Below are 70,881 nucleotides of genomic sequence, written 5' to 3' on the forward strand. Positions count from 1 at the left end.
AAAAATTAATGGTAAAAATGCTTCATTTACATACTAAAAGCTCTGAATCTTAAATAAGAGGAAAACACAAACTCGCCTGATGTATGTAAGAACTTGGTTGTTTGTAGCCAGTGCTCAACTTCGTTCAATTAACAAATCTGACAAAGTGAAAATAGAGGAGATGAGTATTGAACCAAAATGAAAATGCTAGTAAAGAAATTTTAGTGAAAAAAGTTTGACCATCGCAAAAAAATAGGTAAGATAAACAACAACAAAATGTTTCAAGGGAAAATATTTGCATCCATGGACCACTGCATTAGAGCTCGCCGGATGCGAATCAGCGGGGATGGCAGCAGGGAGCATCAAAATGATGCCCGAATATTTACCCAATCATGCCTTAATCCGAGGTGGACTCGAGCTCGAGTTGTACTGGGCCTCCAACTTGGTGTGGCGTACGGCTTGTCCCTCCATGCCTCCAAGCTTGTTCTCAAGGCCTCCCTGGTCCTCTCCATTGTTCCTAACCTTAATAACATTATTAGGTAGCATGTCATTCTCAAAATCATAATATGCAGTACATAGGAACGAGCTCACCTGCTGATTTGCTCGAATGGTCGTATCCGAGGCTGTCATGTTCTCATCATCTCGTGAAGGTGCAGAAGATGGTGGTGTGGTAATTCACTCTCATGCATTCAGGCTATCGGTTGAAAAAATTGGGGAACAAATGTAGCCTGACTGCAACATCTCGTATGGGGAAGAAGTCGCTGCCGGAGGTGGAACATCCATTATTTTTTTTTGGTCTGAAAGCACGCTGCATGCAAAAACGAACAAGAGCGTTGTCGGGTACCATGATTAGGGGCACCCTAATCAGGGGACTAAAATCGCCCTAAAAACGCAAACACATGTTAGGCAACCGGGCCCACAAAGGCCTACAACCTCCTTCCAATCTGAAAGAAAAGAAAGGACTCAAAGAATACCAATGCACGGCCCACGTACACAGTGCGGCCCATCTAAGCCCCCTCGAACCCGCGGGGCGATCTCCGCCTCGCTCGAGGGTAGCGAGCCTACCCTCGAGAGAGCAGATCGACTCCGCCTCGCTCGAGGCCACCCCTCGACGGGAAGGACAAACGGCATTTCCGCTCACCCGCCCGCCGTACGGAGGCATTAAATTACAACCACTCCTCCGCAGCATCCGGGTCGGACGGCGTCAGGTAGCCACTCCACGCAGTGGCTGTGACCAGAGTCCCGTCCGCCAACTCCGGTCACTGCTCCGCCATTCCGGACGCTGTGGCGACACTGTGGGAACCTGCGACGCAGTGCAAGACGTGCTTGGCACTGCTCCAGCCACTGTACTGCCAACTCCCCATACCTCCTTCAAACTTTCCCCTCCGCGGAGCCCTCGAACGGCATGGGCACGACCCTCGGAAGCGGCTCTGGCCTTGACCAAGACAAGACCCTAGCCTGCAGGACCCTCGGAACGCCGCCACACCACGCCTGGAGGACAGTACCCCCTACAGCAACGACCACGCCGCCCGCTGGAGCTACAAGGACGCCGGTGCGATCTCCGCAAGGCCAAGGACGACGCCCAGGACGACTGCCACGCCAGACGCCATATCCCGCAGTATACTTTCTACAGTGCTCGACCACTGCACCCCCGCGATTCGGGGAGAAGACGACGACTTCCGCGATCTCCTGTGCATGTACACCTCCCCTCCTTGCGTCTATAAAAGGAGGAGGCGGGCTTTATCTTAGGGGGGATCCATCCGGTAGAACACAACACTCAGCACTACTCACAGAGCACATGCGCTCTTCTGAGCCCCGATATTGGTACTCGTCTCAATCAACTCCTCCTCTAGCAGAGACCTGGGAGCTTCCCTCCCTCTCTCGCCTCGCTTGTACCCCCTACTACAGGCACCCCCTGTACAAGACAGTACAGTGCTCTCGCACACCCCTTTGCTGGATGTACGGCCCCGCTACCGGAACCAGGATAAACCCGTGTGTGACTGTATTGCCTCTTGCATCAACCATCTAGGACGACGAACACGCAGCATCATCACTAGTTGGTGCCGGACTATCTGGTCAGGACACCGACAACCGTAATCAAAAACCCATTGACAGCGTCGAAGAAGCAGAAAAGCTAGTGGGAAACAGAGTAACCACAAAGGAATATCCAGTATATAATTGACATCTAAACAGCCCGATCCTTTTGTCTAGAGAAAAAGTTCAGCACAGGATGTATATATATATACCTACCTCGTTCTGTTTGATTATTGCTTATTCCTCCTCTACGTGATTCAATGGGCTCATCAACTCCTGCCCCCATCATTGCAAAGCCAGTAATTTGTTCGTAATGTGTATCAGCTAAGCATTTTGTTTAGAACATGAAGGGCAATGTTATTAAGAGGATTTAAGATGCAATAATGCAGTTACTGTAATGCCATATTTGTAGAAGCACTGAATATGGACAGATTGGGACCGATTGAACCCCCCCCCCCCCCCCCCCCCCCCCCCCGAGATTACTGCTGTACCAACAATATTTTTTCTTATTAACTGAAACTAAATGTTGGAGTATTTTATCGAACGCTATTTATTATAAAAAATTCTCCATTCTCTAAAATGAATTCTTGCAGGCGACACACTAATTGAAGTAGAGAGCTGCAGGTCTGCAGCCAAATGCAGCAAGCAAATATCCTGAACAGCACACACACTTTGGAAGGCGACCAAACAAGAGTCTATTCTAAATATCCTACCTTTGGAAGCAGTGACAGTAATCGAGATGAAGCATAAGAGATTACAAACAATAAAATTTCAAATCAACAGCCCATAAACTAATCTTCACGAATCACTCTAGGTTAACCTACAAATAGCTACGTTTGCCATCATCCTGAAAGATTCTAGCAGTGGTCCTATATATGATTTTAATGGGCTCCCAAAGTAATACTCAGTACTATGTTGGCAGGATGCAGAAAAACACGTCGGGGATGCTGATTGCATCAAAGAGCACGCAAAAACAGAGCCGATGTACCAAACCCACATAACAACTTAACGAGTCACAAGCATCGATGCCACCGCTGATTGAGGCCCTGTTTGGTTGTCATTCTAGGATCCTAGAATGGATTTTGACCAATGTTTTCGGGTATTAAACAAAGACAGTTTACAAAACCAACTCTAGAACCCCTGCGCTAGGAACCCTGACGAATCTAATGAGGCATTTGACCGCGTGATTAGAGGATGATTAGAGGATGATTACTGTAGCATCACTATAGCAAATTATGGATTAATTATCGTCATTAGATTCGTCGCAAAAAGTTACATTCATCCCTGAAGAGGTTTTGCAAATAACTTTCATTTACTACTCATGCGAGATTTTCTTCTCGAGAAACGTATTCTAAATCCCTATAATGAACCGAACAAGGCCTGAGGCAGTCACCGCGAGTCCACCAGAACTCACCAGAAATTGAGACGGGGACGAGCACCAGATATGCGTAATACTATTGCGCTTGACATTGTGCCACACGCGCTCGCCCGGGCCCCGCTGCACACGCGCCGGTGCAGCTCTCCCGGCAGCAGTTGCCCCGGCTTCACAGACGCGCTCGTGCCGACGCGGTTCTCCCGCAGCAGTAGCCCAGGCTTCACGGCCACGCTCGCCCCGATGCAGCTCACCCGGCCTGCGCGGGCCGGCCCGTAGCCACCGCTTGGGATGTCTGGCCTACACCCGCAGCCGAGGCCGCCGCCGGGTAGGGCCGCAGCTCGCCCGGCCTGCGCGGCCGCCGGTGTTCGCCGCCGGGATGACTGGTCTGCGCCCGCATCCGAGGCCGCCGCCGGGGATGGCAAGCCAGCACTGCAGCGTGGATGTGAATGGGGATTGGAGCTGGGGCATGTGGGCGGGTAAGAAATTTTCATGAGAAAAGCAGCGGCAAAAGGGCATAAACATTTTGCAGCATACTGTTTCTTCTTTCAAAAAACTTTCTACCACTTTGATACTGCCAGGTGGGGTAAAGGGATGGCTTTTTGGAGGAAAGTGTTATCAATTGTGTTGGTTCTTTATAGCGTAGATTTGCTTCATCCTTAGGCTGTGTTTAGATGGTGAAAATTTTTGGACAAAATTCACTGTAGCAATTTTCAACCGAAGATTAGAAGGACTAAATATGATCTAATTGTAAAACTAATTACACGGATGGGTGGGATATCGTGAGACGAATCTATTAAGTCTAATTAATCTGTCATTAGAGATTGTTTACTGTAGCATGACATTGTCCAATCATGGTCCAATTAGGCTTAAAAGATTCATCTCGTGATTACACCTAGGGGTTATGGAATGAGTTTTGTTAGTTATCCACATTTAATACTCCTAATTAGTGGTCAAGCATTCGAAGTTACTGTAGCACCAAAAAAATTTGGGAACTAAACACTGCCTTAATTTTTTCTCAGCCCATCTAATTTCACCTGCTTGGGATTTGGGATATGGTAGTGGAAAACAATCTCACTTAATTTCTCATGCTACAATAAGTGGCCTGGTGAATTGGTGACTGTACGAACCTTTTGGTTACTGTCAAAGAACATCTGTTGTTCAGGATAAAGCATCCATTGCAAACTGACACTAGATTGTTTTGTGCGAGTTGTAGCATGCATGGGAAATTGGAGGCCGTAGCTTGAGAGGTCTCAAAGTACTTCTGGACTTGGTTGTCTGTCGAGCCAATTCCCTTGGTGGCGCAGAACCTCTAGCCTATTCCTTCACTGTCACAGAATTTTAGAAATTCTCCTCAGTACCATAGAAATTTTGGTTTATACCTTTAGTGTTATTCCGTCCCCTTTTTCATCCATTTGCTATTAACTGAGGTGTGACCACACCTCAGTTAACATCATATGGATGGAAAAGGGAACGGAATGGCACTGAAGGTATAAACCAAATTTCTATAGCACCGAGGGGAATTCCTAAAATTTTGTAGCAGTTGAAGTAATAGGCTAGAGTTTTTTTTTGGCACAGAAGGAATTAGCTCATGTCTGTTAGACACAACGTTCAAAGCATTTGGATGCTTGCCTTAAGTCTTGTTTAGATCCAAAATTTAAAATTCTAAAAGTGTCACATCGAATGTTACGACACCTGCATGGAGAATTAAATATAGATGAAATAAAAAACTAATTGCACATTTTGCTTGTAAATTGCGAGACGAATCTAATGAACCTAATTAGGCCGTGATTATACACTAAACTGCTACAGTAACACATGCTCTAATGATGGATTAATTAGGCTTAATAAATTCATCTCGTAGTTTACAGACGGATTATGCAATTTATTTTGTAATTAGTCCACATTTAATACTTCAAATGTGTGTCGGAATATCTGATGTAACACTTTGCATCAAAACTTTACACCATCTAAACACACCCTAATAGTTGTCTACTATATTTGTTTGAATGATCCCACATTTTCGTGCTAGAATAAAAGTTAAAAAGAAAAGAAAAGAAAAGAAAAGGTTACATAAGAGCCTTCGAATGCACGATTCTCTTCCTAGTACAAACAGAGAAGGCTTAGAATCTGGGTGTTCCGACTTGCTTTTGGCTCTTTTTTTTCCAGTTCAACCAGTCATGTGCTCATGTTTGCAGTTTGCTGACTAAACTGATATGGAGCAAGCTGTCAGCTTCTTGTTGCAAGCAGAGTCTAGGGTGTTAAGAAATTAGGCATCCTTCCATGTATTGGTCAACTAAGAGCTAGAATGAGATCTTAAGTTAGAATGACCCTTTATTCTCAAGAAGTTCAATTGCTGAAACTTTCTTCCGTACTCCACACGGCTTTGATCTGGTAAAACAGCCAAAAGCTTCATGGTTCAATCAACCACTGGCGGAGCTTCATGCGGGCCAAAGGGGGCCATGCCCCCCTGGCTTTGCAAATTCTACACGTAATGAACATTGATTTTGGCACTGTTCATTACTGTAGCAAAAGGATGGCCCCCTCATTCTTTTGAAATTGGAGATCAAGCTCCGCCATTGCAATCAACATCGACTTTCTACATCTTAACTGGTACAGCTTGACTTTCAGGGGTTTGTAGATCAAAAAAATGGAGAAGCAGGAAGAATGAAACACCAAATTTAGTGCACGTGCATCAAGAAGCATATGGTCAATACATGTGCATGGACTATTGGACTCGACCTGAACCAGCAACCTCTGTCTCTGGAGTTGTTCTTGATACATATCATTCCATGACACTCCAGCTTCTGCGCATTCTTCCCACCTGCTGCGTTATCTTCCTGAGGAGAGCTTGTAGAAATGGACGTTCTCCTCTCTGCACTCCTTGGTGAGTTGACCACTAGATCCATAAATTTTCTCATCAGAAAATATTCCAAGCCCATGCCACTGGATGTGGAGGATTGCCTGCGCAGGATCCTGCTCCGGGCACAAGTGATCATGATGAGACGCCATGCTCCTCCAGCTGGTTATGCTAAGAGACGCCATGCACCGAGGCTACTACATGCTCGATGCTATCAGATACCAACATCATGATGAGGAGGATGCCAAAGATCAGGTTGTGAGTCGCTCTTCGTCTCTGTCTGTAGTAAATTCTGTAAAGCACCTATGTTTCTCCAGTAGATCTGCTCTGCCTTTGAAAGAACTGCAAGAGACGCTTGACAATTTGAGCTGCATGATCCGTGATGTAAATGAGCTCGTCCTGTTCTTGGCGAGCTATCCTCGCCTGTACAGCCAACCTTACAGCATGCATCTGCAGCTGGCCAATTGCATGTTTGGGCGCCAGATAGAAGCACAACTAGTCATCAACTTCCTGTTGCGCACACAACCTCATGGTACTGAAGAATTAGAGGTCCTGCCAATTGTTGGACCAAGATATGTTGGAAAGAGCACCCTTGTCGCTCATGTGTGCAAGGATGAAAGAGTATTTGGCCATTTCTCAAATATCTCGTTTTTCCGCATCCATGGTTTCACAGATGATGAGCTAGCTACTTTCAGAGAAGGATGTGCAACAAAAGTTCAAAATCACATGTCAGATTCGAACAAAGATGGAAGATTGCTAGTTGTTGTTGAGTTAGATGGGGATCTCAGTGAAGAAGCACTGAATAGGTTGTTTTCTGCTTCTAGACAGTATGTGCCAAGGGGTAGTAAAATCATACTTACAAGCCGGTTTGACAACATTGCAAAGTTTGGAACAACAAAGCCTTTGAATCTGAAGCACCTGTCCCGTGAGGCGTACTGGTATTTCTTGAAGACGCTGACATTCGGAAGCACAGATCCTGAGATGCATCCGAGGCTCACGCACCTGGCCATGGAGATAGCCAAGATGCAGATAAGTGGCTTCCTTACTGCGAACACGGTTGCTCGTTTGCTAAGGGATAACTTTAATGGCCTATTCTGGTCCAAGGTTTTGGCCTTCTTTAGATGCTTCATCCAGCAGCACATCTCAAGATTTGGTCAGCATCCATTTTGTCTTTTGGGCGAAGACAGACTTGAACATATTGGTAGAATGGCTGCCCCTTCCGAAGCTGTGGTGGTTTATCATCGGCATCAACGCTCTTCAGAAGAGGAAGTTCCAAAGATAACAATGGATGATGTGATATATGGAAGCGTTAAGCCCCATGGGAAATTTGAGGTCATAGTATGGGAGTCTCATATACCACCTTACTATAGCTACATCTATACTTGTGAGATCCAGGCGATAAAAAACACAGGTGCCAAGCGGAAGCGTTCTATGGGAAGAGGAATATAGCTTTTTTTTTGTTGAACATTTGTGATGTGATTATCAGGCTTTAGGTAGGAGGACATTAGTCACATCCCGCAAATATAGCATAGTAGTCACTGCAGGGTGTGTTAAGTTTAATTGTAAACAGAACAATGTATGATGCTTATGCCACATATTTTCATGAGATGTAATGTAGTGATGAATTGCTTCTTGTTGGTTTCGCTCCTCCAGATGTCCAGAAAGACAGCACTCAATCTTTTGGCTGCATGCTGTGTGATGCTCCAATCTGACAATACCATGTATGATGCTTCCTCTGTTTCGATCTGTAATAAGACTTGTTCCATCTGAGATTGTAGTCTCCACAACTTTGCTTTCCCTGTGTGCTGGACGGCAAATGGAATGGCGGCCTCCTCGTGGGCTCGGGCTGACCACGCCGTCCTGGCCTCCACCGCGATCAGGTCAGCGGCACGTGCCGGAGAGCGTCAACGCCGGCTACTTGAAGAGGTTTGCCGTCATCGTCCACGCGTCGCCGTGGCACAACGTACACCTTGCGGTTGCGGATGCTACCGCTGCTGGTGGGACGGGAGTAGTCGTCGTGGCCATGGTCCACCGTACCTCCGCCAGCAGCGAGGCGGTGGCGTCCGCGTAGGAGGAGTAGGCGGTTCTCCTTCCTCGCAGCGCCGAGCGCCGCCTCGGACTCCGACGTCGACAGCTGGTACGTCGGCAAGACCGGCCTCTTAACGCTCCCTGACTGCGGGTCTGCGGCGGCCCATCCGATGGCTCCAGCGCTCTTTCTCGGGGCGGCGCCTCCGTCCGCGGCATCCGCGTCGGCGTTCTACGCGTGCCTCATCGCCGCCGCGTGGTGTGCGTCACCAAAGGCTGCGGCAGTGGCGGACCTAGGGATTGAATTATGCCCGGGCGAAGTCTGAAGCACCATGGAAATGGTTTGGTCGCCGCTCGGGAGGCAATTCGTGCGCCTCCGATCCTTTTCTTTTGCCTTTTTCTTTTGGCTCAGCAGTGAGGAGCAGAGAGGTGGAGGGTGGTGGGGAGGCTCTGCGCTTCCCGGCCAGGAAGACAGGCGGCCGGCGGCGGCCGAGGGGGGAGAGCGAGAGCCAATCAGGGAGCACGTTGCAAAATTTCCATCCACGACAGGGGGCTATCGGCAAATATTCAGATCGTGTGTCTAGGGTGGTAAGGAAAAATATTCAGACCGCGATTAGTAGCATGATTAGGGGTGGTAATGGGTCATGACCCTAGTGGTATCTTCACAATCCAACATGACTCTTAAATTTTTTAGCTCAAATTTGTAAAACTCTTAAATTTTTTAGCTCAAAATTGTATAAGATTAGAATTCGATTTTTTTAGGACCTGCCTCTTAAATTTTTTAAGCCAAAATCTAAGACCCTTTATCACCGCTAAGCGTGATTGGTTGTTTGGTTCCTCGCGCCTGGTTCAACATCAGATGCAGGCCAGCCAGAGCCTGGTCTGGTGCATGCACAGGTACATGCACCCTGTGCATGTTTGGAATGCCTGGAGGCCCTCCGCATGCGCGCCCTCACTTGGGGCGGAAGAACCGAGGATTTTTTATCGTACTAGATTCATGCCCGTACGTTGCTATGGACAAAAATAAATTCCTTTCATGAGCATCAATCTCATTGTATGAAAATAGTTATAACAACATAGTATTCCAATAGAAGCATACACTTTGCCTAAAACAAAAGTACAAATTATAGTTCATACAACATCTTAGAGCCTAAGCGAGAGCCAACTTCTGGTATTCCAGATATAGTTCACTACAAGGACCATCACATAATTCACATTAGCACTTGTCTTAGCAGACAACTCTATTATATGTTGGAGGCTAGGAGCGCACAGTATGAGCTTTTATTCTTCCTGATATTTTCAAGAATTACCCATACCAATCTCACATGTGGCGAAAAAAATCACATTGTTAATTCAGGCATTCAAATTCCTCGTATGTGATCATATATTCCAAGACCAATCCTCTAGAAGGTTGAACATCATTTAGTACCCTTTCAGATTATTCATCCATTCTCTATCACCAAATAGCAGTTCTGCCACAAATATGATATTTGAAATTAGCATAAGGAGAAATGCAAGAAAACCCAGTATTTCAGATGCAAAAAACTATATGGGCATACAATATTGATGTTGATGAAGCAAAAGAAAGTAGTGAGATGACCGATGATGGAAGGATCATGGCCTTTCGGTACCGGCAACTTTTGCCAAGTACATGGTGATTCTAGTCTCTATTTTTTACGCTGAACAGAAAAACAATTAGCAAAGTTTGTAGCCTTTACCCTTGACGCTGAACAGAAAAACAGATCAGGAACCATGTATATTAGTATACTCATCTATATGGGTGATCAAAGGGATGGGAACAATGCACCTGCAACATTTGTCACAAAAGAATTTATCCTCAGCGTTCAAAATCTCTGTGGAGCTGAAGTTCCTCTGATTATTGAACTATTCCGTTCACTGTCCAGACTCAGGTCAAAATAACCTGTCATCTTTATCCCTCACAGTCTGATTATTGATCCTATGCAAAAGGCTAAACTATGACAAACTGAAAAGTCTGAACTTTAGTTTGTTGCAAGATTAATGTTGCTATATTGATTACCTGAACAAAGGCTCACAGTGTCTGTTTAATTCAGTTCTATTCAAACATCAACAGAACCACAAGAAATACAGTTTCTTGACAGAAACATCGCTGTTACAGCATCACTGAACATCATTGATGGTGACTAATTGTTATCCATTATGCATATCTCCACATGGTAGATTTGAATTAATAGATGCAGGCTAAGTCTCTCATTCTAAAACAAAAAGACAAAATTTAACGGAGTAAGATATACTCACATTTAGTCTAGCTTCATTGATTCAGGTACTACATAAGCACGCTTACCATCAAGAGGATTAAGAGGGAGACGAAGTACTCACAATCTCATCTTGGCATCTCTCGAAGTGGTACATGGGCTGCAGCAGCTTCACCATCACCAGTGGCTCTATCACGCCAGCGCCAAACTAAAACTACGGGCACCATAGCCCTGCCTCCATCGCTGGAGGACACCACCCGCCGTGAGGCCTTTGCGGTGTTGATCACGCGAGTTGATGAAGATTGCCGCGGTCGCTTTCTTCTCCTCCTTCACTTAGCCCCCTTCTGTTCCATCCTGTCAGATCGAGACCTCCAGCACCAAACTCTAACGAACGGATTAGATCAACAAAAAAGCGAGGCACCGTACCTCTGCTCCACGCATGGCCGGGCAGCGCTCCGCGCAGCGGTGACCCAAGGCGAGATGGGTGGCGCTCCGGGCCCACAGGGATGGAGGTGAGGTGGGACGCGATGGGACGGGTGGCCGCGGCAGCATCCCATGCGACGAGGATGAGCTGGACGGCGCGCGGCACCACGCGACGGGGACGGCCCGGGTGCCGCTCCGCTTGTCGTTGACCCAAAGCGCGCTGGGCGGCGCTCAGGGCGCGCACCGAGGAGACTGGCGTGGTGGAGGCGGCCGCACGCACCGGGGAGCCTGGAGTTGGACGTGGTATCACAGCTACTCTGCAGCGCGGCGGCAAGGGTTATTTGGGAACCAGCGAGCGCGCCTCCAAATCCGCTGCCCCCTTCACCTGCGGAGGTGCTGGTGCCCCTATTCGCCGCCGTGAGAGGGTCCCCGTCTGCCCGCGCGAGGAGGCGGCGGTGGGATGGCGGGACGGCGGCGTGATAGGGCGGGAGGGCGTCGGGGCGGAGCAACTGAGCGAGGGGGATGATGGGGGAAAGTGGCGGCGGGGCTGCAGCGATGGGGAGGAGGCGTGCGTGGTACGCCTGCTACTGGGTGTTCACCCACCCCACTCCGGTCCCTACCCATTGTCAGAGCAAATATTTTATCACCCGCCCCACCCCACCCAAATATTTTAAAACCCGCCCTAACCCATCCCGCAGTTGTGGGTTAAACATTAAGTTGCTGGCAGGCGCGCCGCAACCCACCCCGCGATGGCATCCAAAATAAGTGACTTGAAATATGCCAGTATATTTCCATGAAATTTTCACAGTTTACAGAAACTTGATCAATCGATTTAAATCATCAACATTCAGACACATACAAACACAAATAATCACAGTACATGGCCCTTCTGTTCTAATAGGAAAGGAAAGCTACAATCTTTTATCTTTTATCAAATGGAAAGCACAAGATGTATGATATCTAATGGGCTCCGCAACTCATCTCCAAAGATTCAATCCTGCAACAAAATATAACCAAAGCATCATCCATTTTGCAGACAGAATCATCACTGAAAGAAGAGTACTTGAAATTTGAAGTGACCTCTAACCAAAATGAAGAAACATGAGAGTTGGCATGCCAAAAAATTGTAAGTTCAGAACAAAAGCATGTCAAAAGGGACATTTGACAGGGCAACAATAAAGTATAGAATGCAAACCATGATTGGTTGATTGTTAGAGTAACTGTACATATGCATGGGACATAGTTCATGCTTGTCAGAGCATATGCATGGGACATAGTTTCAGAACTATAGAAGTCATTTGTGGGGCAATCAGTTAAATGCTTATAGAAGCTTATGCTTGGGGTATAATTTCATAGAACTACAGAAGAATGCAGGTTACTCAGTTGTTTTTTTCTGTTGACTATTACGATTTTACTACGAGTGTTCTAAACCTTAATAGAATGCGTACTGAAATTATATGATGGAACATTGTACACTGAAATTACATGGAAGAAAGATTATTTATTTCTGGGACAAGTACATGCCTGCTTATTACCTGCCTCTTCATCAGGAAATTACTTGCAGTTGCAGGTAGCACATGCTGCATGCAGTCAGCCACAACTCACAATGCAAACAGTACACCTACCCATTTAGATGATGAATCTGTTATGACCTCAGTGGTCTCAAACCAAAAATCTGAAATCGTTTTTCAGAAGGGTCCTGATTCTTCAGAGTCTACTACTACCTCATTAGTGAGCGAGCCACGTGGACGCGCAGACTGCACGGCATTGAAGCACATGATGATTGTTTTTTTTTGGATACTCAAGGAGAATCGGAGATGATGGTTGGTTGGTTGTCGATTTTATGAGAGCTCGCATGTGGAAGGACACCTCAGCTCTGCAGAACTAACCACATCCGCAGCTCAAAATGTAAATCTTATCAAGATTCAAGACATCAAGAAAAAGAAAAACGTGTGCTTCCTCCCCTCACAGCAACACCTATCATTGTAACCTTTCTGTGGGCAGAGCCGCAGAGGGGGTACACCGCTGCCAACCGCTTAATCCTAATGTCCACCATCCAACACAGCAGGACAGTAAACAGGGGCTCGTTATTCATGCAAACAGTAAATAGGAATTCCCAGAAAAAGATATCATAAAGAGCCTACAGCACTCAAACACAGAAAAAACAAGCTTTCATGCTAACACAGAAGGAAAAGAAGATTAATTTATGGATTTTTTATGGGTGAAAATACCAGTAGATTATAGTTAAGAAGAACTGATGGTACACTTCAGCTATTCGGGGCTTGGGTCTCTGAGATGCATGTTGTAGAAATCAGACTTGATTCATGACATAAGAGCTTCGTCTAGATTAAGTACCAAACAATAGCGTTACTACAGAAGACAACAATAATTGTATGTTTATGATCAAAGTACCATACCTGACCATCAGAAAAATCACCTCTGTAAACTCGGCTAGTGAAACCTTCACCGATTAGGCATTCTTCATTGAAGTCCCTGGTAGCTGCCAGAATGTCAGCAGCTGGAAACTGTTTTGCAGTTAGAAGATTTTTAGATGTCTTGGACCAACTTTTTATTTTGGGAAGTTTAGCTACAGTAAAGATTCAACTACCGAATAGGAAAGGAAAATGAAAATCTTAGCTGCAGCCTGCAGGAACTGAACAAGAGCATGAGAGGGGGGGCCATCGGCCACTCACTGTCTGCAGATGGAGGTGCTTGCGTGTAACACCCCGGTGTTTAATTTAGGCTTAGTTTGCTAATCCTAGGTCTAATCTTGCTCTTAGCGATCTTTCAACGCCCATCCTAGACTTTTTCTTTGATAAGGTTCTACCCTATTTTTTCTTCCGAATCTAAGACTCAAATAAATTTTTGCCCAACATCAAAGTTGTAGAACAAATCTTTCTCTACAACTTCTATTTTGGCCAAATTTCAAGTTGTTGTGCGAAAATTTTAGTTTTGGGCGCTCTAAAATTGAATCTGTTTTGTCCAAAACCTGGAGGTTCCGGGTTTGTAAACTAGGAAGTTCCGGGTTGGGAAAACCGGAAGTTCCGGTTTTGCTCTGTTTCATTTATACCGGCGACTGTGCCGCCGGCGACGCCACGCGTCGCCGCGCCGGTGAAGTTCTCACCACTTAAGCGGTGCAGCCACGTCACGAGTGAAACCCCGTTTCGCTTCTCCTTCTCCCTTCCGTGCCCGCGCGAAGCCGGTAGGCGGAGCGGAACCGAGGCTTGCTGCAACTCGCCGCCGCTCGTCGCGTCGGCCGTCTCGCCGCCGTTCTTCAAGCCCGAGCCCTCCCCGAGCCACCTCACCTCACCCCACACCTCTTTTTCATCAGGTTCACGCGCTACCCTCGCCGGGAACGCGCGTCGCCGCCGTGCACCGCCGCTTGCCGCCGCCCGCTCGTGCCCCGCACTCTGGGCCCAGCTCTTGTGCCGCTTCCGCGCGCGCAGAGGCCGCTTAACCCTGCTGGAACCTCCCCGCCCTTCCTTTGCCGCCGTCTCGAGCCTCACTGGCGGGAACGCCACCACCGCCGTGCAGCCACGCGCCAGCCATGGCCTTGGCCAGGCTGTCCCCTGTTTTTGGTCCAAAAACCGGAAGTTCTTGGTTTGGAAAACCGGATGTTCCGGGTTCGAAACCGGAAGTTCTTGGTTTGGAAAACCGGAGGTTCCGGATTCCAGTTAAATTCCAATTTCAGTTTTGTGGTCTGATCTTCCAAAATTCATAGAAATTCGTAGAAAAATCCTAAAAATGCAAAACCAATTCCAGTAGCTTCCTGAATTTAGGTTCTATCTTATGGAGCTAGGAAATGATTAGTTTAGTCACTTTTGCTAGATGATTTTGCTTGCACTTGTTTATCCATAGCTAAAACTTAGAAATCATCCTTTCGGCCTTAGAGTTGAGCCTGTTTTGATCAAGTGTACCCTCCAGTTTTCTGGTTGGAGACACTTCAGGCTAAAAGTACTTACGGACTAAAATTCCATCTCAGCACTAAACTATCCTTGAACCATAGCGAAGGCTGCTGTTTATCGGCATTTTGTATTAGTGCTGCATTGCATTGACTTGCATCTTTATGCATCTCATGCATGGCATATTTTACTCGTGTAGCCACTGACACCGAAGTCGCATACGAGCTGGTTGCCGAGCCGATCCAGGAGCCACCAGCACGAGAGCAGCAGACCGAGGAGGCCGTTGAGCAAGCTCCCAAAGAAGCCACTAACCCTGCTGACCTGCAAGGCAAGCCCCGGAGCATATCCCTTATTTTTAAGTACTCCATGTTATATCTAAAGTATTGTGCATTTACGTGCAAGGAATTGATTGAAACCATAGATGCATAATCTCTTTTACCCAGTGTCTTACTAGTATGTTGGATCGATAGAACTGCTACGCTTAATTAAGATCCGGTAGAAGACGGGTGATTTCCTGTCACCCGCGAGATATAAGTTTTTGTTACTTCAGAAGGTTATTTTGAGAAAGAGTCCTGTAAGAATGAAATTTGAGACCGGGTGGAGGAAAGTTGGGCATGTTTAAGGAATAAAGGAATTACGAGCCTCCGCCTGTGTCGATTGAGGACCGTTCCGTTGTTGGCCCTTTGACTGAGGATTGAACAGTACTAACCACATGCCGGAAGTAGGAGGTAGTCGAAACTGGTAAGCTAAGTACCTAATTGCGACAGAATCTGACTCTCCATCCGCTACACTGGCGTGGTGCGAGGCCGGATGATGTAGTCGTCCACGGGTTCACCGGGTGTTCGCACGTGTGGGACTCATCATCCGAGTGTTTGCGGCCGCGCGTCAGATTTCTAGGTAATTATGGGAACAGTTGCTCGGTGTGACTCGACGGGGTTGCACTAGGCGTGTGAGTTAGGTCTACCTTGCAAGGTTAAATCGGATCGATTCGCCGTGACTCGCGGATATGAGAGCCTTGGCCAATGAGTCGCATCGTAGTAAAGATTGGAAAGACAGAAAGATGAAAGTTGGGCTTGTGGCTATGATTTTCTTGTTAGGATGGTATAATCAACCATGTTTGTTTTAGAAATTCAGGCAAACCTAGTTGTAGCTGTCAACGCAACTTGTGCTAAAAGAATGAAAGTAAGGACCCAATAATAGTGGCTTTTCAGCAAAAGAACTACAGAGCCAAAGAGCCTTGCATGTATAGGAGTCGGCTAAGTATATACCAATAGTCGGGTAAGCCTTGCTGAGTATTAGAATACTCAGGCTTGTTGTAATATATTTTAGCAGGATGCGTTCCAGAGGACTTCGAGGAGGTCTGCGCCTCGTGGATCGGTCAACCACTTCCTCCGGGTTGGTCGGTCGAGTGGGTCCCGTCTTCTCCGTGAAGTTCGGGCAGTTGAGCCTCACATCAGTGGGCAAGATGTGAAGCTCGTACTTTGTCGTCGATGCTATCTATCGTATTGTATTTTGGGATCAGGTTTTAATCTCTAAATTACTTTCCGCTGCGTTTGAACTCTGAGGTTTGAATTGTAAAACTGGTTTGTAAGCTCTTATTGTAAATTAATTTGGTACTTCTGTTATAGCCTCTGGTTGTAAAGGAATTTGAACACTTTCGTTGCTGGTAATCATCTGTGCTCGTCTTTTGGCGAGAGTTCCTGTGTAATCGATCTTGGTTACAGCAGGCAGTCTGAGTGTACTGGTTGAGTGCAGTAATTCTGGATTAAGATTAATTGTTAATTATTGCACTTGAATGGTATCATTTGGGCTGTCATGTGACATTGCGGTGGGGTTTCAGGGGGTGGGTGGGACTGGTGTTGGTGTGGTCACTGGTGTCTGCAGATGTTGGTGTCCTCTATCGATTGGGCAGATCCCCCCTCGCGTCTCCCCTGCTCTCCACTCCCTTCAACGAACGGGTACAGCTTGGGGCATTGGGACTCCTCTTCGAATCTCCCTTGTCTGCCGCCTCCGGCTAGTTGCGGTCGCAGAGGTGGGCAGTCGATCTACTGCTCCACCACCATCATCGTATCAAGAAGCAGAAAGAAAAGGGGAAGGAGAAGGAGATGGCGCAAAGGAGAAGATGGGGGAGCAGATCTGGAGGAAACGCACCTGGATCTGCTACCGGCGTTGGAGGAGAAGACGCTAGAGCCTGGAGCGGAGGTCCGGCGACGACGGCAGCAAGCTGGCGGCGGCGGTGCTCGTGAGATGGGATGGGAGCACGGGAACCAACCCGCCCCAACCCAATGTCTCTGTGAACCCAACCCACCCTGACCTGTGATTTCAGAGAACCCGTTTTCACCCGCTTATACACAGTCCATTATGGAACCCGCCCCAAAAAACCCGTTTCACCCCGCCCCGTTAGCAGGCGTAGTGCAGGGTGTGGGAGGCGGGTCGGGGGAGGCGGTGGAGCGCTCAGATCGCACCGGCAGATGATCGAGCGGCTGATGGAACTGTGCGGACGAAACCACGGGATCGGACGAAAGAACGCTGAAAAAAACGTCACCTCTCTTTTTATAGTAGAGAATTATAGTAGAGATAGAGATAAAATTCCGGGAGCCAGTTTCGGAGACCCAGTACTTAGATCAGGCAATCAGTCAACCTAAGGTCGCACCACGGGAGCGTGGAACAGGGGTGGGGTTGGGGGATACAACCAACCAATCACGACTTGATAGTTGCGATTCAAATGAAGAGGGAATAAAAATTTAGATCGCATCAGGGGTTGTTTGCAATTTTGTTCCGGATCGGCGATGAGGCTCCTGGCGAGCTCGCGCTGCAGCCGGCCAGCTCCTGTAGCCCTGCCGCCAAGCATATCACGCAGACGATTATATTCCACCTTCCCCAGAAGAGTGATGTCATATTGGCTGTTTGATGTTTATAAATATATATATGTGTACCAAGTGCATTCGCACTGCAGAAACTCACAACCAACACATGGATCATGCATGGATTGCCTTCATCCATAAATGATATTGTTAATGTTTCATGATCATTTCTTTTAACTGGGCAGTTTCTTTAATTTTATGGCAGGCTTTGCTACGTTGTGCCGAAGTGACCGTGGACCATTCGTTTACATCTTACGCAAAATATATTGCAACTATAATGCCTACCCGCAAAAAAAATAGTGTCTAATTTTCTTTGTTTTCACTGTAAATGTGGAGTTTAAATATAAATCTTTTACCAGTGATTTCTTTTGTTATTTTCATATGAATTAGGATTCAAATTGTAAAGGTTTTCAAGAAAAAGATAGTTGGCTTTAACTGATTTTGTATAGGAAAAAGTTCAATTTACTCCCTTGAAATTGAACTTGGTTCAATTTATCCCCTAAATTATGCTATTTAGTTTATTTTACCCCATAATATAATTTGTATTTTTATTTCTCCATACACAATAATTTTTTCATTGTTTGTTTCATATAATTTTGAACTTTAATTATTAATTTATTATTAAATATCCTAATATATCAAAATAACAAAAAAATTATGTTGTATTTTTTTCTAACATGTGTTATGATGTGTACTATCATCCTGTAAAATTACAAGTTAAAACTCCACCTATGCACGGAGAAATAAAAAGAACAAACTGTATTAGTGAGTAATTTGAACCATAGGGTATAGTTTTGGGTTTTTTTTTGTCTCCAGGACACTCTCAAAATGCTATTTTGTGCGCTGCACACTACACTTCTTGATTTAGTCTGCAGAACACCGTGAGTGGTAAATTTTGTGTGTGGCACATTGGCTCCATTAAACAACTCATTTGCAATCTGGGAGGTTACCACTCACGGTGTTCTGCAGACTAAATCAAAAAATGGAGTGTGCAGCGCACAAAACAACGTTTTAAGAGTGTCCAGGAGGCAAAAAAAACCTATAGTTTTAGGGGGGGTTTAAAATGAAGGTTTTTTTAGTCTGTAGGACACCGCGAAAACGTGATTTTGCTTCTCGCACACTCTCAAAGTTGAATTTGTCCCTCACACACTACAAAATCAGTGTTTGGTCTGCAGCACACTGAGCCGATTAAAAAACTCATTTCTAATGTAGTTGAGTGGGAGAGGTTTGTGAAATGGCTTTTACGCCCTTTTTCTGTTCTTCCCCTGCCCGCTCTGTGTGTGTGTGTGCTCGGCACCAATGATGCCTCCAAGATCCTGCTGCCGGCGTTAGAGCTTGCGGCCTCCACCTCGTTGGCCGCTGGCGGAGCGAAGGCCCCAACAGTCTCGACCTTCATCCGCAACGCAGCACCCATGCTGCCTCCGGTCGCCTGCCGCTCGGCCACCTGTCAGGCTACAACAAGGTTGGCATTCCCTTTATTCAGTTTCGTCAGAGTTATGCAAATGGAGGTGCTGCAGAGAAGTCGGCGTTGAAGCTAACAAGTGGTCGACTTCATCTCATCCGTCCACACTGCATCCAACGGCCGTAACCGTGTCTTTTACTTGTAACTTTAACCCAGCCAGCGCAATATAGGCCTGGAGGATCTGTGTGGTAGGGCATTCGGTCATTAAACTGGTATGAAGCCTAGGTAGAAATAGGATAGCTTAGCACTCGTCGTCTCCCTGGCGGCGTGGATCGAGATCTTGTACCAGATATTTTATCTTGATTCGGTTAGCTAGCTATCTATTCCTGCCATATCGGTTTTTGATCTGCAATTTGGTTCGATTTCTCGTTTTCCTTCTGCTTGTTCCTCACAATTGGTACTCAGAGCCAGTTCGTTCCCGGCGAGATCCACTCGCTTCCAGAGCCAGTTCCTCGTTTCTAGTCCGATCGGCGCGGTGTGAGGTGGTTTCGGCTCACCCGTAGAAAATCCCACCCTCCCACCCGGATTCGAGGAAACTACCCTTCAATTATCCTTCATCTTGCAGTTGATTTGGTTGTTGGTGAGGGTTGCAGAGCAATTGTCTCTGTGTAAAATTCCGGGAACCACACCGATTCAATCTGTGGCGGCGACGGCGTGAAGCACCATTGATTCGGGTTGCAGGACAAGTTCCTGTGTAAAATTCCAAGATCAATTCCGTGCTTCTGGCGACGGTAGACCTGGTTTAGCAGATCTTGAAGGGGAGGGTTCGTCCCAAACCGATTTGCAAACCAACAGATGGGGAAAGTGGGAACTTCATCAGTGGACGAGCAGTACGCTACTTCGGTGGAGGTTGATGGCATACGCCGTACACTGACTGATTTCATGAAAACACAGGAAGCTAGTAATGAAGCAATGAAGAAAGGCTTGGATGATGTGCTAACAACGCTTGCAAAATTGGGTGGTTCATCAGTTGAAGACAAGGGTTCCAGTTTTAAAGGTAAAAATCCCCAGCCTCCAAACCCAGAGCACTCCACTCATGCCTATGTCCCTCCTATTGAAGATATTACTGGAGGAAACCATGATACTGTCTTTGTGGAATATGATTTGAGTGATTGTCCTTGGAATGCTGATGAATTAGAACAATTCTATGAATTTGCTACTGTTCCTCCCTATGAACCCCCACCCCCAGTCAAGCATCAACCATTATATCAGCACCATAACAGACAAAACTATCATCAAGTTCACACTCATGTTCCTGACACTGTTTTTGTTCAACCCCCACCATTGTTCCACAATCATATGCAATTTCAGCACAAAGCTGTTGCAAAAGGTCCTAAGCTAAATTTTCCTGAATTTGATGGGTCTGATCCTGATGGATGGATTAGGAAAGCTGAGAAATATTTTGAGCTGGTAGGAGTACCAAATGAGGATAGAGTCAAAATTGCTGTGTTATATATTTCTGGAAAAGCTGAATATTGGTGGAGAGGCACAGGTTGCAATGCAAACATTCTCCCATGGCATCAATTTTGTAGACTGGTGGGTGACAGATTTCATGAAGCTTCTTCATATGAAATTATTGGTCAGTTTCACAATCTAAAGCAAACTGGCACAGTACATGATTATGTGGACAAATTTGAAGAATTGATGGGGTTAGTCAAGAGAGCAAACCCATCTCTACCTGATGATTACTTCACCACAAGCTTTGTTTCTGGACTAAAGGACTATATCCAGCATCATCTTCAGTGTCACAAACCTGGAACTTTAACTGAAGCCTTTTGGTTTGCCAAGAGACTAGAGCAAGCTACTCCAGTTCCAAGAAGATATTTACCTCCAAATGCTAATTTCAAACCTGTCAGACAGTGGACACCTCACACTGAAGGCAAAGAACCACCTGGCAATTCTATAGCTGAATTAAAGGCTGCTGGGAAGTGTTTCAAATGCAAAGAACCATGGATACCGGGACATGCAAAAATTTGCAAAGGTAAACAGATCTACTCAGTGATTCTGTTAGAAAACAATGAAGGACAAGAAGAGGTAGCAGTGGTAGAAGATGGGCAAGCTTCTGAAGAAGCCGAATTTCAGGATGCTGAGCAGACTCCAGTAGTCAATGTCTCAATGCATGCCTTAGTGGGCACTACTCCACAAACTCATACTTTTACATTGAAATTATCAATCGGCAATACCACTGCAATAGCTCTTGTGGATTCTGGTAGTGACTCATCATTCATTAATGCAAAGTTTGCAATGAAGTCATACTGCAAAATTTCCAGAGTTTCTCCGGTGCAAGTAGCAGCTGCTAATGGCACTAACATGCTCAGTGAATCTGCTTGTTTGGCTTGTTCCTATACCATTCAAGGTGAAGAGTTCTCATCTGATTTCAGATTACTTGAAGTGCAGGGTTATGACATAATTTTGGGTGCTGATTGGCTCTTCACTCACAGTCCCGTAGGGCTTAATCTCAAAACCAGAGAACTCACAATCACAAAGTATGGGATTTCTGCAGTGACATTTGCTGATGAAACAATATCATATCATCATATGGAAATCAGCACAAAGAAACTGTGTAAATTACTGAAGAAGAAAGCAATAGGTGCTGTAATAGTCCTAAACAACAAGAATGCTGATTCTGAAGAAATTCTGCAACAATGCCATTTACCACCTGAAATTACAGTATTACTGCAGGAATTCAATGATGTCTTTCAAGAACCTTGTTCTTTACCACCGAAGAGATCAGTGGATCATGCTATTACCTTAGTGGATAATACAAAAGCTGTCAACCAAAGACCATATAGATTACCTTTTCACCAGAAAAATGCTATGGAAGATTTGATCAAGCATATGCTCCACTCTAAGATTATTCAGCCAAGCATCAGCCCATATTCTTCACCTGTCATCTTAGTGAAGAAAAAAGATGGAACTTGGAGGATGTGTGTAGACTATAGGCAATTGAATTCCAACACTGTGAAGAACAAATATCCAATCCCAATTATTGAAGATCTTTTGGATGAATTATTTGGGGCCCAAATCTTTTCCAAAATTGATTTGAGATCTGGTTATCATCAAATTAGAATGAAGGAAGTTGATATAGAGAAAACAGCTTTTACAACTCATATGGGGCATTTCGAATTCCTGGTGATGCCATTTGGATTAACAAACGCTCCTGCCACTTTCCAATCATTAATGAATTCAGTTTTAGCTGATTTTCTGAGGAAGTTTGTATTGGTATTCTTTGATGATATTCTTATCTACAGCCCTAACCTTACTGACCATGTACATCACCTCAGAGCAGTTTTGGAAGTCTTGAGAAATCACCAGCTTTTTGCAAAACTTAGTAAATGCACTTTTGCTACTCAAGAAGTTGAGTATTTGGGCCACATTATCAGCAAACAAGGCGTGGCCACTGACCCTGCAAAACTAAGCATCATTCAATCTTGGCCACAACCTGAAACAATAACCCAGTTGAGGGCTTTTTTGGGGTTAACAGGTTACTATAGGAGGTTTATACAGGGTTATGGAATAATCTGTCGACCTCTTTTTGATTCTTTGAAAAAGAACAATTTCCAGTGGATGCAACCCCAACAGGAGGCATTTGAAAAACTGAAAACATTGATGTCTACTCCACCAGTATTGGCATTACCAGATTTCAGTCAACCTTTTGTGTTGGAAGCTGATGCAAGTGGAAATGGAATTGGAGCTGTCATTATGCAACATGGAAAACCAATTGCATTTTTCAGCAAATCACTGGGTCCCAAGGCTGCAGCAGCCTCAACTTATGAGAAAGAAGCTTTGGCTATTTTGGAAGCATTAAAAAAATGGAAGCACTATTTTGCAAGCACTTCAGTGGTTATTAGAACAGACCAGCACAGTCTAAAATACATACATGATCAGAGGTTAATGGAGGGCATCCAACATAAATTACTGATCAAGTTACTTGGCTATAATTATAAAGTTGAGTTTAAAAAAGGAAGAGAAAACAAGGTGGCAGATACCCTGTCAAGAGCTACACATGCAGAACAACTAATGGCTGTCTCAATGGTTATTCCTGCTTGGATTGAACAAGTCATCACTTCTTATGAAGGAGATGAAAAATGTAAAGAGTTCATTACAAAACTGAGCATCGATAGTGCTGCTGTACAATCCTTCTCTCTGCAGAATGGAGTACTCCGATACAAAGGTAGAGTGTTTATTGGAGAAAATGGCGCCTTGAGGAAAACATTGTTGGAGAATTTTCACAAGTCTGCACTAGGTGGCCATTCTGGGGAAAGAGCAACTTATCAAAGGCTAAAGTTAATTTTTTATTGGCCCAGAATGCACAAGCAAGTTAAAGATTATGTGAGAACATGCCCTGTTTGTCAGAAAAACAAAGCTGAACACCTTCCATACCCCGGATTGTTAGAGCAACTCCCAGTAGCTGATATGGCCTGGACTCATATTTCAATGGATTTTGTTGAGGGATTACCTAAATCTAATGACAAGGATGTTATCCTAGTGGTGGTGGACAGATTCACTAAATATGCACATTTTCTTTCCCTGAGTCACCCATTCACAGTGCAAGATGTGATCAACCTATTCATTGACAATGTCTTCAAATTACATGGTCCACCAGCTGTGATAGTAACTGACAGAGATAGAATTTTCACAAGTAATTTATGGCAGGCTTTGTTCAAATCTATGGACATTAAGCTTCACTTAAGTTCTGCATACCATCCTGAGACAGATGGACAAACTGAAAGGGTAAACCAGTGCTTGGAGAATTATTTGAGGTGCATGTGTTTTGCTACACCCAAGAAGTGGCATTCATGGCTTTCTTTGGCTGAATGGTGGTACAATAGCTCATATCATACCTCCCTGAACATGACACCCTTTCAAGCTTTATATGGTTTTCCACCACCAATGGTAGCAGAGGTAGTGCTACCTGATTGTGCTGATGATAAGGCGAAAGAAATATTGCAGAACAGGCAATTGGCTCAGCAAGTAATTAAAGATAACCTGAAGAAAGCTCAGTCCAGAATTAAGGCACAAGCTGATAAACACAGGTCAGAGAGAGTACTTGAAGTGGGAGACATGGTTTATTTGAAGATACAACCATACAGACACACTTCTCTCAGTCTGCATAGCTCATTGAAGCTCCATTCAAAGTTCTATGGTCCTTTCAGGGTGCTTGAAAAGATAGGAAAGGTGGCTTATAAGCTATTACTTCCTAATGGTTGTCTACTTCATCCAGTTTTCCATGTGAGTCAACTAAAAAAATATTTGGGTCCATTGGTGATTCCTACCCCAGATCTGCCATTAGTAGATAAAAACGGTAATATCAAGGTTGCTCCAGAAACTATCTTGGAAAGAAGGCTTATTCCTCGTAACAACAAACCTGTAGTCCAATGGCTCATTAAGTGGATCAATCTTTCTGTTCAAGAGGCTACGTGGGAGGATGCTGATTTCATCAGGAGGATCTTTCCATCTTTCCATCCTTGAGGACAAGGATCTCAAGGGGGGGGCATTGTCAGGCTACAACAAGGTTGGCATTCCCTTTATTCAGTTTCGTCAGAGTTATGCAAATGGAGGTGCTGCAGAGAAGTCGGCGTTGAAGCTAACAAGTGGTCGACTTCATCTCATCCGTCCACACTGCATCCAACGGCCGTAACCGTGTCTTTTACTTGTAACTTTAACCCAGCCAGCGCAATATAGGCCTGGAGGATCTGTGTGGTAGGGCATTCGGTCATTAAACTGGTATGAAGCCTAGGTAGAAATAGGATAGCTTAGCACTCGTCGTCTCCCTGGCGGCGTGGATCGAGATCTTGTACCAGATATTTTATCTTGATTCGGTTAGCTAGCTATCTATTCCTGCCATATCGGTTTTTGATCTGCAATTTGGTTCGATTTCTCGTTTTCCTTCTGCTTGTTCCTCACACCACCTCTGTCCATAGCCACGCAGCACGCCCGGGGCCTAGGCTGCCTCCGCCGCCCTGCCTGCGCTGCCTCCCGCACTGCCGGCGCCTACAATGAGGTACTTGAGTAAGAAACAACAGTAGCTTATTCCCTCATCCGTGCTTTGCCCCCAACGAATCAAAGTAATTAATTAGTAGTAGCTAAGTTGTAGACCATCAATCTTGCTCCATCAATTTGATGCCTCTCCTCCAAATCAAGCTGTACCACGCCGTTGCCGATGTCGAGCGCAGCGGCGGGCCGCGCGAGGACGTCCGTGCAAAGGGCGAGGACGCCGACCACCGGCGCCCCATGCTCGCCGCTGAGACGAGCTCCCTCTCCACAAGCGCTGACCCCCAATCTCTGTCGCCCGCTCTCTCCTCACCTCCCGCACCACAACGTCCTCGCGCGAGCCGCGGTCGGCGGCCGGTGCGGTAGCAGCCGCAGGGGAGCGGTGGCAGTGGCCGCGATGGAGCCGGTGTGGGGGAGCGGCGGCGGTCGGTGCGCGGGAGCAGGCGCGGGGAGAGGTGGCGGTGGCCTACCGGAGGGGAAGGAAGAAGATGACAAGTGGGTCCGAGGGTAAAATGGTCTTTTACACCTTCGCTCAGCTAAACATAATTATTATATTTGGCGTGGTGTGTTGGAGACAAAATCGCAATTTCACGGTGTGTTGGAGACAAAATCAATTTTCACGGTGTGCTTCACACAAAATCACTCTTTCAGAGTATGCTACATACAAATTATCCTAAAATGAACTAAATGATAGTTTAAAGAGTTATTCAGACTTTAGCTATAGTTGAGGGGAGTAATTTAGATTTTTTCCTTTTGTATACGACGGTGATTGAAATCCAGCAACAGAATTACTCATAGTTGTGACTTATAGCTAGCAATTGGTGTATAAACATTGATTATTCCAAAATTCTGCGCACGAGAAAGGAGGCGCGATCGTGGACCACGCACTAGTATGAGGGGGGCCGCAGTACGATTCTTGATGCCCGCCGGTTAAGGCCCAGTCGGGCCCACCAAACATTGGATCCACGAAAGCAAAACCAAATGGGCCCGATCTGCACAACAGCCCACTCGAGCAACCCATTCATGCGATGAAAGCAAAATTTGGTTCGAACTTCACAATACTCGAGGAAATAAAATATTATTATACACAGTGAACCTGATCAACATTCAACAATCATGTACAATCAAATGGCTGCACTTCGTATTACCAAATGGAAAAAATGAACTGCAACAGTACGCCCACATCAACACATTCTTCATATACATTAAGCTCAAGCCAACTAGTGTTCACCTCATGGGAATATCACTGAAATTACCATTCCAGTTCTTACACTGCTGCACTAGTAACTGATTCTGGTGTCTTACAAAAAAAAGGCAAACACTATCAAGATTGAAGAAGAACACTAATGAACCTGTATTGAAGACTATGCAGGTAGCATCAACTCAGGTGTAAGTAAAGAAAAAAAACAATACGCTGTGTTTTCTATCTCAACAGTCAACACCTTGCCAGTTCTGAAGAATTCAGGTTCTCTGTGAGTTGCTGCTGGGCTGCTAGCTAAAAGAAGATCCAGTGGCCGAGCAACTATTTTTGAACATCTTGGGATGAGTGGTGAGCCACGTCTCCTGCATATGGAGAGAGTAAAATGTATGATTACAGTATACGATCCAAGTACCCTAGGTTACAAACTGCATCTGCAAGTCTCAGGGTACAACAATCACATAATCACAAGGAGCAAATATAGCAATGTGAACATAAGCAGAAAATTAAGTTTATGAAAGACTGAGTAGATCATATTTATGTCAGCCTCTAAATGCTGCTGCTAGATTTGTTTTAAGGCTTAACAATATTAAGTCCACAGTTGCCACATAGTATACCAAGTTAAATGAAGATACACTGCAATTCCACATTTTCATGTTTATCGTGTTAGTTTCAGAAAATTGCAAAGATTTTTTTCCTGAAGATCAATGTTTAAAATTGGAAAAAAAAATAATGGAACGATGAATTGAGAATTATGTACATAGTATCTGATGGCAAGAACTTGCCTTTTGTCTGTTTCCTAGAACTGCCTTAGTTGAAGACTCTAAGTAAGGTTCTGATGGCACTGCATGAACACCAAATGCTCTTGATAAAAATGTGAGTGCTGTAAGGATCTCTAAGCATCACCAAGATCTTTCCTAACTCACCTGTCCATCTTCTGAGCTTAAAATTTTTGAGGTTTACTACACCAAAAATTTTCAGAAGGCCACACAGCAGGGAACAAAAATATAAATCCAAATCTTCAGAAGCCACTAGAAATTTATAGGGAACTTTATCAGAAGAAAAGATGCAGGCAGCTGATAGCAGTAAACTATGAAATTTTTTGTATGCCTGATTTTGAAATTGTTGATAGTTGGAAAAAAAGAAAAAAATGACTATAGCAAAATATAATAAAGCTGTCTTCCACAGCATATAATAGACACTAGCAGTCAGCGACCAGGGTATACAAGAAGCTCTGGTCTATGAAAGATGTCCTCTTTCAAGTTGCCAGTAAGCAACATACATGGGAATGTGATCACCTAGGTGGATTTTTTGAGGTAGAGCATGCAGTTCAGCAATCTGGGAGGTACATGAATACATTCAGCATTAGAGCTTGCATGTGTAATCTAAATTCTAAAGCAAGCCTACATCTATGTCTCAGTTGACTTGTTTTATTTCGAGAATACAACAGGCTTGAACAAATACTTGGAACAAAAGCATGAAGGAGTACATCCAAGCAGCAGCATATGCATGTCATGACTCCAGAAGATTTACCCTAATTGATACTCTCTCTACACATGGATATGAAATTCCTGTCGAACATCCATTGCATCCCCACAAGGAACGCTTTCAGTGTTTATTTGAGAGCACAGGTGATTCTGCAAAATAGGGGACATAGGGTGTAATGTCATAGTCTTCTCTAACTGTGCTAAGAGCATGCGCTTCCTTGCTATCCATGTTATAAGATATCAGCTTTTGGCCCCGGTGAGAAATGAAAATCAAATTGCGATCTGGATGAATGGCGACCAGAGTGTAGTCAAAGTTGACAAGCCATTTAATACTTCCAAAGAGCTGCAAAGAGCTCACACTGTGCTTCATGACCCATTCTTCTTTATCATAGTCCTCAAGAACCCAAATTGTGATCTGTGCAGAGTTGCCTTTTTTTTGTTCACTGATGCAATAGTGATGCCCTTGAGATTGACCAAGAAATGCAGCCTCGGACTCACAACAATCGGGACTCCACGGCTAGCTGATGAACCTGCGGATCCTCCCTTCCCAGTCAACCGCAACAATCAGGTCCTGATCTTTCTGAATGTGGTCGACGATAAAATGCAGCACGCCGTTACACAAAGGCGCTGCCCAACGAGGACATATGGTCCAAAAACTACCCAATTGTGTGCTTTTACCTCCCTCTTCCAATGTCCTCCGCTCACCTGACAGTCCACACCCCAGTTTCTGACGAGTAGGTGCGCAGCCCTACCTCGTTCTGAGGAATAGCTTTCATCAAGAATTGGAGCAACTTGAAGTGCGAGGAGACCGCTGGGTCGAAGATCAGCAATTTCCCAATCGTCGTCCTCCTCATCTTCCCCTTCCGGCGGACCTGAGTAAACCCAACCGGAGCTGGGCACGGCCACCCATTCCTGCGTGGCTGGATTGCACACCACATAGCCCAGCGTGGGCGTGTAATTGTACGGAAGCAGGCTGTGCCTGAGGAGGAGGAGCCCATTGCAGGAATGCAGGATGCTGACGTGCTTGATGCCCAACAGCTTCTCCGTCGGGAAGGAGAAGGAAGGGTCCACGAGCGGCACGGATCGCCCCACCAGGTCTATGAAGATGGAGTCAAGCCAGTGGCCCCCGCCGCCGCAGCCATCACCCCCGTATCCATCTCACCGTCCTAAAAAAACTCTACCGGGAGGAAACGGCCCCACCGTTTTTTCATTAAAAGGAAGCCACACTGGCTTACCCGGATAGAGAAAACCCTCGAATCCTGGCCCATGCCCGAGAGGGCCAAGCCTCGCGGCGAGCACAGCGAGGATTTTTTTTATCCCAACAGCCGAAAATTCGCTTCTGATGAGAATCGAACTCAGAACCTGTTGGGGCGCGACGCTACCGGACCGGGCTAGCCAACTGGCCGCCCGGCCTTTCGCATCCTCACCGTCCTCATACCTGAGGCCGCAGAAGAACCTCCAAGGTCTGGGGGAGCTTCCGGTGGTGGAGGGGGGTCGGCGATGAGTTCGCGCCAGGTCTTGGAGACGCACTTGAACCGGCAGAGGGACTTGACGGGGACACGTGAGAGGATCTCCATGAGCAGGTCGTCGGGGAGCCAGGCCACCGCGCCGCCCCTCTTGGGGAAGTCCATTCTCGCTCCTGGAGGGAGGGACCGAGGGAGGGAGGGCCTCGACCCTCGAGATCTCGAGGAAGGAGAGGAATGGCGAGATCGCCTCCGGAATTGGGGTTATTTCTAAACCCTAGCAAGTACGAGCTTGGCAGTGCGAGATTGGGGACGGATGGATACTGGGTGCATTTGGGAGAGCCTGAGCTTTAGGGGGTGCCTTTTGCAAATGTGCTGCTGAGCCTGGAGCAGTTCATGGGCCGTGGAAAACTATTCCTTCAGCCCAGCTTCAGCAATAGCAGCAACCGGGATTTCTTACTTCCTTTCTTTCTCTTTTTTTTTTTTGAGAACACAGCATCTGCAAATTGATGAAGATTGGTCTGAAACGATCATCAGCACCTCCTAGGAATCGATGGTCCTATAAATTTACTCTATGGTTGCATCGCATCGGCTTCAAATTTACTCTACCCTATTTCCTTTCTATTTGTTTTTTACCGGACACTCGCAACGCACGCACACTCAGCTCTATGAACGGACGTACGCAAACTCTATTTCTATGGGCATCTTTGAAGACTGAGTCATTAAATCCTCGAGATTGACGAGTCACCATAGGCGTCTTGCTGTCGACGGGAACGTCGCCTACCCCCAATAAATATACGTACGCAAACCCTATCCCTATGAGTATCTCCGAAGACTGTGCCAGCAAATTCTCAATATTGACGAAGTCACTATAGACGTCTCGCTGTCGACAAGAACATCACCTACCCCTATGAACGGACGTACGCAAACCATATCCCTATGTAACAGCCCATAATTTCAAATATAAATAAAATCAAGATAAATAAATAAATAAATCAATGTTTGATTTGGTTTTCATTTGATTCTTCTCAAACTTTTACATAAAATCTTAAAGCACTAAACTAGTCTTGGTGACCTCATCAAGATTTTTGGAATGATTTAAATTTAAGTTTGAACCCTTGGTTTGAATCCTTGAAAATCAAAATAAATATAAACGAGGAGCTCACCTCGGTTTGGGCCGAATCCAGCTGGCCCACCTTTCCCTCCCCCCTCTCTTTTTTCTCCTCGCTGGGCCGGCCCGCTCCTCCCGCACGGCCCGAAATGGCCTGGCCACCCTCTCCTCCTTCCCGCGGCGCCCTGCCCGCCCGGGCCCGCACGTCAGCGGCAGCAGCATCCTCTCCCATCATCTTCCTCGCCGCACCGCCCGCGTCCGTCCGTGCGCGCGCCAGCGCCCGGCACAGCTCCTCCACGCCTCGTCACCCCCGGCACAGCGTAGGCCCCATCCTTCACCACCCTATGGCCGCCGCCTCGGTCTCCTCTCCCTCCCTGTGTCGCGGTGGAAACGGTCAGCGCCGCGCCGTCCAACCGCGCCGCCCGGGTGCAAGGACGCGAGCTGGACGAGGGCATTCAATGCCCGGCTAAGCTCGAGCGGCGCACGCCGACCGTCGCACTGCTCTTCCCCGTCTAGCGCACCGGCCTCGCTCTCCTCTCCCTTTCTTGCCCCTCTCTGTTTCTAGTCGAGGCGGAGCTTGCCGCCGGGCCCCGCCACGGCCACCTCACCTCTCCTCCCTCGCCAATGCCACACCGACGAGCCGTCCTCATCGACAGCCAAGCTCCAGCACCGCACACCGCTCACGCGCTGCTCCTCCAGTCCAGCTCATCGCCCTCCTCCTTTCCTCTTTCGCTTGGCGCCTCCCCTTTCTTTCTCTGCTCGCGGTAGCCACTCGAACAGAGCTGCCCCGCCGGCCAAATTCAGCCTCAGTCATTCGCCTCCCTCCGATTCCTCTTGCCTAGCTCTCCACCACCTCCTCGAGCCTCTCCTCGACCTGTCCCAAACAAGCCTCGAGCACCCCCTCGCACGGGAATCGCGAATCTCGCGGCCCGCCATGGCTGCCCCGATCAAAGCTCGAGCTTACCGTTGCCGACCTACCTCCGACCAATCTCCGCTCAACCCCGGTACCGAAACCGCTCCCTTGAGACCTCCCGATGCTCATGCTCGCGCTATCTCCCCACGTTCGTTACCGAGCTCGCCGGGAAAGCGGCAGCACCGCCGCCGCTGGCTCGCTCGATGCAGGCCGCGTGCATAAGGCTGGACGAAAAACTCGTAACTCGCTAGCTCGCTCGACTCGCTTGTTAGTAGCTCGGCTCGAGCTCGACTCGTTTTATAATGAGCCAGCTCGTTTTATAACAAGCCAGCTCGCTTTATAATGAGCCAGCTCGAGCTGGCTCGCGAGCTGCTCGCGAGCCATAACGAGCCAAAATAAATAACAAATATTGTATAAATTAGTAGAAACGATTAACGAATAATGATTGATCATGGTCATGGATGATAGTATACTTATATTTTTCATTGTAAAATTCACATTATTTTGTTTATTTCGCTTTAAATATGCATGTGATGTGTTTTTTTTTACAGATTTACGGTTATCATCTCTATGTAAATATTTTTATACTCTGGCTCGCGAGCCAAACGAGCTAGCTCGAGCCACTAACGAGCCGAGCCGAGCTAGCTTTCTGGCTCGTTTATATAACGAGCTATAACGAGTCGAGCCATAACAAGCCGAGCTATAACGAGCCGAGCCACTAACGAGCCGAGCTGGCTTGATATCCAGCCCTACGCGTGCACGGGGCCCTGCGCCACGCCGCCAGGCGCACCAGCACCGCACGGTCGGGCTAACCGTGGACTCGCGCCGCTCTGCCGCTGGGCGGCCTTGCCGCCAGCAGGAGCTGAGCGCCTCCATGGCCGAGCGCGGCCAGGCCGCTACCGGCTGCCTCCAACTAGGCCAAGGCCAAGCGCAGGTGTGGCCCGACCTCGCCGTGCCACGACGCCCCTTTCCCCTCGTAGCCGGCGAGCTCCCTCACTGGAATCCAGCCGGGAACCACCCCACTCCGGCCAAGGGCCACTTTGCAAGGTTCTAAATCTTTCTAGGGTCCTTAGCGCAAAAAGTCGAGGGTATATCTGTAAAATCTTGTTTCTTCTTTTGTTTTAAACCTGTGAACTTGTAAAATCAATATAAAATCATATAAAAATTAGAAAAATGCAAACTAAAATTTGTTGGGTTTCTGGTTCTGAGATCTACAACTTTCATTGCAGGCTCAGGTTGAGTTTCTAAATAGTTTTTCTCTAATTTAAATGATAGTTTAAATTGACTGAAATCTTGTAAAATGCACAATAAATCATAGGATGCTCCAAATTAAGTGATTATTTTTCCTAAAATTTTATAAAATCATGATCTATCATATCATGGTGTTTATTTGGTTGCTCATTGCTATTTCTTTAATTGTTTTGCATGTGTTGTCGTTCGTCCGATTCGCGTAGACAACGAGACGTTCGTAACTGCGCTAGACGCCGAGTGAGACGCTGAGCTAATACTTGAAAACATGAACGATCAGCAGCAAGGCAAGCAGCTCCTTGATCATTCTTGCTCCTATTTAAATTCCTAAGCCTATAATATATACATGCGATGATGATTTCATGAGTCCAAATGTCATTTTACGTCGAGTAGACACGTCCCACTTTAATGCATTTACCTTCCTTGTTAATTTGTACCTTTTATTCCTTGTCGCCATAAGTTTATGGGTTGTTCGATTAGCTCGGAGTCACATGCTTAGTTGGCTTAGTAAATGCGCAGTAGTTAAGTAGTATCACATGGACTGATTTCTTTTAAAGTAAAATATGCATTTATAGGGTTGCTTTTAAAGGATAAAAACTTTATGGTAGACGCGGGTGAATATATGGTCTAGCAGTTATGATGGTATGAGGATGAAGGAAAAGAATATGGACGATAAAATGGATGAAAAAATGGATGATGGATATGGCTTGGTTCTGTATGCGTTTCCGGCGTATTTTTGGGATTTATCATCCATGTCAAATTAAGGACCGGTAATTGGCAAGATTCTAGTCAAGTATTACAATGCAACCATACGGCTAAATGGGCACTGGCCTTAGCTTATTAAGTCAGTTAGCCCTGAGAGAATGCTACCACCCGAGTGCTCGAGGAGTTTGTCGGTGTCGGGGTAGCTAACCCGGTCAGATGTACAGAGTCAAGACACTCCTACAGTCTGTCGTGTAGTATATTTTGGGTCCGGCTGATGTAACGGCTTTGTCATGTTAGCTTGCCAACACATCTAAGGAATTGTGTATATGCGCGCTGATCACGCACTGGCATCAAAGCGAAACATGTCGTATAGTTAAAGTGTACAACCTCTGCAGAGTGTAAAACTATTCGAATAGCCGTGCTCACGGTTAAGAGCGTTTGAGCTAGATGCCGGTTTTAGAACTTTTGCTTTGAAAACTTGGTACGGGAATTGTTTGACAACACTTGCACCGGTTCAAAGGTTGTTGGACCGATATAGATGGTCAAAGGACCGCAAAATGGAAAATAGGGAGTCATGATTGGTGATGTCGGTCTATTTGATATAAAAAAATATTTTCAAGATTATGTGTATGATGATACACCCAAATAAAATGCAGCCTAGTGCTAGTGAACCTGTCAGTGTTCCTTGGTTAACCATGCATGTATTATAGGATTTTTGATATTCACCCAAAGTCTTGTGAGTACAAATTTTGTACTCACCCTCGTTGTTAAAATTTTAAAATCCAGAGTTCGAAGAAGAGCTGTCTCTGTTCAGTTCTTTGCTGAAGGATGCGGATTTTTGACGTTGGTTCTTTCTAGGACTAACTTCCGGTCAGTTGTCTGTTGGAATGGTGAGGCACACTACTGTAGGATGGAAGTCCTATATTTCTGTTTGCTTCTGCTGTAGATTATATAATAGCTCTGATTAAATTTTAATGTTACTAACAAGTTTTTGAGTGCAGTTGTGATACCGGTGCTGTTGTGCGTACTTGCGGACTGATCATGGGACAAGTACAGTAAAGCACAATGGGAACCTGGATACTTGTACGCCCGGGGGCCCACACCTTATGAGCATCTTTGAAGATTGAACCAGCAAATTCTTGAGATTGATGAAGTCACCACAGACACCTCGCTGTCGATGGAAATGTCGCCTACCACTAAAAGCACAATATATTAAATCCTAGAATATTCGCTCCCATGAGAAATCGAATCCAGAATCTAAAGTGCTACCGAGGCTTTATAAACACCAGGCTAGGTACCTTTTCGCGGTTGATGTTGACTGGTGTTTAACATCTTTCTTTCTCCCCGGTCAGAGTCAAAGAGACTGGGAAAGCAGGGCCTTCCTCTTTGCTCAGCTCACTCGTCTGTCGACGGCTCATGCGCTCGTGACCGCGGCGATTCGAGGTGGCGTCCCGCGAGGTCGCGCCACCTCCGGCGACCCCCGCTGGCTCCGCGGCCAAGCGTCTTGCGTATAGTTGTCCATACAGCCCGCAGCTCGTTGGCCCGTCCGAAGCACGACAATTTTGGCCCGGCTCAAGCACGGCACGGCCCGCTCCCAACCGTGTCCGGGTTGGCCCGGCCCGTCAACCGTGCCCGGGCTTGGGCCGTCACCCCGCCCGTGGGCTAGCACGGCCCGGCACGGAGTCAGCAGGCCGGCCCGATAGCGGCCCGCTAACTCCAACGGTCACTCGGCCCACCCAGCGTCCCAGCCCACGGTTCCGAGCAGCGCTGGCGGCCCGCTAACTCCAACGGTCACTCGGCCCACCTAGCGTCCCAGCCCACGGTCCCGAGCAGCACTGGCGCCCCAAAGGGCAAACCCTAACCCCCACCCCCCTCCCTTCTCGTCTACGCAGCGGCGGCAGGCGACAGCGCCCCCTCCCCCGCAGCCCCGCACCCCAACCGGCCAAGCCTAGCCCGCGAGGCCGCGACCGCCATCCTCGATTCGCTCTCGCCCGCCGCCACCTGGTATCCTCATCTCCGGCTCCACGACCGCGAGACGGCGAGGGCGAGAAGCCGAGATCCTGACTCCGCCCCGCCGCCGCCTGGTCTCCTCGTCTCCGGCTCCACGACCGCGAGACGGCGAGGGCGAGAAGTCGAGATCTCGACTCCGCCCCGCCGCCCAGCTCCTCTTCTCCGCCCCGCCAGCCGTCCCCTCCTCGTCTCCGCCTCTTCGGCCGCCGCCACATCCTCGTCTCCGTGGCGCCGCCTCCTCATCTCCGCCACGTCGGCCGCTGCCGCCTCCTCGTCTCCGCGGCGCCGGGCGCCTCCACATCATCTCCGCCCCGACGGCCGCCGCCACATCGTCGCCACCGCCTCCAGCCCTCCATCGCCGCCCTCGCCCCTTCCCTCTCGTTTCAGATGGGCTTCGGGCGGCCCGAACTCTGCTATAGGGCCGGGTTATCTCGGGCTGGCCCGGCACGAAACAGGCCTGCGGGCCCGTGCCTGGGCCATGGGGAGAGCCCGTGGGCTAGCATGGCACGGCCCACTAGGATATAGGTCGGGCCTAGCCCGGCTCGATAAATAGCGGGCCCGGGCTAGGGCCGGGCCGGGCGGCCCGAATGGCCATCTATAGTCTTGCGCTTCCACCGCCAACTTCACGGGTCACGTTGCTGCCTCGGTGTTATGCGCGGCCCGAGCGGCCGCCACCGTTGGCTGCTGCGTTGCGGAGATGGAGATGAGCTTTTCCAAGCGCACGCGGTCAGCTCAATCGGCTCCGTTTGTTGCCGGACCGCAAGAACCGGCCTTGTGCCCCAGCTTTTCACGTCCAGGTATAATTTATCCCATCTCGTATCGAAATAATTGCAATATTGGGAATGACAAAATGGGACCTTACGTCTATGAAATGTGGGTCCAATGGCAAAACTGGAAAGGTCAATCTTTGGAGTCCCAATATTGCAAATTTCTCTCTCGGGTCTGGTTTGGCCCTTGGTAGCTGGCAGTCTGAGCCCCAATCTGTACTTCTGAAGAATTACTCTGCCTTTGTTATAGTTTCTCCATCCTTAATTCTTTTCAGCACATCTAATTTCACCTACTTGGGATATGGTTGTGGAAAACAATCTCACTGAATTTCTCATGCTGTAAGTGGGCTGGTGTGATTACTGTCAAAGAACATCTAATGCTGTAAATGGTTGGTCAACCTATGGTGAGTAATCGCTTATTGTTGCCTCGCTTGGCAATCCTTGCTAAAGCATGAGACTGGTTTGATGTACTTGCTTCCTCCTTAATATAAGCCTGTTTAGCCGGATCTTTCAAAAAAAAAAAGGAACTAGAATGAGATCTTCAGTTAGAATGAACCTTTATTCTCAAGAAGTTCAATTGCTGAAACTTTATTCCGTAGCCCACACGGCTTTGATCTGGTAGAAAAGCCAAAAGCTATATGGTTCGATCAACATCAACTTTCTACCATCTTAACTGTACAGCTTGACTTTTCAGGGGTTTACCTCAATACCCATTTGGAATGGTAGATCAAAAAAATGGAGAAGCAGGAAGAATGGAACACCAAATTTGAAATGGTCAATACATGTGCATGGACTATTGGACTCGACGTCATGACTGGCCTTCTTCATCATTTGAACCACCAATCTCTGTCTCTTGAGTTAATTTTGATACATATCATTCCATGACACTCCAGCTTCTGCGCGTTCTTCCCACCTGCTGTGTTATCTTCCTGAGGAGAGCTTGTAGAAATGGACGTTCTCCTCTCTGCAGTCCTTGGTGAGTTGACCACTAGATCCATAAATTTTCTCATCAGCAAATATTCCAAGCCCATGCCACTGGATGTGGAGGATTGCCTGCGCAGGGTCCTGCTCCGGGCACAAGTGATCATTGACGAGGCCATGGGACGGCACATCACAAACCAAGCCATGCTCCTCCAGCTGGTTATGCTAAGAGACGCCATGCACCGAGGCTACTACATGCTCGATGCTATCAGATACCAACATCATGATGAGGAGGATGCCAAAGATCAGGTTGTGAGTCGCTCTTCGTCTCTGTCTGTAGTAAATTTTGTAAAGCACCTATGTTTCTCCAGTAGATCTGCTCTGCCTTAGAAAGAACTGCAAGAGACGCTTGACAATTTGAGCTGCATGATCCGTGATGTAAATGAGCTCGTCCTGTTCTTGGCGAGCTATCCTCGCCTGTACAGCCAACCTTACAGCATGCATCTGCAGCTGGCCAACTGCATGTTTGGGCGCCAGATAGAAGCACAACTAGTCATCAACTTCCTGTTGCACACACAACCTCATGGTACTGAAGAATTAGAGGTCCTGCCAATTGTTGGACCAAGATATGTTGGAAAGAGCACCCTTGTCGCTCATGTGTGCAAGGATGAAAGAGTATTTGACCATTTCTCAAATATCTCGTTTTTCCGCATCCATGGTTTCACAGATGATGAGCTAGCTACTTTCAGAGAAGGATGCGCAACAAAAGTTCAAAATCACATATCAGATTCGAACAAAGATGGAAGATTGCTAGTTGTTGTTGAGTTAGATGGGGATCTCAGTGAAGAAGCACTGAATAGGTTGTTTTCTGCTTCTAGACAGTATGTGCCAAGGGGTAGTAAAATCATACTTACAAGCCGGTTTGACAACATTGCAAAGTTTGGAACAACAAAGCCTTTGAATCTGAAGCACCTGTCCCGTGAGGCGTACTGGTATTTCTTCAAGACGCTGACATTCGGAAGCACAGATCCTGAGATGCATCCGAGGCTCACGCACCTGGCCATGGAGATAGCCAAGATGCAGATAAGTTGCTTCTTTAATGCGAACACGGTTGCTCGTTTGCTAAGGGATAACTTTAATGGCCTATTGTGGTCCAAGGTTTTGGCCTTCTTTAGATGCTTCATCCAGCAGCACATCTCAAGATTTGGGCAGCCTTCATTTTGTCCTTTGGTTGAAGACAGACTTGCATATATTGGTAGAATGGCTGCCCCTTCTGAAGCCGTGGTGGTTTATCACCATCATCATCGCTCTTCAGAAGAGGAAGTTCCAAAGATAAGAATGGATGATGTGATATTCGGAAGCGTCAAGCCTCACGGGAAAGTTGAGGTCCTAATATGGCAGTCTCATATACCACCTTACTATAGCTACGTCTGTACTTGTGAGATCCAGGAGATAAAAAACACAGGTGCCAAGCGGAAGCGTTCTGTGGGAAGCGGAATATAGCTCTTTTTTTTTAACTTTTGTGATGTGATTATCAGGCTTAGGTAGGAGGACATTAGTCACATCCCGCAAATATAGCATAGTAGTCACTGCAGGGTGTGTTAAGTTTAATTGTAAACAGAACAATGTATGATGCTTATGCCACATATTTTCATGAGATGTAATGTAATGATGAATTGCTTCTTGTTGGTTTCGCTCCTCCAGATGTCCAGAAAGACAGCACTCAATCTTTTGGCTGCATGCTGTGTGATGCTCCAATCTGACAATACCATGTATGATGCTTCCTCTGTTTCGATCTGTAACAAGACTTGCTCCATCTGAGATTGTAGTCTCCACAACTTTGCTTTCCCAGTCAACAGGCGCTAAATTTCTGAAAGTGAAAAGGTATGTGTTTTTTTTTTTGAAGACCCAAAAGGTATGTGTTTACATACCCTTGAAGCCGTTGCAGTCTCCATCAGTCCTAGTCTCCTAGAGATGCAAAATCAAATTCAGACTGGTCAGATTCAGACATTCTCTGGACTAGTAACTCAAACTGCTCGATCACTGTCTCCGTTCTCCAACTAGATCTAGATGCAAACCACGCATGTGGAAGTTGCCATGACTAAACGAGGACATGGTGCTACAGTAGCCAGAGTCTTTGATGCGAACTTGATTATTCAGCCAGAACCGGACCATCCTTTTCCTTTCATGGAGCTGCGGCCACGGCCGGCAAATGCGCCTACGTGGCGGAGGATCGGGTGACCGTTCCGCCACTGGCCAGCGCTCAGCCGCCGCCGGAGGTGACTGCGACTTTGGCTACCCTGCTGTCAACCGCGTCGATCCGGCTGGGCCGTAAAGGCTAAAGCAACGGCTACGAGAGGCCAAGATACCCTCTCTGTTTACCTTGGCCACCCGCCACTTCCGGCAATATCCGCGCATGCTCCTTGGCCTACATCAGGATGAAGCTAAGCGCGGACTTGTCGTCCTTCTCCTGCATAGCTTGGACTATTCTTGCACAATCCGACTCAACGATGATCGGCTCATGGATCCATTGTGCAGGACTGCAGGCAGCCGAAAGCCTTCCAGGTATGCCCAAGCTTCTGCTTCTGCAGCATCCTGGCACTCAAAGATGACGCGCCAAGCTGACAGAATAATATGTCCCTTATTATCACGAGCGATAACCCCAACTCCGGCACCTCCAAGCTGCTAAACAAAGGAACCATCTACGTTGAGCTTTACCCATCCCGTCGGAGGGGGCTCCCACTTGTCTTCCACTCTTCCTGTCCCGCTCGGCCGCTCCTTGTTCGCCGGACTGAACTGTTTCCTCTTTTTTTTCTTTTTTTTATCACAACATACATGTATTCAAGTTACGGAAAACGTACAGACAAGACTAAGTACAGGTACATCGTATAAGGATACAGAGGACAACTGCCCCATCCATCTTACACAAAAGGCCCCATGAAAAAGAAAATTACAACTAGGTCCCCAGGCCCTTTGCAGACCAAAAGCTCCAGACAACCCCGCCGCCCGGGATCGCCGGCTTCGGCCACCACCGCCCACCTGTAGAGCAAAGGGAGCCCCAACGCACAAACGCTTTGAAAGCGAGCCGCAGAAGAAGAGGCCATCGCCGAGAAGTCCATCGGCTGGGGCCGCACCCCGAGCCCCCTCACTCCTGGATCGAAACTCGCCGTCGCCGACGAATGCCGCTGCGGAACCTCGAGCCCGAAACCACCACCCAGCTTCCGCAAGCCCAAAAGCCACCTCTGCACCTTCAGAACAGAAGACCAGCAACCCCTTCTCCCCCCGGAGACACCAGCGGACATGTAGCCAATCCGCCGCTGCCGACCAAGAAACCAACAACCAGAACAGGAGGACGCCGGGACTAGTACCGCCGGCACCGCATCCAAGAGACCTCTTACACAAAGAGGCCCAAAAGAGACGCACCTCCCAGATCCACCGCCGAAAGTGACGCTGGAGCCGTCGTCGAGGACGTCGGAGCCGCCACGAAGAACGCCGACTCGCAGAAGGAGGATTATTGGCTGGCACGACAACCGACTTGCCGCCGGCAAACTAAGCTCCGCCGCCATAGCCGACGACGAGCTAAACCTAGACGAAACTAGAAATCTTGCTACTCTATACACAGACAAGCCGCCGGAGGGTAGCCCGCCCTCCTCCCCCGAAGCCGGCGAGGACGTCAGAGGATTTGGGCCGGCCAGATCGACGCCTGAGGCATGAGCAGGGTACTTTCCCTTTTCCTTTGCCTCCTCTGTCTACCAAACTTTCTGCTTTTTTTAGTACAATACAACATAGACGCTCATAATACGCACGCACACTCACCCCTATGAACACACGTACGCAAACCCTATACCTATGAGCACCTCCGAAGGACTGGACCAGCAGATCTGGAGATTCCCGAAGTCACCATTGGCGCCTCGTTGTCGACGGGAACGTCGCTTACCACTTAACGCATAACACCGAAAAATCCTGGAATAAATCCAGAAAAGTGAGAGCACCCGTACCAAGTAGAGGACTTGAATCCGGGTGGGTAGGTTCCACCACAAGGGACCAAACCAACTGATCTATGATCAGTTCGCACCAAACTTTCTGCTAGAGTAGCCTACATGGAGACCCGAGAAAACTTTCTGTCTACCTGAGGATGTACGACGTACGCAAAGCCCAAAAGAAATCTCATGTTGCTGCGATTCGGAATTTTTTCTTTTTTATATTTAAAAAAAATACAAAATTTCAAAAATATATGGCCGTTTCAAGAAAATTCAAAAATGGACCCCTGTCGCCCATGGGGGGGGGGCGACAGGCCCCTTGTCGCCCAGGCAACGGGCGACAGGGATCTTTCTGTAATTTTTTTTCCAAACTTGCAAACAGGTCCCTGGCAGGGGACGTGGTGCAGGGGGGCCGGTCGCCCCCCCCCCCCACGGGCGACAGGGGGGCCTGTCGCCCCCCACCGGGTGACAGGGTCCCCCCTCTATATAACGCCTCCCCCCTCATTCCCTTCTCATTTGAGCCCAAAAATTCCACCAAAAATCCAGAAAAAAAGAGAGGGGTGAGGAAAAGGGAAGCGGCGAAGTCCTGCTGGATTGCGCACTTGTGATCTGCAGGTAATTATATTTAACTTATGTATTTTTCCATTGCTATTGTAGAGTAATTAAATTTAATTACTGCTATAGTAGAACCATTTAAGTAGGAGTTTAAGGATATCTTAGTTACGTAGTAGTAAATTAGTTTAGGAAATTAAGATTACGCGTTTATTATTACAATTGCAGTACTATTAGAGACATGTTTATAAATTAGTTATGATTTAGACTAGAATTTTGGATAATTCTTGATAATTCTTGCTTTTTCTCTCCCTCAAAAGAAATACAATCTCATCCTTATATAGAGATGGGCTGACTTGACCCTTAAGAAACATTGACTTGACCCGTAAGAAACCAATCTCCAAATTTAAGGAAATAACAAACCAATCTAATCTAATATTTCCTAATATCTTGACCCTATTATGTGAACAGTACTTTCTGCACATGACATCTCTTCCCTCCTTCGAAGACAGCTCGCCCTCGAGCTGTGATGATCAGGTGGAGGCCATGGTTCCAAGCGCATGCGTGCCCTCGGTGGCCGGCGCCGAGGCGTGGCAGCATGTCCCGGAGACCCTGATTTCTTGGTCTTGCCATGCAGATGCATGGCGAGGAGTTGAAGTTGATCTGCCCCTGCGGGAAAAGCGAGACAAACCATGGAGACGCCATGTGGGGTACGAACCAGCAACTGCGGCAGCGCGGGTCTCAACCGGCTACGGATTCGAGCAGGGGCTGGATCAGCAACAACTAGGGCCTCATGACAAGCAAGCTGATCCACGGAGACGCCGTCTTGAAGTGCTGCTGTGCCGCCGCGGCGGAAAGTGGCAATGCCAGCGCTGCCCGTGCTTGTCGCCTGGCCAAGAATCCACGTGCTGCTGCTTGAAGCCATGTTGCCGCCTTGTCTCGCCGCAAGCTCTCCTTCAACTTCAGGAGCAAGGCTTTGATCTTTGCGCAGTCTTCTAGCATGTTGGCGCACAAATCTTCCACCGATGTTGATGGATCACCGGCAGCAGAAGCCATGATCGAAACCGAAGCAAGCTGATACTAATTGTCACGTCCCTGATCAGGGACCATGCAAAACTAGGTAAATTGGGGGAATTGTGAGGGACAAATGGACGCCGAACTGGACACTTGAGATCGGGCACGCTTGCGGCGGCTGCGCCCAATCTCAAGGCCTGGAGTTAGATGAGGATCTCTCATGATAATTCTTGCTTTTTCTCTCCCTCAAAAGAAATACAATCCCATCCTTATATAGAGATGGGCTGACTTGACCCTTAAGAAACCAATCTCCAAATTTAAGGAAATAACAAACCAATCTAATCTAATCTTTCCTAATATATGGACCCTATTACTGTTCACGTCGTGAACAGTACTTTCTGCACATGACAGGCTGACATAAATATTATTTACTCAGTCTTTCATAAACTTAATTTTCTGCTTATGTTTCACATTGCTATATTTGCTTCTCTTGTGATAATGTAATCATACATTTTACTCTCTCTGTATGCAGCAGAGGGGGCTCACAACTCAAACTCATCCCAAGATGTCCATAAATATTTGCTCTGGATCTTCTCGATAGCTAGCAGCCCAGCAGCAACTCACAGAGAACCTGAATCCTTCAGAACTGACAAGGTGTTGAGATAGAAAACACAGCGTATTGTTTCTTTTCTTTACTTACACCTGAGTTGATATGTTCACAAATTTTCTGCTTATGTTCACATTGCTATGTTTGCTTCTTGTGATAATGTGATTGTTGTACCCTGCAACTTGCAGATGCAGTTTGTAACCTAGGGTATTTGGATCGTATACTGTAACATACATTTTACTCTCTCCGTATGCAGGAGACTGGGGCTCACAACTCATCCCAAGATGTTCAAAAATAGTTGCTCGGCTGCTGGATCTTCTCGATAGCTAGCAGCCCAGCAGTAACTCACAGAGAACCTGAATCCTTCAGCAGAACTGATAAGGTGTTGAGATAGAAAACAAAGCGTATTGTTTTTTCTTTACTTACTCCTTAATTGATGCTATCTGCATAGCCTTCAATACAGGTTCATTAGTTTTCTTCTTCAATCTTGATAGTGTTTGCCTTTTTTTCTTTTTTGTAAGATACGGGTATCAGTTACTAGTGCAGCAGTGTAAGAACTGGAATGGTAAGTTCAGTGATATTCCTATGAGGTGAACATTAGTTGGCTTGAGCTTAATGTACATACAGAATGTATTAATGTGGGCGTAGTTCATTTTTTTTCCATTTGGTAATACAAAATGCAGCCATCATCTGGCTTGATTGTACATGATTGTTGAATGTTGATCAGGTTCGCTATGTATATAATGTTTCAGTTCGCCCAGTTCATGGTCCGGTCATTCCGGTTTCTGGTTTCTTTCCAAACCAGGCCATGGGAACGTCGCTGGTCTGGGCTGGTTTGGTCCTGCGCGGGTTGCTGGCCGGTTTGGTAGTATCCTGGTGCGGGTTGGGTTGACTGGTTTGTGGGTAAAAAAAAAAAATTCAGCCGCTGCCCCCCCAGTACGGGTTATGCAGGTTGTTACGTGGTGTGCTGGCCATAAACTATGCTTGCCGCTATAACTAACCTGCCGCATGTGCAAAACTAGTTAAGAAGAGCAAGAAGGTGGTGATCCAGATACAAGAGTCACCATCCAAAATTCTAAACTTGCAAATCAGCATATCGGAGTTCATTGACAAAAAAAAAATTTAATTTCTACAGAAATATTCTTGCCATGTGAAAGCATAACATCAGACTATTCGAGTGCCATGTCTCTGCAGGAATACTTGGTCAGTCGCTTTACAGCTGCAGCAATACACTAACATGGATTGAACAAGAAATAATAAAAAGAAAAATAATTGATCAATTAACATATATAAGCTCCAAGAAAAAAAATCAAATTGATAAACAATGAGGCCAGTTGCGGTAGCCCATGGAGTTTGGACCAGCAGAACCATTAACTTTTTTTCCATAGTTGCATGAAAACGCTATGCTTCCAACCTAGTCAAATCTGCAGAAAATTAAGGAATACAGATTCAGATTCAGGAAAATCCATATGTACCATTTCAAACGGAAAATAGTGTGGACATGCATTATTGCAGGTGGTCTATATCAAAAGGAAATCAACCAACATAAGTGAGTGCAAAAATGGACCTAAGTTTCAGATTTGGACCCAATAGAATCAATCACCTTACCCTGTGAGAAACACAATACACGCCTTGTTAGAAATCGCTATCCTTCAAGCTCAGTGAAATCTGAAACAAAAAAGACAAGTTACATAAGCTACCAGTTCAGAAATTGTTATCCTGTAAACATAATTGAAGGCAAACTTAATTAGATTAGCACAAAAACTACCAAGCTGCTATCCAATTCAGAAGTACAGGAACTAATACATTGAAGAAAATTCACTGATACAACAAAGGGACATACCAATCTCTTGGTTATCTATGCAGTCCTTCGAAAGAAATTCTGAATAAAAAGAAAAGAATAATGTTAGCAATTATGACACACATAAGGCAGCACTTCTACTCAATTATAAAACTATACCTTCTCTAATCTCCTCATAGGTTTGAATCTCTTCAGCGACCTCTCTTGCACTCACTGTACTTTGAGAGGATGTCTGTAGCCAACTTTGCGAGCAAATCAAAGCTTCAACCGTGCTAGTTGATAAACTGCAGCGAAGAGGATCTATAATACGTCCACTCGTGCTAAAAGCTGACTCCGAAGGAACCGTGGAAGCCGGAACATCAAGCACATCCTTTGCCAAAAGGGAGAGTATAGGATACTTATTGGGGCTCACTTTCCAATAATATAAAATTTCAAATTCTTTAGTTCTCTTCTCCCGCTTATCAGCTAGATACCTTGTCAACTCTGAATCATTTGGTTCGCTCTCAACCTCCTCCATGTGTCGCTCAAATTGAGAAGCTAACATATCCCATGGATTCTCTTCATCCTCCTCATCTACATTGATGTGAACTGGATATTGATTTGAACCTCTATTTCTAGAAGAAGAGGCGTTAACTAATTCAACATAGTAACCAAACAATTCATTAAGAGCTGATTCAATTTTCTCAGCTAGTTCCTTGCCTTCATCTGGTCCGTACATAAGCTCTAAGCAAAATCCTAAATATTGAAGCTTGTATCTGGGATCCAAAATGACAGCAATAAACAATAAGTAGTTCAGATTGCCTTCTTGTTTCCGGTACTTGTCAAATTTTCTTTTCATGAGATATGCCATTGAAGATATTGTTGGACCTTCACCTCCAGTAATCTCAAGTAATTTTGCACGCATCAACATTATGTCATGGAAAACAATGCTTGAAGTTACATGTAAAGAGGCTAAGAGACGAGCTGTGACCTTTTCAAATAGTTTCAGGAAACACAGAATTCGCCTTGCAGTTTGCCAATCACCTGGACTGGGAGGATCTCTGTCTGGGAAGTATTTTTTGAATGGCTTGCACATTTTTTCCAATCTTGCAAAAGCTTTCTCAAACTTTTCGGCATTCTCCAACATTAAATAATTAGCATTCCATCTTGTCTCCAAATCCAAGTTCAAAAGACTTCTGCTGGATATTTTCTCTAATTCTGCACATTTCTTGAAGATTTTCATTCTTGATGATGAAGACCTCACAAATTTAACTGCAGTTCTTATCTTCTCGATAGAGTGATTATGTTCTTCCAGTCCACTCTTCACGACTAAGTTGACTATATGGGCGCAGCACCTCACATGAAGAAATTTGTTCTTTAACACAACTCCATTCCAATCTTCGCACACACCCTTCAAGTATTCAATTAGCTTGTCATTGGAGGATGCATTGTCTACCGTGACTGTGAATAGGCGATCAATACCCCACTCTAGCAAACATTCTTCAACCCGTTTTCCAAGCGTCTCCCCCTTGTGATCTGCAACTGAACAGAAATTAAGGATCCTTTTCTGAAGCTTCCAGTGATCATCAATCCAATGGGCTGTTAGACTCATATAGTTTAAGTTTTGCTTTGAGGTCCAAGTATCTGTTGTTAGGCACATTCAATGATTCTTCAAATTCTCCTTCAGTTTGGGCTTTTCTTCAATATATCATTGCATGCAATCCCTTGCTACTGTGATTCTAGAAGGTGGTTCAAACCTTGGCTGTAGCACTTTGGAATACCTTCTAAATCCTTCACCTTCAACAGATCTAAAAGGCATCTCATCAATTATAACCATCTCAGCGAGCGCTTTGCGGTAGTCTTCAATACTGTAAGATTGCTTGGGTGTCCCTTGGCCTTTCCTTTGCATGTCCTGACCCTTGAGTGGCTCTTCTGGGCATAAGGATCTTAGATGGTACCATAAGGTGCTCGTTCCATGAGTGGATCTATCACATGCATATACTTGTTTACAATATTTGCACACTGCAACAGGATTTTGACCTCTCAATCCCGTATCAAAATGCTGCCAAACCAGTGATTTTTTCAAACCAACTCTTTTGCTTCTTTTATGAACTGGAGAGGTCTGACTGGGAGAGCTAGTTAACTGAGTATCCAACTGCAATAATAATAGGAGTAATAAATAAGATATCGTAGTAAACCAATTAACCAGCTGCAATAATAATCTAACTGAATATTTGTGCTATTGTAAATTGAGATTGACACAAAAGCTTACATGTACAAAATTTGATTTGTGAACTGATGAAATTAATCTCTTTCGCTTCTTTGCTTCCAATAACCTTTTCTGCATAACAGTTAACCTATTCATTCTCTCACTGCTATCTTCTAGGGGATTTGCAGCAGCAGGTACTTCCAAAGAATGTTCTTCACCATCCAGTATAACCTTAAGAATTAATATGTTATTGAATTCTTTTGCAAACAGATACACTTCACCATTGTATGAACAAAACATATACACTTCACATAGTTGGTCAAATGGTACTTCCTAAGATGTGACAAGCTGCGACTATGAACAAAACAGGCAAACACACGCTCATCAAAAGAAAAGGATTCAGTTAATAATTATTAACATGTGTATGCCGAATGGGTTCCCATTTGATGCATTTGAGAAAAGAAGCCGGGCTTCTTCAGCAAGAAACATGAATCCATGGAGTCCGTATGACAGAAACATTCAAGCCAACCAAAAGATGCAACACCAGAAGTCCAGAGCATAACAAATTGTTGGATACTGACCTGTCTTTTTTCAGACAGTAAGGATGCAAGTCCATTTTAGCACGCATTTCAGATTTTCAGGACTCGTAGTTGAGAAATTGTTGGCTACAACTAAATGGACTGACGTGGGATTTCATCATCACAATTAAAGAATGTATGGAATCTTGCAAACAAAGAAAGCCAGCGAGTGAGTGATTCTATTCCGGCGTGCGTGCGTGCGTTCTGTGCTACAGGTCCGGTGCAAGGACAGGGAGCTCTGCGCCGCGGCGGGCGCCCGGGTGGTCGTCACGAACCGTGCCAGGACCAACCGCACCGACCTCGTTCTCAACAGCCCAGCCTTCGCCGCCATGGCACGCCCCATCCCTTTCTTTACAAACTAAACCTAATCTCGATCTGAGCTAGGGTTCATGGGTAATGGAACCAATGACACAAAGAATGGAAGGAAAACCTTGTTAGCAGAGGTCTCCATGGGAAGATGCGGTGGCGAGTCCACATCCATGTCCAAGGAGTCACCAGCCATAGAGGCAACGGCTTCCCCCAGATCCCACGCCACCTCGGCCGCGAGCGCAGCCTCCACCTCGAGGCCTCGAGCGAGGCTGTCGCGCTGCATCTTCGTCCGCCGCAGTCGTCCTCCATAGCAGCTGTCCGTCCGCCGTCGCTGCCGGTCGCCGCTGCTGCCGCCGGAACCGTCCGCTACAGCCGCCGCCGCCTTTTTTTTTTTTCTTTCGATGTATTGGGGGATCGATGGTTTCACGGGTCGGAACCGCAAACCAGGAGCAGCGGACCATCGCTTGGGTAACACTGGTCCGGCTCCAACCCGTGCTGTGGACCGGAGACATCGGGTCGATCCGGGTCGGGTGGAGGCCAGTACCCGGTTTTGCCGAACCAACGAACAGGGCGAGTTTCAGTTGCTCGAGTATTGTGAAGTGTGAACTAACGCTGTGTTTAGTTCCAAAAATCAAAATTCTAATTTTTTTTCCGGCATCTGCATGGAGACTTAAATTCAGACAAAATAAAAAACACATTGCACAGTTTGCCTGTAAATCACGAGACGAATCTAATGAACCTAATTAGGCCGTAATTAGACGATAAATTGCTACAGTAAATAATCTCTAATGACGGATTAGTTAGGCTCATTAGATTCGTCTCGCGATTTACAGACGAGTTCTGTAATTTATTTTATAATTAGTCTACGTTTAGTACTTCAAATGTAGAAATATGTCATTTTAAAAACTTTACAGACCGCAACTAAACACGGCCCAAATTTTGCTTTCAGCACATAAATGGGTTGCTCGAGTGGGCTGTTGTGCAGATCTAATCCATTTGGTTTCGCTTTCGTGGATCCAATGGTGGGTGGGCCCTATTGGGCCTTATCTGGCGGGCATCAAGAAGCGTACTGCGGCCCCTTCACACTATTGCGTGGTCCACGATGCGCCTTTCTTGTGCGCAGAATTTTAGTTGGAAAAATTAGATATGAAAGTTAGATATATACCTCAACAAGTGATTCATAACTATGAGTAATTTTGTTTTGCTGGATTTCAATCACCGCCTTATACAAAATCAAGTTAAAGCCAACTATCTTTCCCTTTATATATGAACAAAATACTTTTGTATCATATTCATGGATACATTTTTTCCTTGCCCCTGCGTCGCCCACGCTAGGGTGACTCAGGCGGCGACCTCCCAGCACCGCTGCCGGCCACCTCCTCTCGCCTCGGGTAGAAGTTATACTATCGCACTTGGTTATGTTTAGATAATATAAATATTTTTATTTGTTTCGGAACAATTTCTATCTCTAGAATATTTTTATTGTTCCCAAATAACTTATATCTCTAGAATATTTTTTATTTTATCTTGGAACATTTTATTTTATTCTAAAATATTTTTTATCTTAAAAATATTTTACTTGTGCGATAGTATGATTTCTAGTCGCACGTGTGATAAATAGACGCTAAGCCTCGCGTATCCTTGCCGTCGGCGGAGGGACTCGCGGGAAGCTCCCTGGGTTGGCGACGACAGGGTCTCTTGTTGTGGTGACCGGGTGCTTCGCACGAGGGCTGCGCGCGGCGGCACCTGTAGCCGGTGGCGGCGGGCTCGTCCCTGGCGTCGTGGCTCGTGTTTTCGCGGCCTCGGCGGCCGGATCCGGCAAGCGTGCAGCGGCCCCCGCCCGGTGAGCTCGGGCGCTGCGGTGTCGGTTGGGGCTTCTCTCGGCGGCCGTGCGGATCCGCGGCTCTGGGGGCTGTTGCTGGCTAGGCACGGGGGTGCCAACGTTCATCCTCAGCCACCGATGAAATATGAAGTAACATTTTGTTCTCATTCTCTTGTCTTGTGCCGCTGACCGGAGCAACGCATGGCCCCACGAATTCAAACAGCATGGGCTCAAAAGTCCTCGGCATGGGGCTCAAGGAGCAGACAGTAGCGTACGTGCAACGCGGCGCTGTTAGGAAACTGCGTGGGAGTGCCGACATCACGGGTCCTCGACTGTGACTGCACTCCATGGTAGGAAAAGGATGGTCCAGTTCTGACTGAATGGTCGAGTTCGCATCGAAGACTCTGGCTAGTAGCACCAGTTCGACGTTTTAGTCACGGCATCTGGATCTAGTCGGAGAATCGAGACAGGACAGCGATCGAGCAGAGGTTAACTTTCAGGCGAGCAGTTTCAGTTTTTTTTGAACGCCTCTCATCTGGGTACAGCTGTAGCATCTGTTCATACACGCACGCACGCACCACTCTACACACGCACACCACACTCACACCACACGTGTATAAGCAGACCTACAACTACACACAGATATGAAGACCGCGTCCTTCTGGAAATCACCGGAAACCTCCAAGGCTCCGTAGGCAACGGGCGCGTTGCAGTCCCTTTGTGGCACTACGCGTGAGAGGCAAACACTTGGAATCCATCCAAGCGGAGACTATACAAATAGGGAACTACTGTTCCGGTGGGAAAATCACGAGTTCGAGCGCGCTCGAACCGTGACCGGCGGCCTCCACACCCGGAGGTCTCGCCACCCGAGCTACGGCTCGGTCCCCGAGCAGTTTCTGTTAGTACAGAGAATGTCCGAATCTGAACAGCCTGAATTTGATTCTGCATCTCTAGCTAGTACAGTAGTACTGATGGAAACAGCAAACCTTTTCGGTCTCACAAAAAAAAACCTTTTCACTTTCTGCAATTTAGCACCTGTTGACTGGGAAAGCAAAATTGTGGAGATTACTCTCTCGGCTGGCACAAGTCCAGTTACAGATCGAAACAGAGCAAGCATCATACATTATGTTATCAGATTGGAGCATCTCACAGCATGCAGCCAAAGCCCGAAAGATCCATGATTGGCTCCACAAAAAGGTGCTCATCTCAATCTCACAACCGAACACAAGTGACCAAGCACATGACCATGACGCATTCCTGGCAAAATAATCTTCAGGGTTCAAATGAACAAATGGAGAACTCGAGCCTGATAACAAAGGCGGGCGATTGTAACATCCATCTGGAGGAGCGAAACCAGCAAGAAGCAATTCATTGCATTACATCTCTTCAAATTATGTGGCATAAACATAATACATTGTTCTGTTTACAATAAAAGTTAAAACACATCCTAAGAGCAACTACAAGAGCTTAGCAAAATTCCACTCTCTATATTCACATTTAGCTATTCATTTGACTACGATTTCTTCTTCAAATTTCGGCACAATCCAACAAACTCTCCAAATCTCCTCTCCGTATTCTGTATAGCGACCAACCCACCACCCACCTCCTCTGCGCAATCCCTTCCCCATCGGCGAGGTTCAGCAGAGCACCACGCAAACAGCTCCCTTCTCCCTCTCCATGGCGCTTCTCCTCCACCACGCCTACCTTCCTCCTCCACGCTTGGGTGGATTCCGCTCTTCTTGCAGTTGGGTTCTCGTTCTCGAGCAAGCCGAGATTCTTCACCTTCTCTGTTCATGTAGCTTTTGATTCGTGTGCTTATCATGGTTCCCTATGAAATCCATCCATCCGCCCTTCCATGGTTCGATTAGGCTCTTGTTCATCACGCAAGGCCGGCTCTGCTAGACATCATAGCGCTCTGCGGGAGGGCAAGACGGAGATGAAGGCGGGCCAGCCGGCGGCGCTGCTCCTGCTTGACCGGCGGGTGACAACCGCGAGCTGGATGGGCTGCCGCGGGAGGGCGGGACGGAGACACGCGCGGGGCGCCGGGGCGGGAAGAAGCAGTATGGCGAGCTCACTCCTTCGGCAAAGATGCCGACCGAGGGGGCCGGGTTGCCGAGCTGGAAAGAGAAGCGAGCCGGAAAGATAGTCTGTTGCATCCGGATTTTACAGAGATTTTTTCATTTTTAGCTAATCCAAAGGATATACAGAGGCTGTTAGAGTTGCTCTAACAGGTAACAAACACATGTTCAAGTATCCTCCTACCTAAGCCTGATAATCACATCACAAAAATTCAAAAAAAAAACAAAAAGAAGAAAGCTACATTCCTCTTCCCATAGAACGCTTCCGCTTGGCACCTGTGTTTTTTATCGCCGGGATCTCACAAGTATAGACGTGGCTATAGTAAGGTGGTATCTGAGACTTCCATACTAGGACCTCAAATTTGCCATGGGGCTTAACGCTTCCATATATCACATCATCCATTCTTATCTTTGGAACTTCCTCTTCTGAAGAGCGTTGATGCTGATGATAAATCACCACGTCTTCGGAAGGGGCAGCCATTCTACCTATATGTGCAATTCTGTTCTCGCCCAAAAGATCAAATGGATGCTGACCAAATCTTGATACGCGCTGCTGGATGAAGCATCTAAAGAAGGCCAAAACCTTGGACCAGAATAAGCCATTAAAGTTATCCCTTAGCAGACGAGCAACAATGCTCGCATCGAGGAAGCAACTTCTCTGCACCTTGGCTATCTCCATGGCCAGGTGCGTGAGCCTTGGATGCATCTCAGGATCTGTGCTTCCGAATGTCAGCGTCTTGAAGAAATACCAGTACGCCTCACGGGAAGGGTGCTTCAGATTCAAAGGCTTTGTTGTTCCAAACTTTACAATGTTGTCAAACCGGCTTGTAAGTATGATTTTACTACCCCTTGGCACATACTGTCTAGAAGCAGAAAACAACCTATTCAGTGCTTCTTCACTGACATCCCCATCTAACTCAACAACAACTAGCAATCTTCCATCTTTGTTCGAATCTGACATGTGATTTTGAAGTTTTGTTGCACATCCTTCTCTGAAAGTAGCTACCTCATCATCTGTGAAACCATGGATGCGGAAAAATAAGATATTTGAGAAATGGCCAAATACTCTTTCATCCTTGCACACATTAGCGACAAGGGTGCTCTTTCCAACATATCTTGGTCCAACAATTGGCAGGACCTCTAATTTTTCAGCACCATGAGGTTGTGTGTTCAGCAGGAAGTTGATGACTAGTTGTGCTTCTATCTGGCACCCAAACATGCAGTTGGCCAGCTGCAGATGCATGCTGTAAGGTTGGCTGCACAGGCGAGGATAGCTCGCCAAATACAGGACGAGCTCATTTACATCACGAATCATGGAGCTCAAATTGTCAAGCGTCTCTTGCAGTTCTTTCAAAGGCAGAGCAGCTCTACTGGAGAAACATAGGTGCTTTACAGAATTTACTATAGACAGAGACGAAGAGCGACTCACAACCTGATCTTTGGCATCCTCCTCATCATGATGTTGGTATCTGATAGCGTCGAGCACGTAGTAGCCTCGGTGCATGGCATCGCTTAGCATAACCAGCCGGAGGAGCATGGGTTGGTTTGTGATGTGCCGTCCCATGGCCTCGTCGATGATCACTTGTGCCCGGAGCAGGAGCCTGCGCAGGCAATCCTTCACATCCAGTGGCATGGGCTTGGAGTATTTGCTGATGATAAAATTTATGGATCTAGTGATCAACTCACCAAGGACTGCAGAGAGGAGAACGTCCATTTCTTCAAACTCTCTACAGGAAGATAACACAGCTGGTGGGAAGAATGAGCAGAAGAAGCTGGAGTGTAATGTAATGATATTTATCAAGAATAACTACAGAGACAGAGATTGCTGGTTCAAGCGGTCGAGACGTCGCGTCCAATAGTCCACGCACATGTATTGACCATCTTAAATTTGGTGTTTCATTCTTCCTGCTTCTCCATTTTTTTGATCTAGCATTCCAAATGGGTATAGATCTAGAGGTACAAACCCCTGAAAGTCGAGCTGTGCCAATTAAGATGTAGAAGCGACGCCGCCTGCAACAAGTCAACAACGTCCATGAAATTCCACTTTCAGAATAAAAAAATAGGGCCGTGCAATTTCAATACTTTTTCATGCAAGTGTACGTGCATATAAAACAAAGCAAGAATCGCTGAACCGAACACAAAATAGAAAGGAAACAGGATAGAGTAAATTTGAAGCCGATGCAGTGCAACCATATGAAATCGTTAGAATTCCAACTCTTTTTGCGGGCCATCGATTCCTTGGAGGAGCTGATGATCGTTTCCTCCATTCCATATCTCCGTTTGGCAAACCAATCATGCAAACGAAAACATAATGAATTTATCAAAATATATAAAAAAACATGCAAGTCACAGCACCCGGATTTACTCTGGGGCTGCTGCATTTGCATGGAGTAAAACAATGACAAGCAATTTGTTGTCTCATGAAAATCTAATTAAGCTTCACCAACACGCATAATTCCGTTAAAACAAAACACAAGACAAGGAAGTTGTTTCAGTTTTTTTCTTTAACTCGTGACATGCTACGTCCGTGTTTAGATCCAAAATTTTTTTTGGCCAAAAACATCACATCAAATGTTTGGACACATGCATGGAGTATTAAATGTGGACAAAATAAAAAATCAATTGCACGCCTGTAAATTGCGAGACGAATCTTTTGAGTCTAATTGCGCCATGATTTTAAAATATAGTGCCACAGTAAATATTTACTAATGACGGATTAATTAGGCTTAGTAGATTCGTCTCGCAGATTACATGTGAAATCTGTAATTTGTTTTGTTATTAATTTACGTTTAATATTTCAAATGTGTGTCCGAATGCTTCAAAAAAATTATCTGTAAAGAACTAAACACGACCTGATTTTTTTTTTTGCAAATAGCCTTCTACATACTGCATCAGTCTGATATTGAAGAAACTAAGAAAGTGTCACGCTATTTTCCATAGAATGCTTCCTCTTAGAAGGCGTTCCAGCTCTGGTTGTGGGGAGCACGTTGGACGGCAGCTTGGGCGGGGAGTCTCGCTTGGCACGTCGGCAACTAGGTCTCAGACGACGCGGGAGACGGCAAGGGAAAAGGTTTGAACCATACAGTAGCTCTTGAATGCTACTACTCTTCTCAAGGAGATGCAAGCATGCAGCAAAATCTTCATCAATTTGCAGATGCTGTGTTCTAAAAAAAAGAATGAATGAATGAGAAAGGAGGAAGCAAGGAAGAAATCCCCTGTTGCTGCGATTCCTGTGGAGCTGGGCTGAAGGAATAGTTTTCCACGGCCCATGAAATCCCCAGAAGCACATTTGCAAACGGCACCCTCTAAAACTCAGGCTCTCCCAAATGTACCCACTACCCATCCTCCCCCAATCCCGCAGCGCAGAGCACAGTGGATAGGGTTTAGAAATTGGGTTAATTGGATTCATACTATTACAACTTTCACAAGTTGGAGATATGCTATTACAATTCACTATATTAGAGATATGCCATCAGAATACCTCTCTTCCCTTTTTGGGCCCACTCATAGGGTACCCCTTCCTTGTATTTCTCCGTACAGACATTTTTACCCCTTTGTAAAAATGTCGCGGCCTCCAAACGGCGGCGCGTCGAGGCCTCCTGGCAGACTCCGTGGTGCGGCTTGCTGGCGGATCCCGCGGCGGCGCGTCGAGGCCTGTTGGCGCCTGGCGGACTCCGCGGCATGGCCTGCTGGCGGACCCCGCGGCGGCGGCAGGGGGGTCGCGGTCGTCAGGCGGGGTGGGGGGGGGGGCTCGTAGCAGATGGATGTGCACTTACAGAGGGGTAAAAATGTCTATGCGAAGAAATACAAGGGAGGGGTACCCTGCGGGTGGGCCCAAGGAGGGGAGAGAGATATTTTGATGGCATATCTTCAATATAGTGAATTGTAATAGCATATCTCCAACGTTCGGGGCCGCAGCCGTCTGATCAGTGTAGAGACGCTCGCCGCCGGCTGTGCACGCAGTCGGACGAGATTGGTCCGGCCGCTGGCGCCGGCAGTCCTGTTTTCTTCTTGGGCGGCGATGATCCGGCTCCTCGCCGGCAAGAGCTTCTGACTTATAAGCAGGCCCCATGTGTTAGTCGGTCCAACTCAGTGTTTACGTGTATTTCCATGCTAGGAACAATATTTAAAAGGTCTACTCAATGCCTATGAATGTGTGATTCTCTTCATAGAACGAAACCACAGACCTGGCAAAACAGATTAAAGAAAGCAATTGCATATTCTGAATAAAGAGCGTGGTAAAGAAAGTAGAATGAAAATGCATATACAGTGTACTCTGTTACTCTATGCTATAACAAACTACAGTACCTTACTTTTAGAGAAATTGCATAAATCACAACATAGCTGACTCTCATGTACATAGCATTTTAGATGTAGCTAAAGTAACTTAAAATTCTGGCCATGCTTATTCCCGTTAACCTTGCATTCAAGCTCAGTAACCTTGCAGGTCTCGGCTATATAGTCTGTAATTGCCACAAGAACTTCGCAGTCTAACCTCTAATTTGCAGTCTACGCTGTTGTCACCTTGTAAAATCTTAAATCAATGTTTCAGTTAGTGAAACTAAATGGACTCGATCTCCACAACAGCCCACTCGAGCAACCCATTAATGTGATGAAACCAAAATTTGGTTCACACTTCACATTACTAAAGCAACTGAAACATAGTGAACTGAAAACATTAAACAATCATGTGATGAAAGCAACAGCCCACTCGAGCAACCCATGTGATGAAAGCAAAATTTGGTCCACACTTCACAATACTCGAGCAGCTGAAATATTATGTACATAGTGAACCTGATCAACATTCAATAATCATGTACAATCAAGCCAGATAATGGCTGCACTTCGTATGCCAAATGGAAAAAGATGAATGCAACAGTACACCCACATTAATACATTCTGCACATACTTTAAGCTCAAGCCAACTAGTGTAGTAGTGTTCACCTCATAGGAAAATCACTGAATTTACCTAGTGAATTCTTACACTGCTGCACTAGTAACTGATACTGGTGTCTTACCAAAAAAAAAAGAAAAAAGGGCAAGCACTATCAAGATTGAAGAAGAAGAAAACTAATGAACCTGCATTGAAGGCTATGCAGGTAGCATCAATTCAGGTGTAAGTAAAGAAAAAACAACACGCTGTGTTTTCTATCTCAACACCTTGTCAGTTCTGAAGGATTCAGGTTCTCTGTGGGTTACTGCTGGCTGTTAAATTCAGTTCTTACACTGCTGCACTAGTAACTGATACTGGTGTCTTACAAAAAAGAAGGCAAACACTATCAAGATTGAAGAAGAAGAAGAAGAAAACTAATAAACCTGTATTGAAGGCTATGCAGGTAGCATCAATTCAGGTGTAAGTAAAGAAAAACCAATACACTTTGTTTTCTATCTCAACATCTTCTCAGTTCTGAAGGATTCAGGTCTCTGTGAGTTACTGCTGGGCTGGTAGCTATCGAGAAGATCCAGAGGCCGAGCAACTATTCTTGAACATCTTGGGATGAGTTGTGAGCCACGTCTCCTGCATACGGAGAGAGTAAAATGTATGATTACAGTATACGATCCAAGTACCCTAGCTTACAAACTGCATCTGCAAGTCGCAGGGCACAACAATCACATTATCACAAGAAGTTTATGAAAGACTGAGTAAATAATATTTGTCAGCCTATAAAAGCTGCTGCTAGATTTGTTTTAAGGCTTAACAATATTAAGTCCACAGTTGTCACATAGTATACCAAGTTAAGTGAATATACACTGCAATTCCACATTTTCATGTTTATCGTGTTAGTTTCAGAAAATTGCAAAGATTTTTTTTCCTGAAGATCAATGTTTAAAATTGGAAAAAAATATAATGGAATGATGAATTGAGAATTATGTACATAGTATCTGATGGCAAGAACTTGCCTTTTGTCTGTTTCCTAGAACTGCCTTAGTCGAAGTAAGCTTCTGATGGCACTGCATAAACACCAAATGCTCTTGATAAAAATGTGGTTGCTGTACAGGATCACTAAGCATCACCAAGATCTTTCCTAACAAACTCACGTATCCATCTTCTATTCTTCTGACCTTAAACTTTTTGAGGTTTACTACACCAAAAATTTTCAGAAGGTCACACCGCAGGGAACAAAAATATAATTTTAAATCTTTAGAAGTATAGGCAAATTTATCAGAAGAAAAGACGCAGGCAGTTTGTAGCAGTAAACTATGAATTATTTTGTATGCCCGATTTTGAAATTGTTGATAGTTGGAAAAAAAAGAGAAAAATGACTATAGAAAAATATAATAAAGTTGTCTTCCACAGAACAAAATATACATTAGTAATCAGCAATCATAGTTGGAAAAAAGAGAAAAAATGACCATAGGAAAATATAATAAAGTTGCCTTCCACAGAACAAAATAGACACTAGTAATCAGCGATCAAAGTATACAAGAAGCTCTTCTCTATGTAAAGATGTCCTCTTTCAAGTTGCCAGTAAGCAACATACATGGGAATGTGATCAACTAGGTGGATTTTTTGAGGTAGAACATGCAGTTCGGCAATCTGGAAGCTACATCAATATATTCAGCATATGAGCTTGCATGTGTAATCTAAATTTTAAAGCAAGCCTACATCTATGTCTCAATTGACTTATTTTATTTCGAGAATACAACAAACTTGAACAAATACATGGAACAAAAGCATGAAGGAGTACATCCAAGCAGCAGCATATGCATGTCATGATCCAGAAGATTACCCAAATTGACAGAAGGAGCACGCCTCCCTCCTCCAGCACGCGGGGCCAGGGGTTGCGGCGGCACCGCGGGTATGTCGGGATGGAAACCAAAAAAGGAAATGTCGCTATCATGCCCTGGTGGAGGGGGGGGGGGGGGTCGCGCGGTCCTCCAGCGCGTGATAGGTCGCGCGATAACACGCTCCATCTATCTTCTTCTTCTCTACGTATAAAAGTTAAAATAATTGAAATCCTTTATCACCAACTTAGTCACATCATACCCTCATGAAGGTCCCACTTGTCAGGACAAAAAATTTGACGAAAGGGAGGGGGAAATTGGTTTTGTCTACCAGAAACCACCAAAAGCTAAAAAAAAATTTCACCAAAGCTTTCTACGCACCCATCTCTTGTACCCGCGTATTATTTTTCTTTAACACACACTTTACTTTTCTTTGCACGTGTATTCACCCATAATTTGTGTCATTATTTGTTTTCAAAGAATAATAATTGACATCATTGTTTTGTGAAAGGAAAATAAAGACGTGTATTATTATTAAAAAGAAAATAAATGATATAATTGCTTGATGGAAGGAAAATTAATTACGTGCATATGGCACATACATCTCCACTAGGGTTCCCAATCCCAGCCTTCTCTCTTTCTCAAAAAACTGACAAAAAATCCAAAAACGGTTTCCCATCCCAAATCATCTAAATTGTTAAAAAAAAATACGATCTAGATCAAACTAACAGAATAGTTTCTTCAGATTCTATTCAAATTTTTCAATATTTTTTCTTTTATAAAAAAACAAATAAGTACAGTACTAACATAAGTGTTGTCCTAATTCCTAAGTAGATAACGATGCTTTGACGTGTCAATAAAATTACGGTCCCTAAAATTACTGATTTTGGTACCCCTATCTATCAGATGGTACACTTTTGTGACGTAGCCAAAAAATTTGACACTTGGACCAATTGTTATCTTTTGTTTCTCATGTTTCTCAAAAGAAATTGATATCTATTCTTCGAACACAAGTTAATTTTGACATTTTGAGGGAAGAAAACAAATAGAGGGCCTTTCTTTTCCGTGTCGCTCATGTAGATAGTAACCGGACATTTTGAGGAAAGAAACAATACATGGGAGCCAATTGAGAGAGAGGTTGGGATGATTGACATCCGGGCATTCCTGAATCCTCTGATTGTTAGGCAAGTTTAGAAGCTGAATCTCCCATGACGTGGAGCAAGAAGAGATTAGCAGATAGCACGATTGATGTATTAGGGGTGTTTCGGAATTAGAAGTATGATTATAGTGGTTTACAAATAAAAAACCAAACTCATTTGGATAAAAAAATATGACAGAAGAAGAAAATTTGACATTTGGCCAGTGCTTCGACATCTAGCAGTGGATAAAAGGAAAAATGAAATGAGAAAAAAAACTATATTTCGTTGTAGTACACATGAGAACTGAAAAGTGTTTTAAGTTTCCTCCAAAGTGAAATTACCTCAAGCACATGTAGTTAACATCAACCTATGTGTTAGATTACTAAACTGAGGGCTACAGCAAGAGTAAAGCCAAGTAGCCAACATCCCATTTTTCTATCTCACCATTTACCTGGTATGTGTACACACGGGCCACCAATTTTTTGCCTTTTGTTTTCCTTGTATAAACAAAATCATCACCCAAAAGTATCGTCCGATGGAATGATCTTGCTTTTTGTTTGCCTGGAGGGAGCAAAATCATCACTGAAGTTGCCCTCTGATGACATTTTCTTGGTGACCATAGTTGCCAATATACTGTCAATGGTTCATTCTATCGCATATCCTCCCGCCATGTACCATCAACATCATTTCTGGCACGATAAACTTAAATGTGCATCTTGTGAGCTTCAAACTTAAGAGGCTTCCCTGTAACAGAGAGGACAAACAAAAAGTGAAATTGAAGAGCACTGAGCACACAAAGGAGGAAAGAAGGAATATAACGTCAGATCTTCAGAAGATTTTTTTGTTTCAGAGAATGCTTCTAATTCATCTGCTGACTCAGGAGGTCTAAAAAAAGGAGCAGTTACCTGCAAGAATAGCATCCCCTGTACCTTCTAATTAACTTGCAATGAACTCGATATTCAGTCTTTGGCATCATCTCAACAGTAGATCGCAAGCTTGTGGAATTAGACAAAGATGGGAATTACAAGGATTTTGCTTCATCTCAGGACTAGATGCAACAATGACATTGGGCGCTCCAGTGCCATTTGTTATATCTAGCTCGTCTGCAATATATCAGCTTCTGAAATCTGGAAGATGGAAGCAGGAGATATATGTGCCACCGGATTTTTGTATCAGTTGCTCCAGTTTCATATTCTTACGTCTTGTTTGTCATCAAATGCCATCGCCCAAGCTACTTGCAAATTTGCAATATATCAGATTTTGAAATGTGGAAGTGGGAAACAGATATGCATCATACTTGAAATCTGTATTGGAAAGATAGTTGAAGTGCATCTAGGCCGATAGATGCTAATGGTAAGTTTCGGTGATTAATGACAACCGTATGCGACTAACGTATATTTTGAAGGAAATATTAATGATTAGTTAAGTCTCATATGGAATGTGAAAAGAGACCCCTTAATTCGGAACAACCATGCGTGCCAAGGACTCTTTTTCAAAGATTAAGGACCTTTCTAGTCTCAACTGTCACAAGGAGATGAAGGACACTTGATTTAGATAGGGTTTATAGTTTTTAGTTCTTGACCGTACTATTAAGAGGGGTTCATGAGTTAGTAGCTTGATCAAAATTAAGTTGGCCTTAGAAATCATGCACACTCGCTCAAAAACAGCCCAAGATGGTCAATAGAAGTCAACACAACACTTGAAAGAAGAAACAATCAAAGTCACGGTCGAATCCAAGTCAACTCAGCTGAAAACAAAGAAAAACAGCAGCACCGGTTAAACCGGTGCCCCTAGCATCGGAGCATCCGATGCTTGCCGGAAGTTCCGACGCCCTGTCGGACTATCTCTCTAGATGCCAGCAGATATCAAATCAGAAATCCCTATAGCACCGGTTGAACCGACGGTTCAGAATCAAAGCACCGGTGCATTAGATGTGCCTTGTTCCAGAGAGCATGTTTTGGTGGACTTCAACTTCTCTTCAGCACCGGTTGAACCGACGGTTCAGAATCAAAGCACCGGTGCATTAGACGTCCTATGTTCCAGAGAGCTTGTTTGTGTTGGTCAGTGAAACTCTTCAGCACCGGTTGAACCGATGCCCCTACGGAGCATGCACCGGTGCATTGACGCAAGCCTGGATACTGTGTCAGAACCCCAACGGCTACAATTTGGACACAGAGAGACCGGTTGAACCGACGTCTCAAATCTGACACCCATCGGTTCTTCCGGTGCTCACGGTTTTTCTGCAGTGGACTTCCAACGGCTATGTAACTCTCTCCACTCTATATAAGGGCACCCCATGGCTCATTTCAGTTGCCTTTGACACCCTGAATACTTGAGGCCACCCTTGAGAAGAAGAGAAAGTGCTTTGAGCAAACAAGAGAAGATCTAGCATTTCGTTTGTGCTTCAACCTTGAAGAATCCATCCTTTGCAAGTGTAGCAAGTGTGCTTGAGCTAGGGCCAACTGAGTATAGGTCAAGTGAAGGCTTAGGAGCTTGTTACTCTTGGTGTTTGACGACACCTAGCCGGTCTTGGTGATCGGGAGGTTCTTGGTGAGCTCTTGGTGTTTGTGGGAGCCCCAAGACAAGAAGATTGTATACGGTGTGAAGCTCGCCGTTCCGGAGATGGAGAAAGAGCATTCTTAGTGATCACTTGCTCCTTGGTGAAGCAAGGGAGCTATACCCTTGTGTGGGTGCTCCAACGTGGATTAGGGGGAAGCGTCAACTCCTCGATACCACGGGAAAAAATCCGGTTGTCTCGTGTCTCTTACTTTTATTTCAAGCAATTAAATCCTTTTGTTGTTACTCTTGTCTTTGATTGCTTGTAGTTTGACTAGGACAACTTGCATGGTAGTGTGATCTTTTACTTAGGTTTTGATCTTGCTAGTGTGATATCTTTTAGGCAACATGATCATGATAGTGTGTTTACCTATCTAAGGACCTTGTGCTAGCATGCTCTAGTGACTAGGTTTCAAATTTATAGATTGGGCAATACTAGTCTAGGTTAAGGACTTGATAGAAATTTGAAAAAGTCCCAATTCAACCCCCCCTTCTTGGGCCACGATCCTTACAATTGGTATCAGAGCAAGGGCTCTCTTTTTAGGCTTAAAATCCTAGAGTATGGCCGGGGGAAGTGGTGGTCCACCCAAGCTCGATGGGAGACACTATGCTTATTGGAAAGCTCTCATGGCGGGTGACCTTGAGGCTATTAATCCCATGGCTTGGGCGGTCACGGAAAAACCTATTGTTGGTCCGTGGAATGAAGATCAAGTCAAATATGGTGCTAGAGCAAAGAATGCTTTGTTTGATGCTCTTAGTGAGGAGATCTTTGCTCGTGTTCACAGCAAAAAGACCGCTCATGAAATTTGGGAAGCACTTGAAGCTATTTATGTAGGTTCTAAAAAGCTTCGTGAAGAAAAATATCAAGTGCTTCAGGAAAAACTAAATGAATTCAAAATGCTTCCAAATGAATTGGTTGAACAAATGTATGCTCGATTGAATGTGCTTATTGAGGACATTAACGCTATTGATATTTCTCCTTTGTCTACTAGTGATATCATCCGGAAGATTCTACATTGTCTACACAAGCCCAAGTACAACATCGTCACCTCATTGCTCTATGAGAAGGATCTTGAAACACTTGATGTGAGTGATGTTGTTGGGAAGATTCGGTCTCATGAGATGTTCCTCTTGGGAGAAGTTGATCCACCGCAAGACAAGAGAGATCTTGCACTCAAAGCTAAAAGTGATCATAAGTCCAAGAAAAGAACAAGTGTAAAGCTCCATCACCAAGCTCAAGCGAAGATGAAGCTAATGAAGATTCAAGTGTTGAAGATGGTGATGTTGAGCTAGCACTCCTCATGAGGAAGACCTCCAAGATGATGTCAAGGTTGAACAAGAAAGGGTACAACTATGACCCCAAGAAAAACAAGTTTTGTACCCGGAAGAGTAAGGACAATGTCAAGAAAGTTTGTTACAATTGTGGCAAATATGGTCACCTCTCATATGATTGTCCGGAGCCTTCAAAGCTCAACAAGAAACAAGAAGATGGTGACAATCAATACAAGACTTCAAAGAAAAGTTATGAGAAGAAGGACCACAAGAAGAAAGGGTCTTTCACAAGAAAAGAGAAGGTCAAGGCTTTCCTTGGAGAATGGATCACGGATGGTGAATCCTCAAATGATGACTCAAGTGATGAAGAAATCAAGAAAAAGATTGTGGGGATTGCCATGCATGATGATGAAGATGTTGGTGATGAAGCACCTCTACCTCCACCACCCATGTGCTTCATGGCAAGAGGTAACTCCAAGGTGAGTGATGATGAAGACTCCTCTAGTGATGAAAGTGAACAATGGTTATCTCTTAATGAAGTGCAAAACATCTTAGAAGAGTACCAACAAGTGATCAAGAAGTACAAATCAAAATGTAAAGTTCTTGAAATTGAATATGCCAAGCTTAAGGCCTCAAATAATGAGTTGATTGTTAGGCATAATGAGGTAGTAGAAACTCATGATACAAGTATTGTTCCTAGCAAGCAACTTAAAGAGGAGCATGACAAGCTACTTGTTAAGCATGATGAATTAAATATTAAATATGAGGAAGTAGTTGTGCTTAACAAGTCACTTACTTCATGCAACAAGAAGCTCAAGCTTGATTATGCTAACCTAAATATGAAATATCAAGAACTTGACCTTGCCTTTGATGCTTTGGATGAAGAACTTAAAGAATCTCAAAAGAAAGTCATCAAAGTCAATATAGCTACTTCTTGTGATGATATTGTGGAGTTGCCTCACCCTACTACTTGTCATCATGCTTCTCCTTCTTGTTCAAAGACTAACCATGATAGGGAGAAACAACTTGAGGAGGAGCTTGAAAGCATGACCAAATGCGTGTTCAATGTGACAAGAGGAGAATACTTGCACAAGGAGATTCTCTTCCACAATGCAAGGCACTTTGAGACAAATGGACTTGGATCATTTCCCAACCCTCCGGAAAATTGTCCCAAGTCGCCGGAGCTCATGGCATACTTCAACAAGAAAGTTGGCTCATATTGTCAACATTGTCAAGTCACCGGGCATCACACAAGGGAGTGTCCAATTCCTACTCGTCCACCTCCTACCTTGCCTCCTAATTACAAGTCTTAATTCAATGAAAATCATTTCTTGTTAAGCAAGCTTAAAAGTGGCAAGGTTAAGGCAAAGTTTATTGGCACTCAAATTAAGGGAAAGCTACCACGCCAACTATAGGTTCCTAAAGCTTTAGTAACTCATGTCAAAGGACCCAAACTTGCATGGGTTCCCAAACCTCAAAAGTGATTCATTTGTGTGTAGGTGAACTACAAAGCCGGTGGCAAAGCATTGGGTGCTTGATAGCGGATGTACACAACACATGACCGGCTATGTAAAGATGTTCACCTCACTAGATGAAGATGTGGGCGATTATGAACATATCACCTTTGGTGACAACTCAAAAGGAAAAGTGGTAGGTTTGGGTAAGGTAGCAATTACCAAAGATCTCTCTATTTCTAATGTGTTGCTTGTTGAGTCGGTTAGTTTCAATTTGTTATATATTGCTCAACTTTGTGATTTAGGACTAATATGCACCTTTAGTGATAGTGAGGTTATAGTGACAAGCAAGGAGGATAAGAGTTTAATATTCAAAGGATTTCAACATGGTAACATCTACCTTGTTGATTTCTCATCTAATGATGCAAGCTTGGCGACATGTCTCTTCTCCAAGAACTCCATGGGTTGGCTTTGGCATCGCCGCATTGCTCATATTGGCATGAGCCAACTCAAGAAGGCCTTCAAACGAGGTATGGTGGTTGGTGTTAAAGATGTTACATTTGACAAAAACAAATTGTGTAGTGCTTGTCAAGCCGGGAAGCAATTTGCATCATCATATCCCATGAAGGCTTATTTGTCAACATCAAAAAGCTTGGAGCTACTACACATGGATCTCTTTGGGCCAACCACCTACAAAAGTCTTGGCGGTAATCTCTATTGTCTTGTAATTGTTGATGATTATTCTAGATATACTTGGACTTTCTTTTTAGAGGACAAAAGCAAGACTATGGGGATCTTCAAGATTTTTGTCAAGCAAGCTCAAAATGAATTTGAGTCAAGTATTGTGAAGGTCCGGAGTGACAATGGCACAGAGTTTAGGAACACTCAAGTAGAAGAGCTTTGCAACGACTTGGGGATCAAGCATGAGTTTTCATCAACATACACACCCCAACAAAATGGAGTGGTGGAGAGGAAGAACAAGACATTGATCACTCTTGCAAGAGCAATGTTGGATGACTATGGCATCTCACAAAGATTTTGGGCGGAAGCCATCAACACTGCATGCCATGCATCCAACCGAGTTTATCTTCACCGCTTCTTGGGAAAGACACCCTATGAGCTTCTCATTGGGAGGAAGCCCAACATCTCCTACTTCCGGGTGTTTGGTTGCAAATGCTACATCTTCAAGAAAAGGAAGCACCTAGGCAAGTTTGAAAGTAGATGTGATGTTGGTTTTCTTATTGGTTATTCATCAAACTCCAAAGCATATCGAGTATTCAATAGTGCTACAAGCAAGATTGAAGAAACTTGTGATGTGGAGTTTGATGAGACTAATGGCTCCCAAGGGGAAGTTTTCTCTTGTGATGATGTAGGTGATGAACCACTTCGAGAAGTCATGAAGAACATCACTATTGGGCAAGTCAAGCCAAAGGAGGAAGTAGAAGAGCTACAAGCCTCATCCACTCAAGTTGAAGGCACTTCCAAGGATGACTCAAAGGATGAAGACAAGTGTACACCATCACATCACCATGATGAGTCATCCGATGAAGAAGATGATGCCTCACCTCCTTTCCATGATGCCCAAGATGAACAAGTGGTTGAAGAACAACTTCCATTTGATGACATGCACATCACAAGTGAACAAGCCCAAGCTCAAGATCAAGATGACGAATCACTAGAAGAATCAACGTCTCAAGCACAAGAGAGGCTTACAAGAACTTCAAGAAATCATCCCATTGACTTGGTCATGGGTAACCCCTCTAGTGGAGTAAGAACTCGAAGACGTCAATATGCCTCTTTTTGTGAACATTACTCGTTTGTTTCTTGCTTGGAACCCACAAATATAGATGAAGCTCTTGAGGATCTGGATTGGGTGATAGCCATGCAAGAAGAGCTCAACAACTTCATCCGCAATGAAGTTTGGGTTCTTGAAGAACGTCCTCAAGACAAGAATATCATTGGTACTAAGTGGGTCTTCCGCAACAAACAAGATGAGCATGGTGTAGTGATTCGCAACAAGGCAAGACTTGTGGCAAAGGGCTTTGCACAAGTTGAAGGGTTGGACTTTGGTGAAACATTTGCCCCTGTTGCAAGACTTGAAGCCATTTGTATCCTTTTAGTGTACGCTTCACATCATAACATGAAACTCTTTCAAATGGATGTGAAGAGTGCGTTCTTAAATGGCTTTATTAATGAGTTGGTGTTTGTTGAACAACCTCCAGGGTTTGAGGACCCTAGATATACTAATCATGTTTATAGGTTGCACAAGGCGCTCTACAGGCTCAAGCAAGCGCCAAGGCTTGGTATGAATGCCTTCGTGACTTCCTTCTCAACAAGGGCTTCAAGATCGGGAGGGTGGATACAACTCTATTCACAAGAATCATCAATGAAGAGCTATTCGTATGTCAAATTTATGTTGATGATATCATTTTTGGTTCAACTAACCCCACTCTTTGCAAAGAATTTGGAGAAATGATGGCTAGGGAATTTGAGATGTCCATGATCGGTGAGCTCAATTTCTTCCTTGGATTTCAAATCAAGCAATTAAAGGAAGGGACTTTCATCCATCAAGAAAAGTATACAAAGGATATTCTCAAGAAATTCAAGATGGATGATTGCAAGCCGATCAAGACTCCAATGCCAACTAATGGACATCTTGACTTGGATGAGGGACGTAAATCGGTTGACCAAACTCTCTATCGTTCTATGATTGGGTCGCTTCTTTACCTAACCGCATCTAGGCCCGATATCATATTTAGCGTATGCATGTGTGCCCGCTTTCAAGCTAATCCTAAGGAATCACACATTAGTGCCGTTAAGAGGATCCTTAGATATCTCAAGCATACGCCTAGCATAGGCTTGTGGTACCCCAAAGGCGCTAGTTTTACACTTTTGGGATACTCGGATTCGGACTTTGCCGGATGCCGTGTGGATCGCAAAAGTACATCAGGTGGGTGCCACTTGCTAGGGCGTTCCTTAGTCTCTTGGTCTTCAAAGAAACAAAATTCCGTGGCCTTGTCAACCGCGGAGGCGGAATATATTGCCGCCTGGGCTTGTTGTGCTCAAATCCTCTACATGAAGCAAAGCCTCTTGGACTATGGTGTAGTATTAGATAGGATCCCGCTCCTTTGTGATAACGAGAGTGCCGTTAAAATTGCTAATAACCCGGTTCAACACTCTCGTACCAAGCACATAGATATTCGCCATCACTTTCTAAGAGATCATGTGGCAAGGAATGATATACTACTTTGTGGTGTTCGCTCCGAAGATCAATTGGCGGATATCTTCACCAAACCTCTAGATGAGAGCACCTTTTGTAGGTTGCGAAGTGAGCTTAACGTTTTAGATGCTTCTAACATCATATAATTGCCTTGTCATATAGATGCATTTCATATGTACATGTGCTAGGGGCTTGTCTAACCTTGTCAAGATAGTGATGAACATGGGTCTTGCATGAGCTGGTGGTCTTGGTTTCGCTCATGGCATGAAGAAGTGTTCATCATGAAGAAGCTTGCCGAGGGTTCAAACTTGACAAGATAGATTTAAATTTTTGCAATGCATGTGCTTGTCATATAGAATGCATCCATGTTTAATTTCTAGCTTTGCATTGGCATTGCATCACATTAGTAGCATCACAAGGGAGCAAATCACACTTCGAGAAAGATATTCATGCTAAATATGATATATCATCTCCACAAGAGTGATAAGATCAATATTGTGCTTTCATGCCTATTGAGCCACGTCCTATCGAACTTAAAGTTTCAATCTCTAAGTTCATAGGCAAAGTGGCTTATACATTTGGTTTTTTGTGTTTAAACCTCGCTTGGATCTTATTTTGCCTATGTTTATGTAAAAGCTTGCGAGCACTTAGTATGAGTGTTTGAGGGGTGAGGTTGTCTCTCGAAAATGGTCCAAATTGAGTGTTTATGGCTTTGGTTTTGAAAATTTGGATCAGAAGTAGAGTTTGTAGTTCAGCAGAAATTTTCCTTAACCACCGGTTAAACCGACGCCCTGTTTTTACCTTGCATCGGTTCAACCGGTGCTTAAAGTCTTCGTGGCTCGGTTTCTGCATCATCTCTGGAACAACCTCCGTCCGTTACACCGATGGTCACCGGTGCATCCGATGGTTGGCGGATGAACCGACGCCTTTGCATCGGTTCAACCGGTGCTACTGCGTGGAGTCTTGGCCCTTGCAGCGTCTCTGGACCTTACTCTTGCCAATGCACCGACGCCCGTCAGATGTTCCGGTGCCTCATTAGCGGATCTTCCGGTGCCCCTATTGACCACGTTTTCATCTCAGTCAGATCTGGTCAAAGTTACACCGGTGATTACACCGATGCTCTTTTCTCTGAACCATCGGATCTTCCGGTGCTTAGGGTTGGCGGGCCCGCTCGTTCTGTTTTCACTTAACCCTTCCACAGGACCCACGCGTCAGCTTCACACGGTTTTTCTTCCTCCTCGCGAAACCGCCGCCCTGCACCCGCGCCCGTACGCCGCTCCGCCGCCGCTACTCCTGGGCCGCCCCTCCGCCGCCGCACACGCGCCGCCTGCGCACTGCTCCTCTAACGCCGCCGCGCCCACTCACGTGCCGCGCTTGCGCCCGCTCACGCGCCACGCTTGCGCCCGCGCCAAGACTGCGCCGCCCTGCTCCGCGCGCCGCCGTCCACGATCCCCAGCGCCGCCGCCACAAGCACCAGCACCAGCAGCACCAGCGCCGCTCCACGCCGTGCACCTCCATCCTCCTCTGGATCTCCTAGAGCACAGGGAACCAAGCGCACAGTGCCCCTTCCACCTTGTGCTAATCTGCACTTAAGGTGTTCGACAGATTGTCTCTAAGACAATTTGTGTCGTTTCTGTCGGTTTTTCCTCGCTTGATCTATCAGGGTATGAACTTAACCTCCTCGGCATGTGTTGTATCATAGGTTTCTTATCCTTTACACACATGTTTCCCTATATCCTTGCCTTACTCACTCACATACTAATTGGATCACTCACATCTAATCTCGTCACTTCAATGTTAGTGAAGTTGTTAGAGTGTTAGTGAAGTTTTTATCCACTAGATCTCACCATTTTAGGCTCATATCATTCCATGCTATGACAGATGGCTGGTGACAAGAAGGGCAAGGGTAAGATGGTTGCGCAGAAGAAGAAGAAGCGCACCCGTGAGGACCGCGAGAGAGAGAGCGAGCTGAGGCAGTTGCAGATGCTGCAGACAGGCAGGGTTCTCTCAGGATCAGGGATCCTCAGGCTCAGGAGGAGCCACAGCAGCAGTTACGTCGCTCAGGACGTACTCAGACAGCTCAGACCACACCTGAGTCCCGCTCTCGTCCACGGACTCGAGGTGGTGGTACTCAGAGGGGAGCAGGCCAGACACAGCAGCAGCACACCGATAGTGGCACTGAGATAGGAGGTCAGGACAGTGGCGAGGAGCTGCCCGAGGTTGAGCTATTTGATCTCAGGGGTATTCCAGGACCTAGGGTCAAGAGACTGAGGTATGTCACCCCGGAGCAGTGGTTTCCCGAGCATAGAGACGTTGGAGTAGATCGTCGCTTTCACACCCTACTCTAGGAGTCTTTTTACCACACCTACTGCCAGTTGGATATCAAGATCAGTGAGCACAAGATGCTCCATTGGGTAGCTATGCGAGTAGCAGAAGGTGGGACTCCAGTGCTTCCTCTCTTCGAGAGATATGTTGGTTTGCCTACTCTACTCAGTGAGAGGTCCAGATACATTCGAGAGTGGGTTCGAGTCTTCTATGCCACTCTGTTTATTGAGGAGGACCGGCAGTTTATCGACTTCATGTTCCAGGAGAGGCACTATCGTTTGACCCGAG

The 70,881-nt window shown here is 45.6% G+C and overlaps 3 protein-coding genes, 3 long non-coding RNA genes and 2 pseudogenes across 18 annotated transcripts; 3 read left to right on the top strand and 5 right to left on the bottom strand.

Annotated features, from left to right (window-relative positions):
* The first annotated feature begins 3,870 nt into the window (after positions 1–3,870).
* Positions 3,871–7,862, top strand: LOC120664505 (annotated as a pseudogene).
* Positions 7,863–9,286: 1,424 nt separating this feature from the next.
* On the bottom strand, positions 9,287–11,537 carry LOC120664511. The gene is made up of 2 exons (XR_005670927.1): positions 10,078–11,537; positions 9,287–9,742 (listed from the first exon to the last, which is right to left on the bottom strand). It is a non-coding gene; the product is annotated as an uncharacterized LOC120664511 (long non-coding RNA).
* Positions 11,538–11,693: 156 nt separating this feature from the next.
* Positions 11,694–17,166, bottom strand: LOC120664517. 10 transcript variants are annotated; one of them, XR_005670951.1, is made up of 6 exons: positions 16,981–17,166; positions 16,652–16,877; positions 13,621–13,638; positions 12,652–13,452; positions 12,463–12,548; positions 11,694–11,924 (listed from the first exon to the last, which is right to left on the bottom strand). It is a non-coding gene; the product is annotated as an uncharacterized LOC120664517 (long non-coding RNA). The 10 variants fall into 10 exon arrangements; XR_005670954.1 differs by having other exon boundaries at positions 12,649–13,452; XR_005670930.1 differs by having other exon boundaries at positions 12,463–13,452.
* A 9,167-nt stretch (positions 17,167–26,333) lies between these two features.
* Positions 26,334–29,624, bottom strand: LOC120664553 (F-box protein At1g31080-like). Its single transcript, XM_039943821.1, has 2 exons — positions 29,273–29,624; positions 26,334–26,712 (listed from the first exon to the last, which is right to left on the bottom strand). The coding sequence occupies exons 1-2, from the start codon at positions 29,463–29,465 to the stop codon at positions 26,672–26,674; spliced, it is 234 nt and encodes a 77-aa protein (XP_039799755.1). The 5' UTR covers positions 29,466–29,624; the 3' UTR covers positions 26,334–26,671.
* Positions 29,625–36,199: 6,575 nt separating this feature from the next.
* Positions 36,200–38,666, top strand: LOC120664565 (annotated as a pseudogene). Its single transcript, XR_005670960.1, has one exon. The product of XR_005670960.1 is annotated as an uncharacterized LOC120664565 (transcript).
* Positions 38,667–42,768: 4,102 nt separating this feature from the next.
* LOC120695878 lies at positions 42,769–43,762 on the top strand. Its single transcript, XR_005683932.1, has 2 exons — positions 42,769–43,172; positions 43,382–43,762. It is a non-coding gene; the product is annotated as an uncharacterized LOC120695878 (long non-coding RNA).
* A 476-nt stretch (positions 43,763–44,238) lies between these two features.
* On the bottom strand, positions 44,239–48,511 carry LOC120664573 (zinc finger BED domain-containing protein RICESLEEPER 2-like). 3 transcript variants are annotated; one of them, XR_005670963.1, is made up of 7 exons: positions 48,123–48,315; positions 47,178–47,345; positions 45,897–47,060; positions 45,086–45,681; positions 44,969–45,007; positions 44,734–44,793; positions 44,239–44,549 (listed from the first exon to the last, which is right to left on the bottom strand). XR_005670963.1 is itself a non-coding variant. In XM_039943842.1 (6 exons), exons 3-5 carry the CDS (start codon positions 46,563–46,565, stop codon positions 44,771–44,773), a joined length of 1,542 nt encoding a protein of 513 aa, XP_039799776.1. In that variant the 5' UTR covers positions 46,566–47,060; positions 47,178–47,345; positions 48,123–48,428; the 3' UTR covers positions 44,239–44,549; positions 44,734–44,770. The 3 variants fall into 3 exon arrangements, 2 of the variants coding, with proteins under 2 accessions (XP_039799776.1, XP_039799785.1); XM_039943842.1 differs by having other exon boundaries at positions 45,086–47,060; positions 48,123–48,428; XM_039943851.1 differs by having other exon boundaries at positions 44,277–44,549; positions 44,729–44,793; positions 45,086–47,060; positions 48,123–48,511.
* A 2,835-nt stretch (positions 48,512–51,346) lies between these two features.
* Positions 51,347–53,623, bottom strand: LOC120664589 (putative disease resistance protein RGA3). Its single transcript, XM_039943867.1, has one exon. The coding sequence runs from the start codon at positions 53,613–53,615 to the stop codon at positions 52,140–52,142; it is 1,476 nt and encodes a 491-aa protein (XP_039799801.1). The 5' UTR covers positions 53,616–53,623; the 3' UTR covers positions 51,347–52,139.
* Between the last annotated feature and the right edge of the window lie 17,258 nt (positions 53,624–70,881).

The sequence above is a fragment of the Panicum virgatum genome, chromosome 2K (assembly GCF_016808335.1).
Source record: "Panicum virgatum strain AP13 chromosome 2K, P.virgatum_v5, whole genome shotgun sequence".
Lineage (NCBI taxonomy): Eukaryota > Viridiplantae > Streptophyta > Magnoliopsida > Poales > Poaceae > Panicum > Panicum virgatum.

Bases quoted from the DNA above. Each gene is read 5' to 3' on its own strand.
- LOC120664553 (XM_039943821.1), bottom strand. From the start codon at position 29,465: ATGGACTTCCCCAAGAGGGGCGGCGCGGTGGCCTGGCTCCCCGACGAC. The intron at 26,713-29,272 runs GTATGAGGACGG...CTCCATATGCAG, and splicing joins AGGTTCTTCTGCGGCCTCAG to GAGACGTGGCTCACCACTCA.
- LOC120664573 (XM_039943842.1), bottom strand. From the start codon at position 46,565: ATGTGCCTAACAACAGATACTTGGACCTCAAAGCAAAACTTAAACTAT. The intron at 45,008-45,085 runs GTATAGTTTTAT...CTTTTTATTCAG, and splicing joins CTATGAGGAGATTAGAGAAG to AATTTCTTTCGAAGGACTGC. The intron at 44,794-44,968 runs GTATGTCCCTTT...TTTTTGTTTCAG, and splicing joins CATAGATAACCAAGAGATTG to ATTTCACTGAGCTTGAAGGA.
- LOC120664589 (XM_039943867.1), bottom strand. From the start codon at position 53,615: ATGGACGTTCTCCTCTCTGCAGTCCTTGGTGAGTTGATCACTAGATCC.